The 69,621-nt window shown below is 46.4% G+C and overlaps 1 protein-coding gene across 6 annotated transcripts; it reads left to right on the top strand.

Moving 5' to 3' along the window:
- The first annotated feature begins 13,845 nt into the window (after nt 1-13,845).
- On the top strand, nt 13,846-34,725 carry IFI16 (interferon gamma inducible protein 16). Of its 6 annotated transcripts, none has more exons than XM_030303073.1 (11): nt 13,970-14,058; nt 18,523-18,801; nt 19,688-19,818; nt 20,428-20,595; nt 24,103-24,270; nt 26,744-26,911; nt 29,433-29,600; nt 31,996-32,415; nt 33,277-33,462; nt 34,088-34,203; nt 34,408-34,725. In XM_030303073.1, the coding sequence occupies exons 2-11, from the start codon at nt 18,537-18,539 to the stop codon at nt 34,460-34,462; spliced, it is 1,845 nt and encodes a 614-aa protein (XP_030158933.1). In that variant the 5' UTR covers nt 13,970-14,058; nt 18,523-18,536; the 3' UTR covers nt 34,463-34,725. The 6 variants fall into 6 exon arrangements, with proteins under 6 accessions (XP_030158935.1, XP_032447686.1, XP_030158933.1 ...); XM_030303074.1 differs by having other exon boundaries at nt 13,971-14,058; nt 18,527-18,801; XM_030303075.2 differs by lacking the exon at nt 34,088-34,203 and having other exon boundaries at nt 13,846-14,058.
- The last annotated feature ends 34,896 nt before the right edge of the window (nt 34,726-69,621 follow it).

Below are 69,621 nucleotides of genomic sequence, written 5' to 3'. Positions count from 1 at the left end.
GATAGATATGCACATATTATTAAAAGTATCTATCTATTACATATATATAATATATAGTATATAAAATTATTGAATTTTAGAGAGATATATACCGGCTATCAATTCTAAGAGATAGAGTATTAATAGGTACTTTTTATTTTTTTAAATACTTTTATGTGCCATTTTAATGCCATATTTTGCATGTATATATAAGTTTTTATAATTTGGAAAAAATAATAGACATTTTGTTCCAAAGGAGTGCTATAACAGGAGTCTAATTTATTGGTGTGATGCTTAAAAGTAAATCATGTGTAACTTGCAGATCAGGTTGGAGCACACAGGCCCCAAGCAATATTTGCATTTGTGCTTTGGGTGCGACCTTGACAAAGGAAGGCTGGGGTCAAGAACAGGCGTGTTGAACGGGCTGTGCCCTGCTCAGAGAAACCCTGCTGAGGGCGCACGTCAGCACAGAAATTCTCTGCGCTGCAGTTGCTAAGCCCTGTTTTCCTAGGAAAGGATTGCTGTAGCTCAGAAGGATGGGAGTCGATTCAGAACTGGTGCCCCTGAGCGGGCATAACGCCTAACTGTTCCGCCAAATAAGTCACCTCCGGGCAATCTGCAGGAAGACACGTACGTGTTGCATGTGGTTCTAGCCCCGTGTGAGGCGGCTTGCCTGGTTGAGCGCCTTTACTCAAGGCCCAACAGCTTGGTGGCTCTCCAGCCATGTTTCCTGGCTCTCATGCTGCCCCTGCGTGGATTCCAGCGGGAAGTTGCCTCGGGCAGAGACCCGCTCGCTTCACGCAAGCGCTGAAGAATCATTCGCGTACTGTGGCGTTCAATGGCAGGAAGGAGGTATCCAAAACCGGACGTTTACAATCGATTTCTTGATCACATACTCGCTTCCTGGTGCTTTGCAATTATTTTGTGTCACTTAATCTCCAGCCTAGCTCTAGATGGCTGAGAGGTTTCGCCTTTTCACTCTCCTAACGTGAGAAAAACAGGGAAGAGAAAGGTGAAATCACTTCCCTAATGATACGCGGGTGGTCGGTCGCTGTCCCTGAAGGAGAATCGGGCCATGGTCCCGGTTGGGGTAGGCGTGTTAGGGGGAGGGGAGCGAGGATCAGGCGGAAGTTGAGAAGAATGGAATGAGGTGTCTCCCTCCGCGAAGGTCCAAGGCTGCTCGTGTGCACTGATCTAGGAAAAGAGGCATTACAGGTCTGCCTTTACGGTTTGGGGCCCAGGTCCATGGAAAGGTAATGAGTGCTTCTCCCCTGTACGGCTTCCTTTCTGAATGCGTGTCTTTTATTCTGGGAGGCTTAGATGCCAAGAGTAATGTGTACACTTAAAAAAAATCCTGCACAATGCCAACCTAATAGCATTCATATCATTTTGGGCATTTGGGGAAAATCAGAGTTGGAAGGAAGTTAGAAGTTCTAGAATCCCATTTTTCCATCCGCGATGTGAAAACTGAAGTTTTCACTGAAGAGAGATTGAGGGAAGTCATCAAGATCATAACGCCGCTCAGCTAGTTGGGGAACGGATGTCATGCAGAGAAGATGTCGCCAACTGCTGAAACTTCCTCCAAATCAGACCGGATTAATGGACCCTGAGGATTAGAATGGCTTTCGTGTAGAAGCGTTGTCTGTATTCTGAGCTCTTCTAATACTTCGCGGTCAAATTACTTCATGTGAACTTTCTTTAATTGACTGTTCTGGAGTATATATGTAATTGTGCTAAGCACTACAGAACAAGTCTTTCTAATGACCTGCCCAAGCAGTGTCTTTCCTTTTCTCACTGCCATGAGGCAGTGAACTTGCAACTTCCAAGCACATTTGTGTCTCTCAATGCGAGAAGCAAAAATGACCCTTTATTTTTTCATTTCTTTCACTCAAAAGAATTTGCCTCCTTGCTTCTGTTTTCACCTGCCTTCATTCTCTAATGCTGCAGCCCCATTTACCTTATATTTTTACACTTTGCCACATATTGTCACCCATCCTTGGGACTAACGTACAGTAGGGGAGAAGCTGGAGCTTCCCCCAGATTGAAGGGTCATCTTTGTTCCCATCAGAGGAACATCCCTCAACTTATTAACTCATACATTTGCTGTCAAGAAAAATATCTACCTGCCTCATTAAAGTGTAATTTCTCCGAAACTTGGATTTGGTTTCAACTCCCTGTTTTGTCACCAGAACCGAAAAGAGTTCCCATTAACTATTAGCAGCTCAATGGATATTTACTGAAAGGAGAGGTGGACGGATGGGTGGGTGATGGGCTCACTGCTCACCAAGGCCACCATTATAGGCACCTTGGGTGCCCCAGGTCGATGGCCAACTTATGTTGCATCACGAAAAGCCAAAGTCCAGTCATGATTTTTTAAATACCATGTACCAAGATTGTCATGTTCAACTATTTGAGATACTCTCAGGCAGAAGGGGTGAAAGGTTATTAGGGTTTTTTTCTGATAGAAATGAGTAGTTCTGGGCTACAAATAACAAGGCAATCTTTGACTTTAAACTTTGAATTTACTTGAAGGAAGAAGGATTTAATTATTAGAACTGTTTCAGAGTAGAGCGAACTGTCTTCTGAGATGGTGGGTTCCCTGTCACTACCTTTCAAAGAGTACAAAGTGGTCAGGGCTCTGTCACAGGCCATTCAGAGAGATCTCTGCTCTAGGAAGAAGGGAAACTAACCCTCCAAAGGTAAGTCAGTTCCACGAAACAGGTGTCTCAGAGAGGTATGCAGATCAAGTCTCCCTTCCACGTGGATAGTGTGGGAGAGACAACAGACTCAAGAGAGACCGAGGGAATCCTCCTCCTCATCTCCCTCAGCACAGCAGCCCTTTTCCTCTCACACATGTGGTACCAAGGAAGTATTTGGGGTCCCAAGGATCTCATTTTCCTTAACATTCGGGTGCGTGTTTGTATTCATCATTTCATCTATCATTTTCAACCTTCTCTTTTCATCTTCCACGGCTTTCACAGACACTGATTGCATCTCCTCTGAACTTCCAGGCTTCGGTGACCTTCATCTCTCTTTCTGTACAAGCCTGTTCCATCTGCTGATTATTGACTCTCCCTCCATGCAAGGTCTGTCCAGCTCTCCTCCACCTTCCATGAGGTGAGGGCGTGAGGAGGACAGCACTCAGCAGTCCGAGTGCAGACGGGCAGTGGCTACGCAGAGAGAACATTCCACAAAGGTTGAAAGGTGAGACCCACAGGAAACGCAACAATCACTGGTTTTCTGCCAGAATAGTTCAGAACAGCATGGAGCACAGATAAGTGTTCGCATCCAAAGGAGGCCTAAGAATGACCTGGGAAGGAATTTTAGAGCCATAAAGAAAACTTAATTGACTTCCCATACACGGCTGTTAGTAACTTTAAGCACTTATGTGTAATTACTGCCACCCTGAGACCGTCTCTAAGAGATACGACTTCAGATCAAAAATACAATGCAAGACACAGCCGGTCCCTTCTCTAAAGTCCCTTAGATACTGCATAGCAGACTATGTGCCTAGCACTATGTGCTTACATCATCACTTATATGGTTTTATTTAGGCTTCATAGAAATCATCAGAGAGAAGCCATGTTATTCACGCTACACACACACGCACACACACACACGCACACATGCACCCATGCACACACACACATGCACACACACAGAGTACTATATAAAAGCGGTCACAGTTTTTGCTGTAATTTAGAATTGAACTGAGCATCGTAAATCTGTTACATTTGTCATTGGCTGGGAAAAGAGAGAGACCATGCTAGAAGTGTTTCTTCCACACACTTTCCACCATCTTGCATGTCAATAATTTTTGTTTGTTTCTTTCTTTTCCTTCTGACACTCATGAGGTGATATCGTAAACATTTTAAGAATACAGAAACATGCATGTGGGGTCATGAGAGCTGCTTCTATTAGGCAAAAGATTTTTAAGCCCTAACCTGAAGCTACAAGAGAACAAGATTCTGAAGTCAGACCTCTCTATCACTTGTAAATTATTTTCCTCTCCTCAAACTCCCAACTCATTCTGTCCTTATCGCTGAGATAATGTGAGCAAATTATAGTTTTAGTGATTTGTCATAAGAATCCCCCCAAATTGGGTATCTATGATTGGATGAAATTTCAGGATTAGTCACAGTAAAGAATGTCATCTCTAATTTTAGAATGAAATAACATCAGGAAATGTCTTGAGAGCAAGTCCAGAAATAAAAGAGAGTAAAGGAATTCTCGGTCTGGCAAGCATCATCAGAGAAGCCTTTGCAGAGGATGGTCTATCTTAGATGAAATGATCAAATAAAGAATGAGAATAGGGGGCGCCTGGGTGGCGCAGTCGGTTAAGCGTCCGACTTCAGCCAGGTCACGATCTCGCGGTCCGTGAGTTCGAGCCCCGCGTCGGGCTCTGGGCTGATGGCTCGGAGCCTGGAGCCTGTTTCCGATTCTGTGTCTCCCTCTCTCTCTGCCCCTCCCCCGTTCATGCTCTGTCTCTCTCTGTCCCAAAAATAAATAAACGTTGAAAAAAAAATTTAAAAAAAAAAAAAAAAAAAAAAAGAATGAGAATAGCAGATATAATGGCCGAGAGGTGGGAAAGTGTGGCTTGTGCACTACAGGGAGGGTCAGAGAACCGTAACTTGGGTGAACGGGAAACTGCACGTATTCACGAACTTTCCCTGTGTCGTGCTATGAAGATGAGACCTCAAAGTACAGAGATCATCCACAGGGCTGCAGATGCCCTTTCTGCCACCAGAATCGTTTGCGTTGTGTGGTGTTGTTTGGGGGACAAAAGAAAGAATAAAAGCAGTTAAAACACAGACACGGATTGTAAATGCCAGGGGAGAAGAGCTAAGTGGGAGAAGCAGTTAAGTTGGAGAGGAAAGAATGAATGCCACCTTATAATCTCCACGAACTCCTACTTGGTGCTCGTGTCTCAAATTTCCCTCATCCCAATGAGTCTATAGGATTTAATCTCCCTGTAGCCACGTTGTATAGCAACATAGTCACATTTTCGTAGATGGATAAGAACACTATGACAGAGAAGAATACAGAAAGATAAAGGGGGAAGGAAAGTGGCACAATATCAAGTATGAAAAAGTAGATAATGGTCACCACTTCTGCGTGTAACTGAGAGTAACAAGCCAGAGGTCAAAGCTTATATCTGAAATTCAGGGTTTCATACAGGTAGGAGTTGATTAGACAAACATTAGTTTTCCAAAGAGTCAAAATATTTGGTGTTGGCTTTGGGAAAATGATATTCCTGTGGTTTTACACAGAAAGTTCAATGGACACAGGAACTATAGGATCGCAATGATGTGCTAATATTTTAGATGAAGAATTTTGCTACGGGATATTATTAAGGAAATGTAGGCTTACCTTCATATAGACTTTAAAAGCATATGAAACTTGTGCAAAGTGATAGAAGATTTGTAGACATGAACAGTGTAGGGAAGGACGTTGCTTTGGTGGTTAAGAGCAAGGGACTTTGGCTCCATCAGTGTCGGGAAAGGAGCCAAAGCAGATTTCTCTGTCATAGAGAAAGTCTCTCCCTCACAGGTTGGTTTGAAAGTTAAGTGAGATAATCCGTACACCTTACTTACCACCATCTCGGTGGATCTTGAGAGATCAAAGCACAGCGGTACTGTGTTTAGCAGGACGAAGACATAAGCTATTGATGGGTACAGGAAATGTCACCCGCAAATGTTCAAAGCACAAGCTGGTGTGGAGGGTTCTGTACAGCAGAAGTTTGACATATGCGAGAGCATAGGAGCAAATCAGGCTGGAGAGGTTTAAAAAAAAGGGTGTTTGATAGCAGCCTACTTCGTGTCGGAAAGAAAGAAATTTGGATCTTCATTGTAGAAAGTGGGTAACTACTTGAGAGGTTTGTGTCAAAGAAATTGTTTTGACATTTAAAAAAAAGTGTTGTGGCAAGGAGACGACACGTTTGAAGGCAGGGACATAAATCGTCAGTGGCAGCATGGTGGCGTGTGCTCATCCCACAGGTATAAAGACCTAATTTAAATATTTAGGGATTTTGCACGCTGGCAGATAAACATTGGGCGCCACGAAATCAACCTGGGTAGTAGTATTTACACCACGGAAATTGGCAAGTGCTATTAAAATTAAACAGTTGGTCTACCAGCCCAGCTCAGTAGGCAGTTTCAGAAATCTAGATAAGAAAAAGAGAAGCGGTGGAATGGTGTATTGTTTTAAAAATATCTTAAAGGTCATCTTGGAGTGTTTATGGCTAATTAAGGGATAATATTCCGAAAGATAAGACATGCAACGATTATGACCCACGCTTACGCTTGGAGACTTCAGTGCCCCCTATCAGCACCTGGCAGATCAAGCAGGCAGAAAATAAGTAAAGACATAGTTGAACTGAAAAACACTATTGGTCCCTGGCAATTTATTCCAGATATGCAAAGTTGGTTCAACGTTCAAAAAAATCGATTAACTTAATCCAGCACATCAACCAGATAAAGAGGAAAAAATCATATAATCATATCAACGGACACAAAAACATTTGGAAAAGTACAGCAGCCATTCATGATAAAAACTCTCAGCAGGCAAAAGAGAGAGGGCAACAAACCACGAGAAGACTTTTTTTGTTGTTTTTGAGAAGACTCTTTATGATAGAGAACAAACAGAGTTGGTGGAGGGTTGTGGGTGGAGGGTGGGCTAGATGGGTGATGGGTACTAAGGAGGGCACTTGTGATGAGCACTGGGTGTTGTATGTAAACGATGAATCACTGAACTCTACTCCTGACACTGGGTGTTAACTAGGATTTAAATAAAAACTTGAGAAGTAAAGTGAGCTTCCAGCAAGCTGGGAAGAGAGGGCACCTCCCTCAAGGCGACAAACATCTACAATCAAATGTAGAGTTAACGTCATGATTAATGGTGAGAGACTCGATGCTTTTCTGCTGAGATCGGCAACAAGACGAAGAAGCCCCCCTTTACCACTCTCGTTCAACACCACACTGGCAAGAATGTGCAGCAACAGAAGCTGTCGTTTGTGGCTTCTGGGAATGCAGAACAGCGCAGCCGCTTTGGAAGACAGTCTGGCACGTTCTCGCGAAACTGAAGATACTCCTGCCCTGCAGCCCAGCAATCGCGCTCCTTGGCGTTTACCCAGAGGAGTTGCAAACTATGTCCGTACAAAAACCTGCACACAAATGTTCATGGTGGGTTGATTCATAATCGTCAAAACTTGAAAGCCACCAAGCTGTCCTTTAGTAGATGAATGGGTAAACGAACTGGTGCTTCCAGGCAATGGAATACTCTTCAGTGATACAAAAGAAATGGGCTATACAACCATGAAAAGGTGGGAAGAAACATGTATTGCTAAGTGAATCTGAAAAAAGTGCCAGTCTGAAAAAGCTACATACTGTGTCATTCCAACTCTGTGACGTTCTAGAAAGCAAAAGTATTGGAGACGGTGAAAAGATCAGTGGTTGCCAAGGGGAAAGTGAGGAGGGAGGATGGACTGAACAGACAGAGCACAGGAGATTTTTGGGGCAGCGAAAATATTCCGCATAATACTGCAATGGTGGATACATGTCTATACAGACATATATACGTATACATATATGTCAGTTTTTGCTTCATGTAGTTTGATGTTCTTTAGATGCATGCACGTTTAGAATTCTTTTGTCTTCATGAAGAATTTACCCCTTTATCATTATGTGATAACCTCCATAACCTGAAAAGTTTTCATTGTTCTAAAATCTGCTTCATCAGAATTTAATACAGCGACTCCTTTGTGTTTTTATTAGTAGGAGCCGGGTGTATCTGTCGCTATTCCTGTGCTTTTAACTTGAGTCTTTACCTTCAAAGTGGATTTCTTTGGGTGCCTGGGTGGCTCAGGCAGTTAGGTGTCTGACTCTTGATTTCAGAGTCATGATCTCATGGTTTGTGAGTTCGAGCACCATATCGGGCTCCGCACTGATGGTGTGGAGCCTGCTTGGGATTCTGTTCTTGACCCCTCTCTGCCCCTCCCCTACTGTCTCTCTCTTTCTCAAAATAAATAAACATTAAAAAAAAAAGTAGATTTCTTGCAGAAAATGTAGAATTGGGTTGTTTTGCTCTAATCCATCTCATTTATTTCATGTATTTAGACCACTGGACACTTAAAGTGATTTTTGACAAAGTTAGATTGGTAACTACCATGTTTCTAATTGTCTTCTCTTCTTTGTATTTGTTCTTTGTTTCTTTCCCCTGTCTTTTTGTCTCCTTCCCTTCTGGTTTTTTGAAGTTTATTTATTTATTTTGAGAGAGAGAGAGAGAGAGAGAGAGAGAGAGAGAGAGAGAGAGAGACTGAGGGAGCAAAGGGCAGAGAGAGAGAGGGAGAGAGACGCACACTGTCAGCAAAGAGCCCGATGCAGGACTGGATCTCACGCACCATGAGGTCAAGACCTGAGCCAAAGATCAAGAGTCAGACAATCAACAGACTGAGCCACCCAGGCGCCCCACTGCCTCCCCTGGTTTTAACTAAGCTTTTTATATCATTTGATTTTTCTTCCTCTCTTAGCATTTCAACTATACTCATAAAATTTTCAGTAGTTGAGAGTGTACAGACAGGTTTTTAAGCAATCTAAATCTGCCTGCAGATTCTCTCTCTCCTTCTCCCTCTGCCCCTCCTCCACTTGCTCTCTGTGTCTTTCTCAAAATAAACTCAAAAAAATCAGAAATGCAAAACATGCTGTCATTATTTATTCCTCTCTGATGCTCTTCCGTTCCTCGTGTAGATCTGAATTTCTGACCTGTATCATTTTCCTCCTCCCTGAAGAACTCTTAACATTTCCCATAGGGCAGGTCTGCTGACAACAAATCCCCTCAGTTTTTGTTTGGTTAAGCAAGCCTTTATTTCTCATTCACTTTTGAGGGATAGTATCCGTGGATATAGAATTCTAGACTGATAGGCTTTTCCTTCAACGTTTTAAATATTTCGCCTCACCCTCTTCCTGCACCGTCTCTGACAAGAAGGCCACAGCATTCTTATCTTTGTTCCTCTGTAGACAGGGTGTTGTATTTTCCTTTGACTTCTTTCAAGATTTTCTCTTTGTCTTTTGTTTTCCGCAATTTGAAAATGATATTCCTTGAGGTAAGTTTTTGATATTTACCGTGTTTGACGTTGTCTGAACTTCTTGTCTCTGTGGTTCTGTGTCTGTCATTAATCTTGGAGTCTTCTTTGCCATTATTCCTTCCAATACGTTTTCTGCTCAAGTGCCTTTTTCTTTACCTTTCGGATTTCTTTTTTTTTTTTTAATTTTTTTCAACGTTTTTTATTTATTTTTGGGACAGAGAGAGACAGAGCATGAACGGGGGAGGGGCAGAGAGAGAGGGAGACACAGAATCGGAAACAGGCTCCAGGCTCCGAGCCATCAGCCCAGAGCCCGACGCGGGGCTCGAACTCACGGACTGCGAGATCGTGACCTGGCTGAAGTCGGACGCCCAACCGACCGCGCCACCCAGGCGCCCCTACCTTTCGGATTTCTAAGATGCAGCGTATGCTGTGTCTTATGCTATGATGCCACCGATGGGGGCTATTCTGGTTTTTCTTTCTCTCTTTCTCTGCATTTCAGTGTAAGTAGTTTCTATTGACCTAGCCTCGCCGATCTTTTCCTTGGTTGTGTTCACTTACTGAATACCTATCTTTTGTGTCACACCATTTTTATTTCTTTTTAAAATTTTTTTAAAAATGTTGTTTAATGTTTATTTATTTTGGGGTGACCGCGAGAGAGCAGGGGAGAGGCAGGGAGAGAAGGAGACACAGAACATGAAGCAGGCTCCAGGCTCTGAGCTGTCAGTGCAGAGCCTGACGTGGGGGCTCAAACTCCCAAACGGCGCACGATCGTGACTAGAGCCGAAGTCAGGTGCTTAATGTACTGAGCCACCCAGGCGCTCTTCAACAATTTTATTTCTTAAAATTCCTTTTGATTCTTTCTTAGAGTTTCTGTCTTTCTGCTTAGAGTACCATTCGGGGCATGCTTTTTACTTTTTTGGCCAAAGCCCTGCTACAGGCTCACTTGTGTCCCCCGCACCAAATTCGTATGCTGGAGCCCTAACAGACAGTAGAGTAGAATGTGACTATATTTGTAGATAGACCCTTTTAAAGAGGTGATTCAGGCTAACGAGATCATATGGTTGGTTCCTGATCCAGTCTGATGGGTGTTCTTATGTATAGGGGAAACGTGGGCACACAGAGACATCAGGAGGAGGACGGAGGGACAGTTGTGTGAAGAAGGTGTCCGTCTGCATATTAAAGAGAGAGTCCTCTGAGAAAACCAGCCCTGCTGCTTCCTTGATCTTGGACTCCAGCCTCCAGAACCCAGAGAAAATCAAGTACGGTTATTGAAGCCACCAACGTGTGGGATTTTTCTCGTGGCATTTCTAGAAACTAACACAAGCCCTTACCATATTAACCAGAGACACTTTAGATTCCCTGTATGCTAACTTCAACATCTATGTCATATCTGAGTCTGGCTCAGATGCCAGTCTTGTCTCTTCAGACTGTTTGTCCTTGTCTTTAGACATGCCCCATAATGGTTTGTCGAAAGCATGACATGTTTTGTCAGGTGATAGGAATGGGGTAAACACACTTTTAGTGTCGGGCAGTGTTTAATGTTCATTCTCGCTGCATTTGCTAGAGGCTTCAAGCCCTCTGGTCTCCTTCCATTCCCCCTGGGCCTTGGGCTTTCCTGAGTCCCTGTCCTCAGAGACAAACCTGTCTAGCGGGACTACATAAGGGCAATAGAGAGACAGTGGAAATGCCCAGTTTCTGGAACATAAGGGGACACTGCAGAGCCTACAGAAATTTAAAAGAGAACAAAAAGCATATTATGAACCACTTTAGGCCAGTAACTTCGGTTACTTAGATCCAATGGACAAAATTCCTGGAGAACACAACTTACCAAAACTCTCATAAAGAAAAAGAACATCTGAATGTTGCTATATCTACGCAAGGAGATTCAGTTGTAACAAAAACCTTCCCACAATAAAAGCTCCCGGAATACACACTTGATGAATTCTATCCAACATCTAAGGAGGAAGCATTAGTGACGTCACGTGCACGCTTTTAGGAGTGTCAACACTAATGTCGTACCAAAATCAGATAAAGACCTAGCAAAAGGAGAAATAAAGGCCAATGTCTCTCCTGAAAGTAAATGTAAAAGTACTTTTTCACATACCTCAAAATTGGATCTCTCAAAATGTGGTAAGTGATGATGCATCCTGGAACCGTTGCTTTATCTCAGGGATACAAGACTGATTCCGCATAGAAACCTCCATCACACTTTGCATTTCCTTTGAAAGAGAAATCAACTTCCCTGAGAAAGCATGCTGTTCAGGGAAGCAGGGTGGCGGGGGTGGTTCTGTAAATTCATCCATTGAGCCAGCTGAGGTTCCCACACTAGTGAGCTTTCTACCGGCCCCTTAGGATAAGCTGTTGGAGAAGAATTTTGCCACTCTTCCCTGTATTCCTTTGCTAGAGTTCCCATAACAAACTACCACAGACTGGGGGCAGGGTTGGGGGGGGTGGCAGCTGACACAACAGAAATCTATTTTCTCACAATTCTGGAAGCTAGAAGTCCCAGATCAAAGCATCAAAAGATTTGCTTTCTCCTGAAGTCTCTGTCCCAGCTTGCAGGTGGCCACTTCCTTGCCGTGTCCTCACATACTTCTCATCTGTGTGGACGCATCCCTGGTCTCCGCGTGTGTTAAAACCTCCTCTTTTTAGAAAAGCTCCAGTCACGTTGGATTAATGCCCCTCCCTTATGACATCATTTTAACTTATTCACCTCCTTAGAGGCTCTATCTCCTTCCAAATACAGTCGCGGGGGTGGGTAAGGCTTCAACATGTGAATCTGGGAGAACACAGTTCAGTCCCCAACCCTCCCTTTCTGTTTCTTTCTCTGAGACACAGACTTCATCACCAAGCTTTTCTCCACGGTCCTACTGTGGATTTGAAAAGGTCTGACTGTGGTTTCTTGATGTGATTGTTTTCTTCCTCACTTCTGCTTTTCCCTGTAGATTCTCTCTGCTCTCTCTCAGCCTGATGGCTAAGGGCACAGGTTAACGAGATTTTTTTTTCAAGAGCCATATAGTGAAAACCTGGACCGTGTGGCTCGTCGGCTCTTCAGTGGCACCAGGAATGCAGACGTAGACAATGCATAAATAAATGAGTATTTCTGTGTCCCAATAAAACTGTATTCACAAAAACCAGTGTGTTAGCTTTGGCCCACGGAAAGTCAATCCAGTGGGGACTTTTCCTGGGGATTTTGACCATGTGAATTAATACTTGAGACAGTAAAAACTCGGCGTAAATTTATCCATTTTTCTCCGTATCGAGGTTTCTTGGATGTTGTACTAGCGAGCTTTCTGCATCACCGCACAAGCCACCAAATGTCTGGCTACTGCCTGTGAGCCAGGAAGAAATACACGTTTTTAGCATTCCTTTGTTTCAGCTATTAAAATTCCGGCTTCACTGTATGAACTATGGAGCACTGCTCGGAACTGTCCTTATTGATGACAGGAATCTGTGTGTTATGTGCAGGAGTCCCAATCGGGGACATTACATCACCTGATTGCAAAGAAAAGGAGCAGGAAAATGTCCTGATATGGTCATTCTTCCCATATGTTCTCTACCCTCTGATCTCTGGGATGGGGCCCTCTCTGACCTCCCTAGTGTTCCCCTCCACCTCTTACCTTAAGGCCAGCTCCATGCCGCATGAAACAGCAACCTAAAGCCTTGAAAAGAAGCAATGAACACTCCCAGGTGTTTATGGACACCTCCAGATCCCTCTCGCCTTCCCATGACTTACTCATGCTTTGGTGGCGTTTTCAGATGGTCTCAAATCTTGACTTCAGCTAGCCACTCCACGACTATAGTCTGGATTAAAATAATCAGCTTTCTTCTCTTTAGATGACCTCAGATCATCTACCAACCCCATCTGTCCTTTGGGATCCCAGTCCTGGTGTCATCCCACCTACAGATCACCCGGTGAGTTACAGCCATAATGTCAGTTGATTGGTACCATTTATTTGATATCTCAGGGTTTCCGATACTCTGGAGTGCATCCACTGTCCTTCATGGGAACAACAACAACAAAAAACCATTGCGGAACAAAAGGTGAATCAGGCCCATCTCAGTCCAGAGGTTCAGTGTTCATCCAGAATTTGCAAAGACTTCAACGCTGTCATGATATGAACTTGCTACCCAGCTATGTGTATGCGTGAATAATGCAGAAAGTACGAGTAACCATTAACTTAATCAGTGAGGCAAAGTAGCCTAGTCATAGTTGAGAGGGCAACTTCCTTGATATATATCTAAGGAAAGATTCACATATTAATGACCTTCTACCTCTGTGGTACCTTCTACCTCCAAGTACCTCACTTACTAATGGGGTGAATGCTTCAGGCACTATTTAAACCCAGAACGATTTCATAGCAGACTTGTCTGTACACATATGCAGGATGTCCAGTCAAGGGCGCAGTAGAGATAGATGCCTCTTTCAACATTTCATCCTAGAACTCTGAAAACAGGAAGTGAAGGATAAGTGGCCCAGTGATTCATCTTACTTCTCCTACATTTGAACATTTTTGGAGGGAATATAATTTCTAAGGACCCGCACGTAAGTCTGCGGGACAACAAAGTTCTAACGTTGGCACTCCTTCCCTCTCCTGACATTTGTAACAAAAACCCTTAATTATATTTTTGCTCTGATTTTTCATCTTGACTCAGTATTTACAGGAAGGAAGCTGTTTATTTTCTCTGACTGATGAAATCGAAAGCTAAGAACAGGGGAGGGAGGAGTCTCGGGATGGTTTCATAACCTCCCTCTGGGGGACAGCACAGTGAGAGGAAACCAAAACTAGTCAAGTTGTGACTCTACACAGTGCCATTTCTGATTGTTATCTTTCAAAACACTTCTTTTTCCTGTGCCCTTCAGGAGATTATAATAGCTTGCAGTTCAGTCTCTAAGGGCCTTCCTAATTGATCTTTCTCCTCAAACAAAGTAAGCAGCGATCCCTGCATTTCTGAAGAAGACCTCAAGATCTGGACTTGTGGGGAATTTCAGCAAGGTGAGAACCGTGGGCTTTCTGTCAAGAGATGTGGTCACCTATTGGCAGAGCAGGAAACATCCAGGGGGCTTCGGTTATAAAGAATGGGGGGGGGGGGTTGTGCTGGTTATCAACTACAGTCAGAAAAATGAAAACAGTAGCTTCGTTCTATTTTTTTTTAAGTTTGTTTATGTATTTTTGAGAGAAAGAGAGACAGTGAGAGTAGGGGAAGGGCAGAGAGAGAGGGAGAGAGCGAGAATCCCAAGCAGGCTCCATGCTGTCAGGTCAGAGCCCAAAGCAGGGCTCAAACTCATGAACCGTGAGATCATGACTTGAGCTGCAATCAAGAGTCACGTGCTTTAACCGATTGAGCCACCCAGACTCTCCAGCAGTAGCTTGATTCTCATCCTTTACAGCTCAGGCAAAAAACTGACATTCTCATTCTACCACATCTGAGGCCTGAACAAAGGGAGATACATTTTGACTATAGAAGATATTAAAATCTATTCCCTAGGTCATTACTGCCATGAGTTATATTTAGAGAAACTGTTTAGTTTCCTTCCCTGGAAAGTGCACAGGAAACGTGGTGGCTGTGGCAGGGTCCCGGGCAAAAGTCAAGAGAGAAGCACAAGGAGGAAAGTATCATAACCTAATATGAAGTAAAACACACATCTGCATTTAAAGTTGAATGTATGGTATTATCCTCATCTTAGAAAACTCACATGCGTGCGTACACACACACACACACACAGCAGAAAAAATTTCCTTTCCACAGACACAGTTATGCAAAAACATGGCTTCTTTACCTCTTTTAGACAGTTTAATTTTTATCTTATACTCCAGAGCCATTATTTCAGTTCCTTTTAGTATTACTTTCTGCCTCCCTCAAAATTACTGACTTTTTTCTAGTGGCAAGATGCAAGGGAGAGGGAGGGAGTCAGTTATACATAGATTTCTATTGCCTGCCTGCAGAATTGTTGAGCAACTTTCTGGACGGCCTGTTACAATACTATTTCATTTGCTCTCGTTACAGTGTGAGATTTTTCATGCTGATTTCAGAATTTGGGGTATGTTAGATAAACCTCGTTAATTATGTTTATTAATTGCGTTGGTCGGATTTTCTAAATCTTTACTGATTTTTTAAAATTTTATTTCGCAATTGCGAGATGCGTTAAAATCATCACGCATAAAAACCGTGCCATTGTGAGGTTTTCGTCCCGTACGTCTGTCAAATTTACATACACGATGATATATACAAGTGTGTGTGGATGTATGGAGAGAAACATACGATATAATAGTACAAATATAATTTTTATATTATTATAGGCGAATCATGTTATAAAATAAATTACATAATATTTATAGCATTATAAAGGGATATCACAACAAAAATAATATATATTTTCGATTAGCAAGTAAATACACAATCACAACTGTGTTATTTCCCTGGGACGTCAGCTTTGTCATTGTGTTGTGCTTTGATGATATTTTTTTTGTCTCCAGATCTATTGAAAGCTACACTAATATAGATAAGCTGGTTTTCTTTTGGTTGCTCGTCGCATGATGAAATATTTGTCTTTTATTTCCCCACCTTTAAGTGAGTGACCTTTTGTTAACAATACATTGGCAGATTGTGTAAATGCCATTTGACTACACTTTCCACTTACCTCGTTAGGGCCATTTCTGTGTCTGCTGATAATTAAGGGGTACAGTTTGGCTTCGGCCACGCTCGTTCCCGTTTCTGACACTTCTGAATGCTCCTTTCTCGTGCTTCTGTTTTTACGTATACCTTTATCTGATCCTTTAAGACAAATACATTAGCGAAGGGCCCCATTGGCTTTCCTCCCTTCCCCCACCGTGTCGATATGCTTCCTGTCTCTCTCGTCTTTAGTCGAAGTTGCATTTCTTTGTAAGACAGAGGCACACCTCGCCAAGGTAGTCCTCGCTCTGGCTTGCAGTAGTTCTGGGCTCTATGTGTCATTTTTATTATCGAATATCATTTCCAATAGACGTTTCCTTATAGGTCTTTGTCGTACAAACCACAAGGCCTTGAATATCAGAGAATAGTTTCTGAGGCCCCCACATTTAAATATCAGTTTGGCCAGCTTAGAATTCTGCTCTCAAAATTATTCTGCCCTCCCTCTATGTAGGCAGTACCTTTTCTGATACCCCTGGGGCTGCATCTGTTTTGAAATTCACAATCGGGGCATTTCAGAAAGGCTATTTAGTGTACCTACTTTGAATACTGTAATATTAGAGGGCACCCGGGTGGCTCAGTCGGTTGGGTGTCTGACTTCGGCTCAGGTCATGATCTCATGGTTCATGAGTTCGAGCCCCACCTGGGGTTCTCCGCTGTCAGCACAGAGCCTGCTTCAGATCCTCTGTCCCCCTCTCTCCCTGCCCCTCCCCTGCTCACGCTCTCTCTCCCTCTCTCTCAAAAATAAACAAACATTAAAAAAATAGAAACAAACAAACAAGACACAAAAACAAATACTGTAATACTAGAAACCCAAGAGGGGTCTGGATGGTTATTCTAAAATCAAACACACTAATATTTTGGAAATACAATATGCACGTTCATATTTCAGAGGAATGAACAAAGATTAGACCTAGCCTCCTGTCACCTTATATCGTATTATATCTTATTTTGCAAACGAATTATGTTGTCACACTCATATATACCACACACACAAAAATTTCATTTTAAACACTATTCAGCTTTGAAACAGATATGGAATTTGAACAAATACTGTTTGAAAATTACCCTGTTTTACTGTTGGTGGACAGCTTTGCTGTTGAGTGTCAGATTTAGGTTGCTCCTTGAATCTTTACAGGTAATCTGCTCTTCATTTCTGGAAGCTTTCAGAGTTTTTACTTTGTTGTTAATGATCTTCAGTTCTGCTATAATCCATCTTGTGGGTTTATCCTTCAATCCATGAGCCTGACCAATCCGAGGATCTCGTACCCTCGCAGGAAGGAATCATTCACGGCCCTGGGGATTTGAACATGCTAATTATACAGAAGCTACACAAACACACGGTGCCCGAATAAGAACAATTGATGAATTTAAACAGAAAAGTGGAATCCGTACCATGTACTGAGTGCCATAGAGGAAGTACGAGAGGTGCTAAAGGGGTCCAGAGGCGGGACCCTCAGTCCAACAGGGGGACTCTGGTGGCTTTTGGAAGACAAAGCCTCAGCGGAGTCCTGAAGGCTCTGAGGAGTCAGTCGGAGGAAGAAAGGCGAGAGCAGCTTGTTAGGCAGCAGGGAGGGAATTAGCAAAGTCCTGATGCATGAAGAGGCGAGATGGGTTGTATATTTCTGGAGCATAAGCCGCAAGAATTACAAAAGGCACAGATGTAAAAAAAAAAAAAAAAAAAGATGCAGATTATTCAAGGCTCTCCAAGCTAGGGTGGGGAGCAAGAAAAATTTCAAAAACAAACCGGGGAATTCTTGGCGGCTGTCAAGTGGGACAGAGCCATGGCTGGATAGAGGGACATCTGGCTTTCAAAAAGAACTGTTCAGAGGAATTCATCCTGGAAGGGTAAAATCAAGGAACTGCTAAATAATTGCGCCAAAAGAGTGCAGTGTTCCTGCTCTAGCCGGAGTGTAGAACTCCAGTGAGAGGACTACTAAATGGTCCCAGAAAAAAAATGCTGTGATTGTGCACGAGGAAGCAGGTAGAAGGCCAGCAGGGGACAAGGGCGCAGAGGACACAGAGGACATGCCCAAGCCCCAGGGAGAGGGGACGCTAGAAGGACTGGCTAGAGGAAGGCAGGTGGACATGGGCGGGTCCCTGGTGTGGAAGCGAGCGCCCCGGTGGCGGGGACAGTCACGGAGGGTGAGAGACTGCGGTCCACTCGGCCATCAGAGAGGGTAACAGGGTCAGGAGCCAGCGAGCAGACATCCAGGGAGACACCGCAGCCCCAGTAGGGGATGGCCGCCGGGAGCAGGTGCCCTGTGACACCGTACAGCCCACACTCCACGCACAGAAAACACTACCTCTTTCCAGACCTCCTGCCACCACACCTGCCCTGACCCGACACAACTGTCATTATTAAATGAAAAGACTTTCTTGGGAGTTCTGAATGCAGGCACCTGGGTGACTCCGTCGGTTAAGTGTCCAACTTCGGCTCAGGTCATGATCTCACAGTTTGTGGGTTCGAGCCCCACGTCGGGCTCTGGGCTGACGGCTCGGCGCCTGGAGTCTGCTTCCGATTCTGGGTCTCCCTCTCTCTCTGCCCCTCCCCCGCTCACGCCCTGTCTCCCTCTCTCTGTCAAAAATAAATAAACATTAAAAAAAAAAAAAAGAAGTTCTGAATGCAGCAGATCTCAACCCATTTTGCACAGTGATGCACCTGGTCTTTGCCACACACACTCAAGGACAACACCTTGACATGGGCCACTCACCCACATAGACGCAACCAGGCTTTTAAATTGTTCCGATGAGAATGTAACGCCCTATGGTATTTTTCTCCTGCTTAGACAGACCTTGAGAGATGGAGACAGAATGCAAGAGAATTCTTCTGCTGAAAGGGCTTCAGCCCCTCAACGACGACCAGTTTAGCATGGTTAAGTCCCTGCTGGACTCTGATTTGGGACTGACTCCAAAAATGAAAGAAGACTATACCAAGGTCAAGATTGCTGACATGATGCACAAGAAGTTCCGGGGGATTCTCTGTGTGAACAAACTCCTGACGCTGCTCAAAGACATAGAAGGACTAGAAGACACTGTGAAATCTATTAAAAATGAGAAGAGAAAAGGTAATGCAAAGGAGCCCTCACTGTCCATGTGCCCGCCCTCTGTGCCCAGCAGAGCCCTGGTGTCGGCACAGCGGGGAGATCCCTTTGCCAATTTACGACTCAGTTGCCCAGATGAGGTGGCCCTTCGAGCGCCAACAGGTTGACAGTTGAACAATTCCTTTCCTACAAAGGGGGGCACTGTATTTTACAGGGTGTATTTGGGGGATGTGGGTAAAGAAAAAAAGCAGAAGGAGTTGACGACAAAGGCCGAGGCTTCCCCCACATTACCATGGTTACAGGGTGACGACAAAATTAGGAAAAAATTGTGACTCTTAAAAATACTGCAAACGGTGCGTATACTGCTCCGTCACAATATTTATCCCACTGTTACTCTATTCCCTGGCAGCAAACGTGAGGCAGTGCTTAAAGAAAAACTCCTCTCTCGCAGATGTGAAACCATTGCCTCCCGTAAAATCACTGGCTCGTAAAAACATATTTTAAAAAGTCAAGCATCACCAGTTTGTCACGTCACTAATTAGATCGGATTTCCTTTCTCTGATTGCTGTGATTCAAATAGACCTTCCATAGGAGTTAACCCACCATCGGCATTTTGAAAACTTAATATTCTTAAAAGGAAAATATAGGGGAAATGGGTTGGAAGAGGGTTTGACTGAGGTTCCCGGGAGTCCGGACGATGGAGGGGTGGGCTTGTGCCCGTGGGGAAGGAAGGAGACCATCCGAGGCTGAGTCAGCACCTGTAGCCGGGCTGGCTGCTTGGTGGACACAGGGGGGACAGAAATGCCACCTCAGACCCACAGGGAGGAGCTCCGAGGAAATAGCGCCGAACGTGATGCAGTTGCCCTAGACCGACTCCTTTGGATTTACCATGTTCTCTTTGCTGCCTCAGTTATGAAGAAGTACAAAACACAGGGACTGGCTCCAGTGAAGAAAAGAAAGCAGGAGGCGTCCAGTACTGACGAATCGACATCCACCGCAAACAAGGCTTCACGGCCAGTGGATGATACACTTGTGTCGAAGGTAAGATGCAAAAGGTCCCGCTGAAGAAGCTTCCCCTATGGCTCTTCCCCTGATTAGCTTCCTGGGAGCACTTAGCTCTTCCTTCATTTCTCAACCTGCAAATAGAAGAATCAAGAAAAAAGGGATTCCAGGGGCAGAATGAAAATGAGGTTTGGAGTCAACAAATCCATAGTGAACAATCACCCACCCGTAGTTGGCCATCACCCGTTATGTTTCAGAACTGTGTTCACTATAACTCGTGGGTATAACTCCGTGGGAAGGAGATGTGGAGTCAGGACCCCTCTTTACATGTGGGATAAAGGGAAGTCTCACCAGGAGGGCAGCTCACCAAAGAGACACAATTCAATTCTAGATTTTCCAAATCCTGGTGCAGCATTCTTCGGGCCACAGGGAGGAGGGGAGATTCCCAGCTGTTGTGTGAAACTCCCATCACTGTGGGCTGCACGCCTCCCATCGTCTCTGAGGACGGACTCCATGTGGTCCCCTGTTTCCTGAAACAGAAGTTTTAGTGTCTTTATAATCTAGTAATAAAAAACTGATTGGCTCAGTAGTAATAATGTTTACCTCAAACTGCAAACCATTACCCAGAGGGTTGGGATCTACTTTCAGAAAAGGAAAACTAAAACCACAAGCAAAAATAAATCTAACAAGACACAGCCAACGTCGGAATGGGGTCAGCTTGGACAACCTTCGGTCACAGGTGCCCTGTCACCTGCGAGCTTCTCTCAGCCGCCTCAGATGCCTCCACCAACTCCGGGCAGCAGTTTCTCGACCAAGGTACCGTCTTGCTCTTCCCCGTACTTGTTCCTCTCTCTACAACACAGTACAGGAATCATCAGGACCTATAAAGAGCTTCTCCGCAACTCCCTACTATGTATAATTTCCTTAGATAACAATAATCACTCATTAGCTTATCAAATACAGGTAGTGAGATTTCAGTGTAGTAGAGATCCTTTGCTATTTGAAAGTATGCATTTTGAAATAATTCCGAATCTCAAGTGGGTTACCGACTTGGTGCAGAAGTAGGGGTAGGGGGTGGCCGGACCATTAACGATGAACATGGGAGGGTGTTTATACCCTGCATTCCTGTCTCCTTTTGTCCCTTTCCCCTTGGCTTATTGACCACACATCTGGATTCATTTCCAGCATTCGGGGCTCCCTCCCACGTCACGTGTGTAAACATAAGCTACTCGATGGTTTGGAATTCATGACGCTTGTCTTTTCACTGGCCCAGATACACCCACCTTCGGACCCCAGCCTGACTCCCTTCACCCCGGCAAGCCCTCACTGATGTGCCCCCAACAACACATCACATCTTCCCACTGCTGGCTGTCATGGGTCCTTTGATTTTTTTCCAGCATTTATCACCACTCTAATGAGTGTAAGTTCTCCTTTTGTGGGATCATAACCTCAGATTATAGGGGAAGACCAGGTGAGGTGGAGAAGTGAGTGCACACGTGTGTATCCCCTCCCTCCTAGCGGACCTCTGTCCCACCCTGACATGACCACAGTGGCTGCCTACACTCAGGAGATGTAATGTCCATTCTGTGGCAAATACCACAGGAATACCCACCTGAGGAATGAGCCAGGCAACACTTGAATCACTATTCTCTAATGTAGTTTGTCACCCAAGCCCCAAGCTGCCCTCTGACCTAGGCTGTACCCCGGCCCCAACACACACATAGCACTTGAGGACAAACTCCCTAAAGACATCTTTCTTAAGTTGTGTCTTGTGGATCCTACTACTGTCAGCACCCCAAACTCATCATCCCCACCCAGTGTCCCCAGGATTTATGCATGGGATGGAGCTAGCTACCTGTGCCTGTTGGATCCCAGGCCCAGACGGCCGCGGATGTGTCCTTCTCCAGTCACTGAAAACTCAGCCGCTGTGTCTCTGCTAGGACAATGACATATGTGCACATCTCAAGATAACTCTGCTTTGACCCTGCATCCTGGCTTGGAAGTGACAGTTTCTCAGTCCCCACCTGCTTATATATGGGACACAGCCATTTCTATTCTGGGAGAATCCTCACACTGCCCTTGAACGTCTTAGAGAACAGGGACCCCGAGAAGGCTCATCTGCCGACTCAGCCTCTTAACATAAACGCACCATGCAGTCGGTTGTTCCACGGGGTCCAGCCACCTGCACAGGAAGCTTGCAAAAAATGGGTCCACCATCCATCTGTGTCTCATTAGATGAGCAGGAAAGCCTTGCCTGATTCATCACAGGGTCTCCCACCGATTTCTTCAGGTGTGGGTTCTGTTCCTTTTGTTTCCCCAAAATCAGATGCAGACAAATATTACCTTTGATTCCTGTGTTTCCAGAAGCAAACAGCTCAAAACATCATGTTTCAAGAACTAGACAGGGTGAATAAGTGAAAAATATGGAGAGGGAAAAAAAATCAATTATTATTTTTTCATATTATTCAGTCAAAAATAATATATTCAGCATCTAGGGTTGCCTCAGTGGCTCAATCGGTAGAACATCCAACTCCTGATCTCTGCTCAGGTCATGACCTCACAGCCTTGAGATCAAGCCCTAGTTTGGGCTCTGGGCTGAGAGTGAAGAGTCGACTTGAGATTCGCTCTCTCCCCATCTCTCTGCCCCCCCTACCCCACACATTCTCTCTCCCTCTCTCTCTTTCTCTCTATTCTCTCTGTTCGCATTCTCGTTCTCTTGCACTTAAAATGAAGAAATAAACTTGAAAAAATATTTTCAGCATCTAAATCCTACTGCTATGACAGAAGCTTTCAGTGTCACTGATTTTGAGGGAATATCAAGATAAGGTTGTCTTGAGATAAATTGCTACCTATGGCAGAAGTGAATAGAGAGGCTACTTTAGGGAAATATTTCCCACACCATCAGGAGGGACCCACATACAACATGAGACCTCTGTAGATCAGAGCCGACCAAAATCTCTAAATAGAGCGTGAAATAGCAGTGACAAGGCCGACATGGCTGTGTATTGCCCACATAGTGTGTTGGACCCTGGAACCTGTGTGCTCTGTGTCCGTGATCTCATGTCATCTTTATAACAGCATTCGTTATTTATCACTCAGGGTGCTGTTGTTAGGGCCATTTCGCCTGTGAGAAAACTGAGGTTCCTAGAGGTTAAACACGTTCTGCAAAGGTCACACAGACAGTGAGTGTCAGAGCGTGAACACGTGAGCTCTTCACGGGCACAAACCGAATCCACGTAGCTGTGCAGATGTTACAATATTTTTTTAATGCCTCTAATGTGTGAATAACCAGCGTCATGGGTGGACTTGTTTCCACAGCCAGGCTCTGTCCTCCTGCAAAAGAGGAATGAGGTGTGGGGGTTGGTCCGACGGGGTTCTCATCAGGAGCCGCCTACCAGAGGCAGGTATTCCAGAAGCTCCCTCATCTACAACTTTATCCACAAGTGACACTTGATGAACTGGTCAAATGGATGCTAAAAGTGACAAGAATGGTGGCACATGCATATCGGATGCAGGATGGTCCAAATGGGCTTTCGTTAGTAAAAGGACAGGTAGTCAAGACAAACGAGTTGACAGACTCCTTCTGCATTTCCTTAAACGATCATAAAAGTCCAGGTCCTGGGAAAGCCTGGGGGAAATCCTCATTGGGTTTGTCTGTCCCTGAGATCCCTGAGGGATTTGGTGGCCTGCTGCAGAATCCAGCCTCTGGAATGATGAACGGGGGGAATCTCACTGGCATGGAAAACAAAGCATTCACACGTTTTCGTGAGCTGAAGGACAGGAGTAGGAACCAACTTGCTTACTTGCCCAAGCACAAGGCAGTGAAAAACTTGGCTAATGAAACATCCCGAAGTTCAGCCAAGTAGTTCTGAGACTAGTTTCCATTGGAGCCAGGTAGGGTTTTCTACCAGGCCACGATCTGCGTGTCGTCTTGAGGAGCTTGACATAGGGCCCTTGGAAGCAGAGGTGGAACTAGAATTGCCTAGCATTCCAACGAAAGTTCAATCATCTGTGTGGTTGAAATTTGCAGAGGGATGTTTGTATCCTGGTTGGGGTCCAAGACAGAGAGCAGAAGGGGGTATCCTATATGTGCTAGCATTCCAGAGTGAAGATCCTGGGGTGTGTTTGTGTGTGTGTGAGTGTGCGGGGAGAGAGAGACACACAGACAGAGAGGAGGAAGGGGAGAGGAGAGTGAGCAGGAAAGGGGGAAATTGAGAGAGAGAGAGAGAGAGAGAGAGAGAGACAGAGACAGAGAGAGACAGAGAGAGATTGTGGGTCATCAGATATTGAAAACTATTGACCAGGGGAAAAAACTACTTTCAGAAAAGAAAAACTAAAGCCACAAGCAGTGATAAATCGAAGACGATGCAGCCAACGCCAGAAGGGGATAAGCTTGGACAACCTTCAGTCACAGGTGCCCTGTCACCTGCGAGCTTCTCTCAGCCGCCTCGGATGCCTCCACCAACCCCGGGCAGCAGTTTCTCGACCCAGGTACCATCTTGCTCTTCCCTGTACATGTTCCTCTCTCTACAACATAGCACAGGAATCATCAGGAAGTGAAAAGAGCTTCTCAGCAATTCTCCTACTATGTAAAATTCATTACACAACAGTGACAATAACCACAGCCGCTGTCTCTCTCCTATGACAATGACATATGCGCACACCTCAGGATAACGCTACTTTTGCCAAGCATACTGGCTTGGAAGTGACGCTTTCAAAGTCCCCGTTGGCCTACTCAGATGACTTCTTAAACAAATGACTCCCATGAGAATTTCTACTCCCATGAGCAAGGTTCTCCTGCCCTGAATCCTCCTTGGAGCCCAAGGACCACGGAGGCTCATTGGTTCCCTCAGCCTCTTGCACATAAACACACATGTAGTGAATTCCTCCCTCGGGTCCAGCCACCTGTACAGGAACAAAATGGGTGTCTGATTGTTCAGTCTTTTCTTCGTTAGGTGAGCACAAATATCTTGCTCTGATTCATCATGGGGTCTCCCAATGATTTTCTCTACCGTGTGGGATCCGTTCAACTTTTACCCCGAAACCAGGCATAGACCGGTTTTGCTCTTGATTCCTACAGCTACGTCTCTTCTAAACCGAACAGCTCAGGACATCGTGTTCCTGCAACAGGGCAGGGTGTTGAAGGAAATGAAATCAATTATTATTTTTTCATATTATCCAGTCAAAAAGAATATTTTCAGCATCTAGGGGTGCCTCATTGGTTCAACCGATAGAACATCCAACTCCTGATCTCTGCTCAGGTCATGACCTCACAGCCTTGAGATCAAGCCCTAGTTTGGGCTCTGGGCTGAGAGTGAAGAGTCGACTTGAGATTCGCTCTCTCCCCATCTCTCTGCCCCTCTACCCCACACATTGCCTCTGTCTTTCACTCTCTCACTCTCTCTCTCTCCTCTCTCTCTCTCTTTCTTTGCATTCTCGCTCTCTTCCACTTAAAATGAAGAAATAAACTTGAAAAAATATTTTCAGCATCTAAATCCTACTGCTATGACAGAAGCTTTCAGTGTCACTGATTTTGAGGGAATATCAAGATAAGGTTGTCTTGAGATAAATTGCTACCTATGGCAGAAGTGAATAGAGAGGCTACTTTAGGGAAATATTTCCCACACCATCAGGAGGGACCCACATACAACATGAGACCTCTGTAGATCAGAGCCGACCAAAATCTCTAAATAGAGCGTGAAATAGCAGTGACAAGGCCGACATGGCTGTGTATTGCCCACATAGTGTGTTGGACCCTGGAACCTGTGTGCTCTGTGTCCGTGATCTCATGTCATCTTTATAACAGCATTCGTTATTTATCACTCAGGGTGCTGTTGTTAGGGCCATTTCGCCTGTGAGAAAACTGAGGTTCCTAGAGGTTAAACACGTTCTGCAAAGGTCACACAGACAGTGAGTGTCAGAGCGTGAACACGTGAGCTCTTCACGGGCACAAACCGAATCCACGTAGCTGTGCAGATGTTACAATATTTTTTTAATGCCTCTAATGTGTGAATAACCAGCGTCATGGGTGGACTTGTTTCCACAGCCAGGCTCTGTCCTCCTGCAAAAGAGGAATGAGGTGTGGGGGTTGGTCCGACGGGGTTCTCATCAGGAGCCGCCTACCAGAGGCATGTATTCCAGAAGCTCTCTCATCTACAACTTTATCCACAAGTGACACTTGATGAACTGGTCAAATGGATGCTAAAAGTGACAAGAATGGTGGCACATGCATATCGGATGCAGGATGGTCCAAATGGGCTTTCGTTAGTAAAAGTAAAGGTAGTCAAGACAAATGAGTTTACAGACTCTTTCTGCACTTCCTTAAATGGTCATAAAAGTCCAGGTCCTGGGAAAGCCTGGGGGAAATCCTCATTGGGTTTGTCTGTCCCTGAGATCCCTGAGGGATTTGGTGGCCTGGTGCAGAATCCTGCCTCTGGAATGATGAAGGGGGGAATCTCACTGGCATGGAAAACAAAGCATTCACATGTTTTCCTGAGCTGAAGGACAGGAGTAGGAACCAATTTGCTTATTTGCTGAACCATAAGGCTGTGAAAAACATGGTGGAGAAAACATACCAAAATTCAGTCAAGTAGTTCTGAGACTTGTTTCCATTGGAGCCACGAAGGGTTTTCTACCAGGCCACGATCCACGTGTCGTCTTGAGGATCTTGACATGGGACCCTTGCAAACAGAGGTGGAAGTAGAATTGCCTAGCATTCCAATGAAAGTTCAATCATCTGTGTAGTTAAAATTTGCAGAGGGATGTTTGTACCCTGGTTGGGGTCCAAGCCAGAGAGCAGCAGGACGTATCCTATATGTGCTAGTATTCCAGACTGAAGATCCTCAGGTGTGTGTGTGTGCAGCGAAAGAGAGAGAGCGAGAGAGAGAAAGAGAGAGCGAGAGAGAGAGAGATTGTGACTCATCATATATTGAAAACTATTGACCAAGGGTAAAACTACTTTCAGAAAAAGAAAATGCAAAACACAAATACTGCAAAATCTGAGACGACGCAGCCAACGCCGGAAGGGGATAAGCTTGGACAACCTGCAGTCACAGGTGCTCTGTCACCTGCGAGCTTCTCTCAGCCTCCTCGGATGCCTCCACCAACCCCGGGCAGCAGTTTCTCGACCCAGGTACCATCTTGTTCTTCCCTGTACTTGTTCCTCTCTCTACAACATAGCACAGGAATCATCAGGAAGTGAAAAGAGCTTCTCAGCAATTCTCCTATGTAAAATTCATTACACAACAGTGACAATAACCACAGCCGCTGTCTCTCTCCTATGACAATGACATATGCGCACACCTCAGGATAACGCTACTTTTGCCAAGCATACTGGCTTGGAAGTGACACTTTCAAAGTCCCATCGGCCTACTCAGATGACTCCTTAAACAAATGACTCCCATGAGAATTTCTACTCCCATGAGCAACGTTGTCGGACCCTGAATCCTCCTTGGAGCCCAAGACCACGGAGGCTCATCGGCTCCCTCAGCCTCTTGCACATAAACACACATGTAGTAAATTCCTCCCTCGGGTCCAGCCACCTGTACAGGAACAAAATGGGTGTCTGATTGTTCAGTCTTTTCTTCGTTAGGTGAGCACAAATATCTTGCTCTGATTCATCATGGGGTCTCCCAATGATTTTCTCTACCGTGTGGGATCCGTTCAACTTCTACCCCCAAACCAGGCGTAGGCCAGTTTTGCTCTTGATTCCTACAGCGACGTCTCTTCTAAAGCAAACAGCTCAGGACATCGTGTTTCTACAACAGGTCAGGGTGATGAAGGAAAAGAAACCAATTATTATTTTTTCATATTATCCAGTCAAAAAGAATATTTTCAGCATCTAGGGGTGCCTCGGTGGCTCAACCGATAGAACATCCAACTCCCGATCTCTGCTCAGGTTATGACCTCACAGCTTTTGAGATCAAGCCCTACATTGGGCTCTGGACTGACAGTGAAGCGTTGACTTGAGATTTGCTCTCTCCCTATCTCTCTGCCCCCCCTACCCTACACGTTCCCTCTCTCTTTCACTCTCTCTCTCCTCTCTCTCTCTCTCTTTGCATTCTCACTCTCCTTCACTTAAAATGAAGAAATAAACTTGAAAAAATATTTTCAGCATCTAAATCCTACTGCTATGACAGAAGCTTTCAGTGTCACTGATTTTGAGGGAATATCAAGATAAGGTTGTCTTGAGATAAATTGCTACCTATGGCAGAAGTGAATAGAGAGGCTACTTTAGGGAAATATTTCCCACACCATCAGGAGGGACCCACATACAACATGAGGCATCTGTAGATCAGAGCAGACCAAAATCTCTAAACAGAGCGTGAAATAGCAGTGACAAGGCCGACATGGCTGTGTATTGCCCACGTAGTGTGTTAGACCCCAGAACCTGTGTGCTCTGTGTCCGTGATCTCATCTCATCTTTATAACAGCATTCATTATTTATCACTCAGGGCCATTGTTGTTGGCCCTGTTGTTAGGGCCATTTCGTCTCTGAGAAAACTGAGGTTCCTAGAGGTTAAACACGTTCTGCAAAGGTCACACAGACAGTGAGTGTCAGAGCGTGAACACGTGAGCTCTTCACGGGCACAAACCGAATCCACGTAGCTGTGCGGATGTTACAATACTTTTTTAATGCCTCTAATGTGTGAATAACCAGAGTCATGGGTGGACTTGTTTCCACAGCCAGGCTCTGTCCTCCTGCAAAAGAGGAATGAGGTGTGGGGGTTGGTCCGACGGGGTTCTCATCAGGAGCCGCCTACCAGAGGCAGGTATTCCAGAAGCTCCCTCATCTACAACTTTATCCACAAGTGACACTTGATGAACTGGTCAAATGGAAGCTAAAAGTGATAAGAATAGTGGCACGTGCATATCGGATGCAGGATGGTCTAAATGGGCTTTCGTTAGTAAAAGTAAAGGTAGTCAAGACAAACGAGTTTACAGACTCTTTCTGCAATACCTTAAATGGTCATAAAAGTCCAGGTCCTGGGAAAGCCTGGGGGAAATCCTCATTGGGTTTGTCTGTCCCTGAGATCCCTGAGGGATTTGGTGGCCTGGTGCAGAATCCTGCCTCTGGAATGATGAAGGGGGGAATCTCACTGGCATGGAAAACAAAGCATTCACACGTTTTCGTGAGCTGAAGGACAGGAGTAGGAACCAATTTGCTTACTTGCCCAAGCACAAGGCAGTGAAAAACTTGGCTAATGAAACATCCCGAAGTTCAGCCAAGTAGTTCTGAGACTGGTTTCCATTGGAGCCAGGTAGGGTTATCTACCAGGCCACGATCCACGTGTTGTCTTGAGGAGCTTGACATAGGGCCCTTGGAAGCAGAGGTGGAACTGGAATTGCCTAGCATTCCAAAGAAAGTTCAATCATCTGTGTAGTTAAAATTTGCAGAGGGATGTTTGTACCCTGGTTGGGGTCCAAGCCAGAGAGCAGAAGGAGGTATCCTATATGTGCTAGTATTCCAGATTGAAGATCCTGGTGTGTGTGTGTGTGTGTGTGTGTGTGTGTGTGTGTGTGAATGTGTGACAGAGAGACAGAAAGACAAAAAGAGAGAGAGAGGAGAGAGAGAGAGAGAGAGGTGAAGGAAGAGAGGGATTGTGGTTCACCTGATACTGACAACTAACCAGGGAGAAAAAAACTATTTTCAGAAAATGGAAACCCAAACCATAAAAACTGAAAAATTTGAGGTGATGCAGCCAATGCCGGAATGGGGTCAGCTTGGACAACCTTCCATCACAGGTGCCCTGTCACCCGGGTCCTTCTCTCAGCCTCCTTGGATGCCTCCATCAACCCCGGGCAGCAGTTTCTCGACCAAGGTACCGTCTTGCTCTTCCCCGTACTTGTTCCTCTCTCTACAACATAGTACAGGAATCATCAGGACCTGGAAAGAGCTTCTCAGCAATTCCCTACTATGTATAATTTCCTTACATAACAAAAGTCACCTGTTAGCTTATTAAATGCAGGTGGTGAGTTTTCAGTGTAATAGAAAGTGTGTATTTTGCTATTTGAAAGTGTGTATTTTGAAATAATTCCTGATCTCAAGAGGGTTACTGACTTAGTGCAGGAATGAGAATAGGGGATGGTCAGACCACTAAAGATGAACACAGGAGGAAAAATGAACAACTGCATGTAACTCGTCTCCTGTCTCCTTTAGTCCCTCTCCTCTTGGCTTATTGACCACACTTCTGGATTCTTTTCCAGCATTAGGGGCTCCCTCCCACGTCCAATGTGTATACAAAAGATATTTCTCTGGTTGGGAATTCATTACTCCTGTCTTTTCACTGACCCAGAAACACCCACCTTCAGACATCAGCCTGACTGCTTCCCCTCCCCACCGGGCAGGTCCTCACTGATGTGCCTCCAACAATACATCACATCTTTCCTCTGCTCGATTTCACGAGTCCCTTTATTTTTCTTTTCCAGCATTTATCACCACTATAATGAGTGTACCTTCTCCTTTTATGGGAGAATAACCTCAGATTCTAGAGAAAGACTAGACTAGAATGGAGAGGCAAGTGCACAGGCAGGCATGCCCTCCCGCCTAGCTCACCTCCGTCCCACCGTGACATGACCATGGTGGTTGCCTACCCTTGGGGGTAGAGTATTGGCTTAGAGGTGACTTTCTATGGAAGTGACTTTGTATGTCCCCATCTGCCTATACATGGGACACAGTCACTTTTCCTCCTGTCAGAATCCTTCTGCTGCCCTGAATCCTCCATGGAGCACCAGGACCCCAGGAGGCTCTTCTGTGCCTTAGCCTCTTACACATAAACACACCATGGACTCAGTGTTTCCCTGGGGTCTGACCACCTGCACAGGAGGCCTTCAAAAAGGTGTCTGACCTTTCAGTCTGTGCTTCATTAGGTGAGAATGAAAGCCTTGTTGTTATTCATCATGGGGTCTCCCAACAATTTTCTGTAGGGTGTGCGTTCGGTTTGCTTTTTGGGTTCAAAGCCAGAAACAGATCACTATCACCTTCAATTTCTGCTATGATGAAGGGAATAGCACAGAAAAGCATGATTTATGAACAAGGTGGGAAGTGGAGAATATACTCTGAGAGAAAATGACCTGTTTATGCTTTCAAAATATTATCCAAACCAATATTTCCTCAGCCTCCAAGCCCCACTCTTGTCATGCCAGTTTATGATAACTGAGTTTTAAAAGGCAATAGCTCAGCATGATCCTGTCAATGAGATTACTGAGTATATGTGGCTTACCCAAATGGAGAAATTTCTTTTATAAGGCTATCCCTCCAACAAAGATTCCACCAACAGGGTCAACACAAAGCACGAAATATCTGTTTATTGGAGCAGACTACAGGCCTCTAGAAAACCATGGAAAGACAGTGCTGACGACATTTCTGTGCACTAGACATTTACTTGGTGCTGGATTCAAATCCAGGCTTTGCGATCTAAAGCTTTAACATGTAGGGGAATTTTTATTCTCTTTGTGGAGCTTTTTCTATGCTGCTGTTTTTTAGAATCATTGGGTTCAAATAATTCTAGGCCAAGGCAGCATGTTTTCAGAAGGCTCATTCTTCTACTGTTCAAGTCTGGAGCCAGAACATTTCTAAATCAGGGAAGTTCATGAGCTTCTCCAGTGATTGCTTAACTAATCTCTTTTTAGCACAGCCCTTCTTGGAAAAGGGCTCACGGTTTCCCTCTTTCAATTGTGACATCTACCGGGACTGGTTCCAGATGAAATCTGTGGTTTCTGACTAGAGCCGTTCACTGCCAGTGCTGTTAGGGTGATTTATTTTCTTCCTTGCTGCTATCTTACTTTGCTCACTAAAATGCTGATTGGTAAATTAAGATAATATATTTCTCTTCATGTCTAATGGGAATCCCTTCACAACAGCATGGCTATTTTCCTCTTCCTCTATGCTCTGCAGAGCTCTCCTCAGAGAAATGTTGTTTTGTTGTTGTTGTTTCTTTATCTTGGGTTAATGCCTTTAACAGAAAAAATAATATTCCTCCCAAATGTATGAAACGATGAAGAAAATAAGTACAATTACATGTAATTCTTCCACGTCTTCCACTAGCTACCTTATACTAGGTCAGCTCTCTCTCTCTAGCTCATTTTTTCCCCCCAAATCCATCCAATCTGAGCCTTTCTGGAGGCTCAACATTAAGCTTAAGGTGGCTGTCACTAGAAAGGACTGTGTATTCCCTTTCTTAACTGGGCCACTTTCTGATGTGTACTTCCAAGTAGAAACCAAGATTGAAGTCTGTACCTACAAAAGCTTCCAGAGAAGAGGGTTTACAGACATGCACCAAGGAAGTGATGGTGCTGAAAGCCACAGAGCCATTCGCATATGACATCACAGACGAGGAGAGAAAGATGTTTCACGCCACTGTGGTTACTGAGAGCCAGTTCTTTCGAGTGAAGGTTTTTCATGTCGGCCTGAAGGACAAGTTCATACCAAAGAGAGTCATCACCTTAGCAGATTATATTGGCCGCAACGGGTTCCTGGAGGTGTACAATGTCTCTTCTGTGTCTGATGTCAGTGCTGACCGAAAGATGGAGGTCTCAAGCAGACTGATCCAAAATGCAAATGCAACTCCTAAAATCAAGGAGCTTCGCTCAGAAGAGCCAGGAACATTTGTGAGTGGGGTGTATCAGGTGCATAAGGTAAGCCCACACCATTGTTTTGTACTATTTCATCTATAACCCCCGAATTTAAAGGTCTGAACTTGCCAAGTGGAGTTTGGTTCACTCCTGAAACACAGGAACTCAAGGCTCCAATGACCAGGGTAGTTGGGTAGAACCTTCCCACTTCAGGATACGGGCTAGAAAAACTCTTCACATTCCTCTTCCGAAGGCAATGCCATGTAAGTTCTACGGAAAGAGATTTCCCCAAATTTGGCAGATGCTATGATCCATTCACAGGTACTCTGGTCCAGAACAGTGCAGACTTTCTATCAGTACACATATCCTTATGATTTTGTTTGAGTTCTGTCTCATCCCTTTCAGTGACAGCTTAACTTGATTGTGAATAAAGAATTGCCCTCCCAAACTTGGATGCTGGTTGTGGCAACCAGAGTAGGAAATCGACAGATGATTCTGCCCTGAAATGCAGCTTTTTCCTTCTACCTGTGTTGTTTCCTGTGCCCTCTGTGTAAGTGGCTGTGCACACAGGTGCATTTGCAGAATTAATGAGTACAGTGAGCAAGAAGGAACCTAGAACAATGGGACTAGATGATCGAGATTCTGGATTTGGGCAGATTGGGAAGAGGGAGTAGAGAATGGACAGGAAAGAAGTACAGACTGAAATGACATAATCCACTTAATGAGAATTAGTGGTAATCCTTCTCAGACTCAGAAGGAGAATCCTCTGAACAAAACATCTTAAGCTATGTGCTATGCCTCCTTCCGGACCTCCAGTTCATATTAACCTGTCGGAGACGAAAGTTTCCACCCACACCCTGTGTTTCTCATGGACGTGGAACCTGATCCAGTGCTGAGGAGGAGCATGCTGATTTTCTTTTGCAGAAAATGGTGTTGGATCAATGCATCACTTTGTATGAAATACAAGATGATACGGGGACGATGGACGTCTTGGTGTATGGACGACTGGCCAAAGTCAACTGTGAGAAAGGCGATAAACTCACACTCATCTGCTTTGAACTAAGTGGGGATCTAAGACAGCTGAGATCTGTAACTCACAGCTTCATCAAGGTGGGGACTTCTGGGGAATAGCATTCTTCCAATGTGGAAGACTTATGACTGCCCTTTCTATCATTCTTTCTTTCTTTAAAGAAGGAGGTTTTGAATTGTGTTGGAGAGAGAAACCCCAGAGAAGCCTTCAAAGGATATAATACCTAGCTAAATATTACAAAATTGGTTGAATGCATCAAAGCAGGGAGATTATATAGTAAATTTGGGCTTCGTTAAGGCCGATTTCTTTCAAAACCTAGCTCTGTGATTTTCTAACTGCTGGTGAAGTTAAGCACCAGAAACTTCAGGTTCGTCAGTTTTAATATGGGGGAAATGCCATCTATCCCAGAGGAAGGCAAACAGAGCTCACACCAGACCTAAATGATCAAGAGTGCCCCTGAGTACCTCAACACAAAGTAACTTGCCTTTAATGAGATACACAGACTGGTCTACACAGACAGAGAGTATTGGTCCTCAAGGACTAAGTCCACGCTCTTTGTCCACGTGAGATTGTGGGAAGACCCTCAAAGGCTAGTACCAGAGTGAAATAGATCAAAGATTGACACATCCAGACCCACAGCAAGGCCCAGACTCTTAGATATCTCCAGTTCTGAGTCTTTCAAACCTTCCAGCCTTTCCATTCCAGACTCACACCCTCCTCCCACCTGTCTTCCCCGTGAGAACCATCCCTTCAACTCTTGGCATTGAGTACACCTGCTCCTTCCTCTCTCTCCTGCCCTTCCACGTGCACTCATGCTGTGGGTGAGTGACTATCTCATTTTAGGGTCTCAACCAATGTGGGAGGTGACTCAAAGGACAGGAATTCATTGAAGGGGACAGGGGAGAGTGAGAAGAACCTTACAAGAACGGGATGCAACTGGTGGTTGGAGGACAGTGTCAGTGCAGAGAGAAAGTCAGAATTAGCTACATCTCACCTGCTCTAACTTCATTTCTTTCTTCTTCAAGGTCATCAAGCCCAGGAAAAACAAGAAACAACAACTCAACCCTGATTTGTATATGAAAACCCCAGCATAACGTCCTTCTAAAAACCCGGATGCCATTAACGATGTACATGGAAATAAAATCCAAATACAGAAAAGCTATATATGTACATGATAGAAATTCAGTGATAGGTATACCAGCTGTTAATTCTAGGAAATAGAGTGTTAATGGATGCTTTTTATTTTCTTTTTATATTTTTCTGTGCCACCCTAATGCCATATTTTGCATGTATAATTTTTATAATTTGGGAAAAAATAATAAACTTTTTTTTTTGCTAAAGGAGTGCTAGAATAGAAGTCTAATTCATTTGGTGCGTTGCTTACAAGTGAATCATTTACAGAGAGGGAGGCAAACCATAAAAGACTCTTAAATACAGAAACAAACTGAGCGTTGCTGGATGGGAGTTGGGGGGGGGGGGGGGGGGGCCTAAATGGGTGATGGACATTAAAGGAGGGCACTTGCTGGGGTGAGCACTGGGTGTTGTATGTAAGTGATGAATCACTCAGTTCTACTCCTGAAACCTTTACTACACTAGATATTAAGTAATTTGGATTTAAATTAAAAAAATAAAGAGGAAAAGAAAAGAAAATAATACGAAAAAACAAGAGCAAACATGTGTGACTTGCAGGTCAGGTTGGAGCACACAGGCCCCAAGCAATATTTGCATTTGTGCTTTGGGTGCGACCTTGACAAAGGAAGGCTGGGGTCAAGAACAGGCGTGTTGAACGGGCTGTGCCCTGCTCAGAGAAACCCTGCTGAGGGCGCACGTCAGCACAGAAATTCTCTGCGCTGCAGTTGCTAAGCCCTGTTTTCCTAGGAAAGGATTGCTGTAGCTCAGAAGGATGGGAGTCGATTCAGAACTGGTGCCCCTGAGCGGGCATAACGCCTAACTGTTCCGCCAAATAAGTCACCTCCGGGCAATCTGCAGGAAGACACGTACGTGTTGCATGTGGTTCTAGCCCCGTGTGAGGCGGCTTGCCTGGTTGAGCACCTTTACTCAAGGCCCAACAGCTTGGTGGCTCTCCAGCCATGTTTCCTGGCTCTCATGCTGCCCCTGCGTGGATTCCAGCGGGAAGTTGCCTCGGGCAGAGACCCGCTCGCTTCACGCAAGCGCTGAAGAATCATTCGCGTACTGTGGCGTTCAATGGCAGGAAGGAGGTATCCAAAACCGGACGTTTACAATCGATTTCTTGATCACATACTCGCTTCCTGGTGCTTTGCAATTATTTTGTGTCACTTAATCTCCAGCCTAGCTCTAGATGGTTGAGAGGTTTCGCCTTTTCACTCTCCTAACGTGAGAAAAACAGGGAAGAGAAAGGTGAAATCACTTCCCTAATGATACGCGGGTGGTCGGTCGCTGTCCCTGAAGGAGAATCAGGCCATGGTCCCGGTTGGGGTAGGCGTGTTAGGGGGAGGGGAGCGAGGATCAGGCGGAAGTTGAGAAGAATGGAATGAGGTGTCTCCCTCCGCGAAGGTCCAAGGCTGCTCGTGTGCAACTGATCTAGGAAAAGAGGCATTACAGGTCTGCCTTTATGGTTTGGGGCCCAGGTCCATGGAAAGGTAGTGAGTGCTTCTCCCCTGTACGGCTTCCTTTCTGAATGCGTGTCTTTTATTCTGGGAGGCTTAGATGCCAAGAGTAATGTGTATACTTAAAAAAAATCCTGCACAATGCCAACCTAATAGCATTCATATCATTTGGGGCATTTGGGGAAAATCAGAGTTGGAAGGAAGTTAGAAGTTCTAGAATCCCATTTTTCCATCCGCGATGTGAAAACTGAAGTTTTCACTGAAGAGAGATTGAGGGAAGTCATCAAGATCATAACGCCGCTCAGCTAGTTGGGGAACGGATGTCATGCAGAGATGTCGCCAACTGCTGAAACTTCCTCCACCTCCGACCTGATCTATGGACCCTAAGGATCAGGATGGCTTCACACAGAAATGATGTTTGTATTCTGAGCTACATACTCATCGTCTTCACCTTCTTTCTCTTATGTAAGAGTCTTATGTCATGATCTCACGGTTTGTGAGTTCGAGCCCCACGTTGGGCTCCGTGCTCATAGCTCCGAGCCTGGAGCCTGTTTCAGATTCTGTGTCTCCCTCTCTCTGACCCTCCCCCGTTCATGCTCTGTGTCTCTCTGTCTCAAAAATAAATAAACATTAAAAAAATTAAAAAAAAAAATAAAATCCTTGATCCAGGTTTGTGGTTCTTTTTTAAAAAAAAGTTTCATCGTGGGGTGCCTGGATGGCTCAGTCAGTTAAACGTCCAACTGAGGTCATGATCTCGCAGTTCGTGGATTCAAGCCCGGCATCAGGCTCTGTCAGGCTCTGTGCTATGTCTCCCTCTCTCTCTGCCCCTCCCCCCTCTTTCTCTCTCTCTCTCTCAAAAATAAACAAACATTACAAAAAGTTTCATCTTATTTAGTATAAAAAAATGGGTGCTTATTCCAGAAGAATCAAAAATCACAATCAAAAGAGTATTTAAAAACCTCCACAATTTTATCTTCCTATGTAGTACCTATTTTCCATTTTTTTAATTAAGGTATAATATTCATACAGTAAACTTCAGTTACTAGTGCAAAGTTCTTTGGGTTTTTACCAATGCGTGCGGGTGTTTTACCAGTACAAAATCAATAGATAGGACACAGTGTCAACTCTTCCCCCAATTCCAAGCTCCTAACCACCACTGATGTCATTTCTCTTTTTTAAAAAAGCTAAATTCATTATTAAAGTATAATTGACATATAATGTTATACTCGTTTTGGATGGACAATATATTGACTCAGCAATTCTATACCTTGCTGGATACTTACCATGAGTGAGGTAACCATCTGTCACCACACTGCATGATGACTATATTATCGACTTATACTCTCTATGCTGTATTTTTCATCTCCATGACTATTTTACTTTATACTTTTGCCAAAAGTCTATTACCCTGCCTGATGTTCTCTGAGATTCTTGGATCTGTGGTTATTTGTCTATAATTAGTTTTGAAAAATTCTTTGCCACCGTCTCTTTTCAAATACTCCTCATGCCTCAATCTCTCTCTGTTCTCTTTCTGAGCTTCCAATTATGAGTATTTTAAACTACTTGCTATTGTCCCATATCTCCTGGATATTCCAATCTTTTCAGTGTTTTCTTTTTTGTGTTTCCATTTTGTTAATCTATCTCCTCCTGGGTCGTGTCAAGTCTACTGATGATACTGTCGTAGACTTCCCTCATCCCCATGACTGTATTTTTCATTTCTAGTATTTCCATTTCATTCTTTCTCCTTGTTTACATTTTTCTCCTGAAATTGCTCACCTGAAGATGCTTGTTGTCCATCTGTTTTAAATACCCTACCTGATAGTTTCAACATTTTATTTCTGTTGATTGATTAGTCTCTTGACAGATTTTTTTTTCTTCTACTTCATTGCACGCCTCACAAATTTTATTGAAAGCCATCTGTGATGGTGGAGACTGAGGCAGAGAGTCTTTATACCTCGAAATGAGCATGGATGATCTTACCATGCCTGTTGAATTGATCTGGTCTGGAGTAGAGATGGGTTTGAGATTTATTGGTGCTATTTACTCTCAGGGCACCGCATGCTTTGAAATTCTTCTAGTGTTATCTATACCATTATCTTAAGGTCTTCCCTTCACACCTGAACCTAAGAAGATGTTTTTTATGTACTGTTGATCATCCCCTAGCAACGAACTGCTGTGATTTGTTGTTTGGTACTTATTTGTCTTGGCAGTCAGCAGCAGGCTGTAGGAGGAGTGATGGGGGAGTTCCTGTTGTTCTGAATCAACATCATTCAGTCTTTGGTAGGCATTTTGTCCTACATCTTACAGGTGAGACTGTCACCTCTGATCCCGTCCTTCCCTCACGTGTAGAATTTGCATTCTGCTTTACATTCTGCTCCCAGAACCTATTTCTACCCTTTCTCCAAGAGTAGAACAACTTTTTCTTCCCTCCCTCCGTTTTAATAGGTCTTCCTCTGTGTCCTAAAGACGGCAGAATTTGCTTCTCTTCCTCTAGAGGGTTTTTTTGTTTGTTTGTTTGGTTTTGGTTTTTTTTTATTTGGTTGGTTGGTTATTGTTCTCTAAGGAAGGTTCCAGACAGAGTTTCATGTCTGCCCCACAATGGTTAGTCTCCCCATCTCCAATCTTTCTCATAACCATCCAATGAGGCCCACCGAGAAGTACCTACAAGTACGCACAAACTCTCCTTGTGGCTGAGACTCCCAGGGACTCTACACTTTTATGCTAGTCCAACATTAGCCTTGAGAAATCCATTAAAACTTTTAGCTGAATTCTTCTTTCATGTGGGGAACTTAGTGTCTGTCATCTGCTCCCACATAAGCAAGTGCTTTTCTCTCCTTGGAGGGGTCCTCTCTCTTTCCTTAGATTTTTCATTAGATGTTTGTTCTGCAGCCTTAGTTCTCTAATGGGCTTAGAAAGAGTTGTGGTTTTCGTAGATTATCCACTTAAATTTGTTATTGTAAGGGTGGGAGCAAGACTTTTTCTAACTTTTCTACATTCTAACTAGGATCAGAGTCCTCTTATTCGTTATTTAATTGGGTCACAGATTATTGGTGAGGTTGAGAATGTTTTTATGCTACGAGCCTTTCATATTTGCTCTGGGAATTTGGTTAATTATAACTCTGGGTTATCTGACGTGTGTAACCGTATATAGTAAATATTTTCTATTAACCATTTTATTCATTCAAAGGCATTTACTGAAAAACAACAATCTCCCTGAATGTCCACACGGAGCAAAGTCCTATCCTTACCCCAAACTAAAACTGATATGGGGCTGCACTGAATGAGAAATCAACTTTTATTGTGATAATATGTTGTGGTTTTGGAGTTATTTATCCAGCAGCGACCCCCTCCTGGCTAATCTGGAAGTGGTGGGGGGAGCCTGAGCCCTGCTGTTCTCAGGCAACTCAAAGTCTGGTTGAAGAGGCTGTATTAGATATTCTTCAGTTAAATGCTGTTTAGAGCAGTTGATCTGAATTGATCCTTTTCATTTCAATTTTTTTCCCTTAATAACCTGCATGAAGAAAAAATACAGTCTGTGAAGCCGCTTATCAGTCGCTCCTTCTCTGCTTACAGTGCCTCTGTCCTCATAAAGTGCACCCTTCTTCTCTTCTCATAAAATGATCTCTTCCCTTCCTTCTAGTTCATTTTTCACTCTCGGATCTCTCTCTTTGAGTTATGTCTGGCCTGAGATATACACTCCTGCTTAACAGGGGCACGTGCCACTGTCTCCTGTCTGCACTCCCACTCTTACAAAGGGAGGCAGGGGCCTGTGCAAACAATGCTGGGGCATGGGGAAGAAGGCCAACTGGTGGCAAAGGACAGACAAAGGACAGGAAGAGGAAGGGGACTTATCCTGACTCAGTTTCCCTGGACTATGGTAGATGCAGGGATGGCTGGATTGACTCTGAGAAATGCGTCCTCAAAATGTCTTGGGCTACTCCTACTTTTATATATATATCTGTCAGAATACTTTTCCCAACTTTGGGCAAACTGCATTAGACGTGCAGTGTCTCCAATGAACCCTGTGGGGCTGTATGGGCACCTTCATGTGTGTCTCTGCCTTGTGAGAAAGCCGTGTCCTCTTGACTGTGTATGTAAGATATGCATTTTGGAGAAGAGAGATCCCTAAGGTCCGTGAGATGCAGGGGTACAAGAGGACCTGTCCAGCTTTGTGAAAGTAAATACAAAATACATCCCCTTGGAGGAGTGACTTTCCATGCAACTCCCACCTTAACGAAATGGTGAACTCCAGAGTTCAGCTGTACTTTTGCTCGTTTTTGACAGCTCAGAGAACGTAAGTCAAGATATATCCCCTTCCTCACGTTTGACTGTGTTCTGTTTTCCAAGCATCGATGCTTCCATGCTTCCCGCTCTGTCATTTAGGTCAAATAATATATGACTCTTCTGTTTTCTGCAAAAATCAATCAACGCCCAACCTTTGCTCATCTGATTAAGAAACGCCACATCAATCAGATACCAGAAGTGCCAGCAACAGCCTCCAGAAGGAAAGACAGATCTCCCTTGGCTTGTGATGGGGTTACATCCTGATGAACCCACCAGAAGTTAAACATTCATTTAATACATCACAGTTTAGCCTCACTTACCTTAATCGTGCCCCGAACACTGAACGATGAGCCTAGAGTTGGGTAAAATCGTCCAACATAAAGCTCATTTGATTGTAAAGCGTTGAAGTATCTCACGTGATTTATTGAATCCCGTACTGAATGTGAAAAATGGAAAGGTTTTACGGGGCAGAACGGTTGTCAGTGTGTAGCTTGCTGACCCTGGGGATCACACGGCTCCCCGAGAGCCATGGCCACTGCCCAGCATCACGAGAGAGTATCATCTGCACGTCGCTAGCCTGGGAAGAGACCCAGATTGAAAACTCGAAGTACAGCTTCTACTAAATGCGTATCGGCCCTGCACCATTATAAAGTCTAAAAAATATAAGTTGAACCATCATAGGTCTGTATAAGAAAAAAATCCAGCTTTGAAAGTGGCAGGTGTGTATGTAATAGATGTTAGCAAATTCGGGTAAATATAACTGTCTTACTAAGAATGATGGCCTCCCGTGTCTGTCAGCTGCCCTCCTTTGGGAGGCCAGGAGGGCCCGTGGGCCGATAACTGACAGCCGGAGAAGCTGGGGTTTCTCCAGGGCCAGTCACCAGAGCAGACAGTGGAAAGGAGATCCCACGGTTGGAGGAGAGTCACCTGAAGCAGCCATTCCAGGAGAGACACGAGCAGATGGTGCAAAATCTAGTCCAAGAGTGAAGAACGAAGAGAGCAGAAAAAGTCACCCCAAAATGTGCCACTTTGACACATAGGTTATGTTGAGCTGAAGGCAATTAAGACCCACAAGACTCAAGAAAAGCTTTTTGCATCTCCTTTAACTATGAAAAATTTTTTTTCCATGGGAGCCTATGCCAAGAAAAGAGCTATTACCCAAGACAACTTTTTATAAAAGACAGGTGTGGCAGCATGGCAGGGCAAACATGTGTGAACCAAACAATGGGTCTTCTCATCTTCCCGTGAATTGCCTTGCTCCTCCTGAAGCCCTGGACCCCTTTCCCCTTCTCCTTAGCTCAAGATGGCATTATAAGCCTCACGTGCTTGACTATCTCAGAGTCTCATATTTTTTTATGGGGCCCCAGTACATACAAAATTAAGTTTTTCTCCTATTCACCTGTCTCATGGCAATGTAATTATTAGATCAGCCAAAGAACCTAGAAAGGAAGAAGGGGAAAGTTTGCCATTCCTATAGGAATCACGGACAAGAAACAGTCACAATCAAGTACAGGTCAAAAGGGAGCAGGGTGTTGATCGGTTACATAAAAGATTGATAGTTCTTTAGGTTTAATTTAATGGACTAAATGAATGCATGTTTGCAGGTGGTTGGCCAGATTGAAGGCTCCAAACTGGAATGGAGGCTATCACCTTGTTAACCAAGGTCATTTTTGGCCTGAATTTTCCAGAAGGACAGATTCGCCCTATTGGTTCCTCTGCAACTAACCCCAAGACAGCAGGGCTCATCTAAGGTTCATGGAGGTGGAGTGAGTGGGATCCCTCCTTGTGGTCCTTCAGGTCCAACCCTAGACCAGGGAAGCAGACATGGCCAGTCCCTCTGAGGCTCAGAGACAAACACTTCATTTGTCCTCACTTCTAGGGCTCTCCTCACAGACTCTCTCCTCCTCCTTCTTGTCCTCCTTCTTCTCCTCCTCCTTCTCCTCCTTCTCCTTCTTTTTCTTTTTCTTCTTCTTCTTCTTCTCCTCCTAATCCTCCTCCTTCTTTTCCTCCTCCTCCTCCTCCTCCTTCTTCTTCTTCTCCTTCTCCTTCTTCTTCTTCTAAAGTTTATTTATTTTGAGAGAGACACACATAGGGAGAGGAAGAGAGAGAGAAGAAGTGGGGGAGGGGCAGAGAGAGAGGGAGAAAGAGGATCTCAAGTGGGCTCTGCACCGACAGCACAGAGCCTGACGGGAGGCTCCAACTCACCAACCGTGAGATCATGACCTGAGTCGAAGTCAGATGCTTAACCAATTGAGCTATGCCCCTTCTTCTTCTTCTCCTTTGCCTCACAGCTCGTTAGCTTGCTCCACCAATTCGTCTTCCAGGTCAGTTAATCTGGCTTATCACTCAACTACACTGTGTATTCACAAAACTAGTAGCCTTAAATACAGATCCTTTGTATAAAGTGTAAAAATAACCCAGAGAGCAGACACGATTTGTATCTGAAGTAATCCCTCTTTCAAAAGCTGCAAGGATGGAGGAGAATTGAAATGGGATTGTGATAGGCTTTTTGAGAATAAAAACACTTTAATGTATTTTGGTTTTAGCACATTCACCATGCAGCTCTTTAGTTTTGAGGTTTTTTGTTGCTGCTGCTGTTGTTGTTGTTTTCTTCTCTCTAAAGAAAGTTGGAAATGAATAATTTCTAAGTCTTCTCCAAGCTCCTGGTGGAGAATAAGCTAGTCTTAGTAAGCAATATAAAATATATATGTGTATATATATATGTATATATTATACATATATAATATAATATATAATACATATATAATATACATATATAATATATGTGTGTGTGTATATATATATATATATATATATATATATTCGGGACTGCAAACAGCCCATTTACAATTGTTCCAAGGGGCTGAGCTTGAAACTCATGGATCTTTGGGGTTTCACCAGCTTTTCCAATAATGTGTTCTGGGACACTGGTCCACATCAAACACAAGCAAGGCACCATTCACTTCCAGGAAACCACAGTGTCAATAACATTTTGATATTATAATTATTTTTTGTTTGGAGTGAGTTTACCTTTTAGCTCTGTATGCAAACTTTTACAAAAAAGAATTGGCTGCCCAAAGCCACTGCAGCATGCGTATTTTTCACACCGGAAAACCTAGTTATTTGAATGAAACCAAAGCACCCTCCCTGACAGCGACTGTTCCTTAGCCTTTCATTTCCAACGTGTCACCGAATCCTAATCCCTCTTCCCAAGTTTCTTTCAGTTCGGTGTATTTCCCTCCATTTCCACTTCATGATAGCTCTTCCTGACTTCCAGTTGTTGTTCCCAAAGTCAAACTGGCCCATCACATTTTCCCCCACGATATCCAGAGGGATCAATCCAAAGTGCAAATCTGGTATCGTTCCCCTTTTGATCACTTCTGATTTCTCTTAAAACAAGGAGAATTCTAATCATGCTCCACACAGCCTTACCTTGTCTGTCTCTCAAAGGGTATCTCAACCACCCTCTGGTGACTCTCTGTGCTCCAGCCACACAGGTTTTCTCTCAAGCCCTCAAGTAAGCCAATGAGTTCTACCACAAGGCTTCATCACACGGTGTTCCCTCTACTGAAGACACTGTCCACTCTTATTTATTTCTCAGAGTTGAGCTGAAGGGTCACGTTTCACGAGAAACTTCATCTGACACCTTCTCCTCATCTGACACCCCCTCCCAGCCTACACCTCCTCCTGGCTTTTGTTATGTTCCCTTGACACATGCTCCCCAATGACCATCTCCTTCATTGAGAGCTCTTATCTCAGCTTATTAATTCATAATTTTCATTAGTTAGAAAAAGACTTACCTCCATCATTAGAGTGTAAGTTTCCAAAACTTGCATTTGTTTACAACTCCCTATTTTATCACCAGAACTGAAAAGAGTTCCCATTTACTATTAGCAGCTCAATGGATATTTACTGGAAGGATAGGTGGACGGATGGGTGGGTGATGGGCTCGCTGCTCACCAAGGCCGCCATAATAGGCACCTTGGGTGCCCCAGGTCGATGGCCAACTTATCTTGCATCATGAAAAGCCAAAGTCCAGTGATAATTTTTTTAAATACCATGTACCAATATGGCCCTGTTCAATTATCTGAGATACTCTCAGACAGAAGGGGCAAAAGGTTATTGGATGTTGTTTCTGATAGAAATGAGTAGTTCTGGGTTAAAAATAACAAGGCAACCTTTGGAGTTAAGCTTCGAATTGATGGGGCACCTGGATGACTCAGTTGGTTGAGTGTCTGACTCTTGATTTTGGCTCAGGTGATGATCCCAGAGTCATGGGATCGAACCCCATGTCAGGCTTTGCACGGAACGTGGAGTCTGTTCAAGATTCTCTGTCTCTCCCTCTGTCCCTCTCCCCCTCTCACACACACTCTCTCTGTCTCAAATCAAATTAAAAAAAATTTTTTTAACTTTGAATTTACTCGAAAGAAGAAGGATTTAATTATTAGAACTGTTTCAGAGTAGAGCGAACTGTCTTCTGAGGTGGTGGGTTCCCTGTCACTACCTTTCAAAGAGTACAAAGTGGTCAGGGCTCTGTCACAGGCCATCCAGAGAGATCTCTGCTCTAGGAAGAAGGGAAACTAACCCTCCAAAGGTAAGTCAGTTCCACGAAACAGGTGTCTCAGAGAGGTATGCAGATCAAGTCTCCCTTCCACGTGGATAGTGTGGGAGAGACAACAGACTCAAGAGAGACCGAGGGAATCCTCCTCCTGGTCTCCCTCAGCACAGCAGCCCTTTTCCTCTCACACATGTGGTACCAAGGAAGTATTTGGGGTCCCAAGGATCTCATTTTCCTTAACATTCAGGTGTGTGTTTGTATTCGCCATTTCATCTATCATTTTCAACCTTCTCCTTTCATCTTCCATGGCTTTCACAGACACTGATTGCATCTCTTCTGAACTTCCAGGCTTCGGTGACCTTCATCTCTCTTTCTGTACAAGCCTGTTCCATCTGCTGATTATTGACTCTCCCTCCATGCAAGGTCTGTCCAGCTCTCCTCCACCTTCCATGAGGTGAGGGCGTGAGTAGGACAGCACTCAGCAGTCCGAGTGCAGACGGGCAGTGGCTACGCAGAGAGAACATTCCACACAGGTTGAAAGGTGAGACCCACAGGAAACGCAACAATCACTGGTTTTCTACCAGAATAGTTCAGAACAGCATGGAGCACAGATAAGTGTTCGCACCCAAAGGAGGCCTAAGAATGACCCGGGAAGGAATTTTAGATTTATAAAACGGGAACTTAGCCGACTTCTTCTATGGCTACAGAGCTCCAGACATCCCTGTCTCCCACCAGTCCCAGATTGGGTCGCTTTTACCGAGTTGGGATAGAAAGATCCTAGGATCACTGTTACAGCAAAATGGAGAAAGTCTTCAACAGAGGAAATTGCGTGTTACCCCAGCAGGGAAAATGAATTCTTGAGATAAAAACCGAAAGACGTTCCTAAATGTGGTCAGCCTGTGGTCCGCCCACACTTTTAGATTCCTCGGCTCAGAATCAGAAAAGCCAGTGGGGTCGGTTCTTACGTGTCGTTACCGCCCCCTCGAGGCCAAGTCCAAGAGCTACACCTTCTGACTTCAGACAGCCGAGGCAACTAAACTCCCGGACACGGCCGCTTTGATAAAGTGTCTGTGGTTCTGCGTGGCCCCTGTGCTCACGTCATTGCTTACATTTGCCACTCGCCGATTATAGGCTCGTGTGTGAGAAGCCATGCTGTTCACGTGGTATGCACACAAATATTATGTATAAGGTGTTGTGACTTTTGCTACCAAAGTCGCATGTAGAACCCTGGGATTGCTGCATTTGGAGACTCTCCTTGGGAGGGGTCCTTGGGGGGCATGCTCCCTGGCTGGCTCTGTTTTTCATCCGGATATAAAGCCAGATGTAGCCATGGCGCTCAGGGAACAAGAGATCTTCAACCCACGGGGAAGAACGCACCCACACCTGCCCTGCTGCCCAGGAGTGAGGTGCCCAGGCCAGGAAGTAACACAGTTCCTCACTGTTACTCCCGGTCCCCACTGTGGGACCCACACGGAGGGACACCACCCAAGAGAATTCTCCTTTCAAAGTAAAGCATGGTAAGTGGTCAGTATCTTTTTAAAGGGAAGATGAAGCAGAATGTTTATGGTACAGCAGAGGAGATCCTGTTGAAATGTAAGCAACAGCTTCTTGAGAAAGAGGGTCGGGACTGCCGTGAAAGGGACTCCCCGGAGGTTATGCAAGGCCTCTGGAGTTCTTAGACAACAGCACATCATCTACGGGTACTTTAAAAACAGATTCCCCTCAACTGAAAATCAGTTGTCCATATACGAGTGGGTCCACTTCCGGATTCCTTATGTTGTGCCATTGACTTTTCTGTCCTGGAGCCCAGACCACCTTACAGTAATTTTATTATCTGTGTGTAATATCCAAAATAATACCCAAAATATTAAAAATAACAACTCAGCCATGTTTCTAGGTATGAAGACAAATATTCAAAAATGGCGTTTTTTTTAATTTCAGGAAGACGCCAATAGAAAAAGATCTGGAGGGGCACCTGGGTGGCTCTGTCGGCTATGTGTCTGACTCTTGATTTTGGCTCAGGTCATGATCTCACGGTTTGTGGGTTCAGGCCCCCCATCACGTCGGTCTCTGCCCTGAAGCCTGCTTGGGATCCTCGCACTGCCTGTCTCTCTGCCCCTCTCCCATTTGTGCTTTCTCTCTCTCTCTCTCTTTCTCTCTCTCTCCCTCTCTCTCAAAATAAATAAATAAACTCAAGAAATAAGAAAATAAAAAAATCTGGAATAGAAAAGTACAATTTCCAGTAACAACTAAACTACGGCATACTTAAGGACATCTAACAAAAGATTTGTAAAGTCCTTCAAGAGAAAAAATTTAAAGTGTCATTGAAAGATTTATATGAAGATCTAAGTAAAGAAGGATATGTATGATCTTTTTAACCAATAAAGATTCAGGAAAATGAAAATGGCAGCTTGTCAAAGTAACCCGTAAACTCCATGGAGAATTTCAAAGGGCTTCCCCTTGCGCTCATCAGGGTGAGCCCAAGGCCTACCTAAAGGAGTAAGGACAAAACTACCCCAAAACAAGTTTAAGATATTCATTGGGAAGTACTGTCCCTACTAGATATCAACACTTACTATGAATACGTGACAGTTAAAGCAATATGATGGTGGTTTACATATCATATCTCTCACACACAGAGAAAAATCAACTAATTAGTATAGAATGGGGTAACAGAATCACAAATGCATGAAAATGGTATATAATTCAGTGACATTACAAATCACAAGGAAAGAGTGGGAAATTATAAGAATGGGACAAGTGGCAATCTATATGGGGACAGATAATACCGAAGCCTTCTCTCACATCGTACAAAAATATGTGTATCGAGGTGGATCAAATCCCTAAATCAGAACAGCACCGCTCCTGAGGGATTCACAGGAGACTCTCACACCCCGAGGTGGGGGAGGATTCTTACTCCAGGTACAAAAAGAGAAGCAGAAACACTTGGTCGGATTTCCCTGCACGCAACATGGAAATCTTTGAGGGAGGAAACAGAAACACACATAGAGATGCACTAAACAGAGTGAACATACAAGCCCCAAACTGGGAAAATATCTGCAGTGTATAAACCTCATAGATGTTTTGAATTCAGAATGCATGGAGAACCACCTGTCAATAAGGAAAGACAGTCCGTCTGTCTGAAAAGTGGGCAAAAGGTATAAATAAGCAATTTAGTCAAAGGTCTGATGAACATTAGAAAAAAGATGCTTGGCATCACCAGTAATTAGTGACTTCCAGAACAACACCGTATGGGGCATAAGCCACAGAACATAGGCCACAGGACATAAGCCACGGAACAAGAAAGGATGGTCATGAATCGGCAATAATAGGTGGGGCCTCAAGGGAGCCTGAGTGACCCATCAGTGAGGCATCCAAATGGTCCCCGTCACTGTGTCCTCGCGATGCTTTCCCCGCAGGCAGCTGACGACAGGAAAACTCCTTCCACGCGTCCAGATCCTAAGTGGGAACTCAAACTCTTCTCAGAACTATTTTCAAATTAACACACCCATTTGAAATCCTTGGAGTGATAAAGCCATTGAAGCTCCCCAGTCCTGGGGACGAAGGAGGAAGAGGAGCTCACATCTGTGGAGGATCTACAACATGTAAACATCCAGTTCCTTATTTTTTTTTTTTATTTTTTAACGTTTTATTTATTTTTGAGAGAGAGAGAGACAGAGCATGAACGGGGGAGGGGCAGAGAGAGAGGGAGACACAGAATCGGAAGCAGGCTCCAGGCTCCGAGCCATCAGCCCAGAGCCCGACGCGGGGCTCGAACTCCCGGACCGCGAGATCGTGACCTGAGCTGAAGTCGGACGCCCAACCGACTGAGCCACCCAGGTGCCCCTCCAGTTCCTTGTTTTTTGTTTGTTTCCCCCTTCTCCTTAAGAATTTCATCTTCACAGAAGCCTCTTACATAATAGCAATCACATTCTGATACATTTTATATACCGTATAAGGAGACAAAGGCCCGGCTGTCTCTCCAAAGTTTTGTTTTCATCTTGTACATATACAATTTGCATTGTACTCCAGAAGATCTGCCTCCTTAAAAACTGTTTCTTGGGGCGCCTGGGTGGCGCAGTCGGTTAAGCGTCCGACTTCAGCCAGGTCACGATCTCGCGGTCCGTGAGTTCGAGCCCTGCGTCGGGCTCTGGGCTGATGGCTCGGAGCCCGGAGCCTGTTTCCGATTCTGTGTCTCCCTCTCTCTCTGCCCCTCCCCCGTTCATGCTCTGTCTCTCTCTGTCCCAAAAATAAATAAACGTTGAAAAAAAAAATTTAAAAAAAAAAACCTGTTTCTTAAATATTTGTCAAACCGTAACATTCACGCCCAACGAAAGCGCATTCGGATCTCTCTGGCAGCGTCGTGATTTCAGGAGCGCACACGCTGGTTTGGGAAGCGGGGAACCAACCTGGCCTCGCGTGTGACTGAGCACTGGCAGGTGGCTTACCATTCACAAAGCACTTTCACTGGGCCTGGCCGACACAGAGGAAAACGACCCGTCCACCTCTGACATGGGGATAGTAGTTCCATCTTTCAGGGTTGCTTGGAAAACGGGGGGTGTAAGCATTCGGCGGGGTGTGCCTGACACACAGCAGATTCATTTGTTATCATCTCCCCGTTGCTACAGGTTGAATTCGGTGTCTCAAGTGCAGTGACATACCCGAGGCCACACAGATAGTAAGGGGAAGTAGGAAGGTATAAAGTCGAAGGCTTCCGAATCCAGGCCTTGGGCTCTTTCTATTGATATCTACCTTTTTTGGGTGTGCAAAAAGTGTAAAATGATTCCCTGTATAAAAAAAGCAAAAACAAAGCACCAAACAAAACAAACAAAAACGTTGGTGCCGTTGACTATAATGTGAAAGGATCCCGTCCGCCCCAATATCTACCCCTCTTCAAATTCTAACATTAGCCATTCTTTTCTTTGCCTAAACCATTAACCTCTCTTCTCCGGGAACGTCTGCACAGCTTGCTCCCTCGCTCTATTTCGATTTCTGTGCAATTGCCCCCCTGAGCAAAAGAGAGTTTGGCTTAGGATGTATCAGTGACAGGGACGATCCGATGCGGCAGGAAGTAATGCTGATTTAAACCAAGAGTGTAGGCAGGATGTAGAACTCAGAGTCAGGAGGAAATCGGGGCCAGACTTCAAGCCGTCTGACCTCTCACAGAAGCATCTTACTTAGCAGCAGGTGCACAAGAAATCGGGCTGCGGGTAAGGGGGTGGGAGTCGAGGACTTGCCAGGCAAGTTAAGCTTTGGAGAATCTCACTCTCGGGAGGACTGAATGTCCAGCAGGGAAGCAGAGGCAGGCAGCCCATGGTACAAACCCAGGGAATTTATCAGGAGGAGGGATAGGAGGGGCCAGAAAACATCAGCAGTTACATGTGTATAACTCGATCCATGGCAGCGAGACAAATTCTAGACTCCTCTGGGAGCTGGGTCCTTCATGCCACGGCCACCAAGGGCTCAGGACTTCCGTGGGCTTCAGCCCCTGAAGGAAACGACAATAGAAAGGAGTTGGAACTTGCGAGTTAACAGAGGTCTGTGGTTTAGGTGATGCAGCTGAATAGTATCGTCTGCAACCCTTAAGTTTGGCTTTTGTCGCTCAGACGCACACACGCTCACAGACAGGCAGACACCTGCGTGTTTTCGCAAGCCTGGATGAGAGGTTTGTTGCCCCATTTCATTAAATGCAACAAATATTTAACAAATGCCAGAGATATGATATGATTCTTGGCACCGTGAAGAAGCAAGCTCACACAGAGCGTCTTTGCCGGGAGGAGAAGCTGACGAGAAACACATAGACAAGTATTAAAAAACAGCTTGGATGGTACTGAGCCCACGCGGAAGGCGTAGCGGGGACGGGCAGCCGGCACAGCGACGGGTGCGGTTGGTACCGTAGAGAGATGGAGACGGGAGAGGGGAAGAGCCGAATGTACGCAGAGGACTGGGGAGAGGAAGGCAAGCCCACGGCTTCACAGGGAATGCGGCTCCAGAAGAAAGGACGGGGATGTGCAGGCACCTGGTCAAGAGTGTTTCCAGAACATTCCAGGGGGTTAAAATCGGCGTGGATGGGGGGGGGGGGGGCAAGGGGAAGAAAGAATGGAGAGGAAGCCAGAGAGGAAGAGTTAGACCAGCTCCCGAAGGCCCCGTTAAGCAACTTGCTCTCTGGAATTAGACGGTTCCACGCGGTAGATGTGGCCCATGTCTTCAAGCACATCTCTCCGGCTGCCTGAGAATACGCCGAGGCGCAGTCAGGACGGAAGCCACACGGCCGGCTCACGGGCTGCTGTGACGCAGGTGACAGGTGCGGGTGCCCGGCTCTGGGCGCGTGCCGGTGACGAGTCTCAGGAGCGATGGGGCGTCAGACAGGTTTGATTTGTACCAGATGCGACTTACGGACAGGGTGGATGTGGAGGGTCCAAGAGGAGTTAAGGGAAGCACCTGGGTGTTTGGACTGAGCAGCGAGAAGGATGTCAGAGGAGCAGGTGTGGAGTGTGTCGGGGGTCCGGGAATTTGCGTTTTGAAGTGTGAACTTGAGACGTCTGTGGGAGCTTCAAGGGCGTCCTTTCAGGGGCGCAGGCAGAGTCCCAGGAGAATGCTAGTCTGGAGAGACCAGTTTGGGAGTCATTAGCATACGAGTAGCAGGAGTTAGAGCCAAGTGGGGGGGGGGGCCCACTCCCTCTGGGAGGGTTTGAAAACCAGGACGAGGTCTTTTTTTTTTTAATATGAAATTTATTGTCGACTTGGTTTCCATACAACACCCAGTGCTCATCCCAGCAGGTGCCCTCCTCAACGCCCACCCCCCACCCTCCTCTCCCTCCCACCCCTCATCAACCCTCAGTTTGTTATCAGTTTTTAAGAGTCTCTTAGGACGAGGTCTTAAGAGGGGACAGTTCTTGAGATAAAGGGACCAAGCCGCTCACGTTTCTGAATATGCCAGGCAAGACGAGGCCTATAGAAATGCCAGACTGGCAGTGTGGCCTCCCTGGGTGCCGTTAACGAGGGCGAACTTGAGGGAGAGGCAGAGAGATGAGGGAGGAGATTAGCAAACCCAGTGCTTGGACTGCAAAGGGGCCAGCAAATGTGCTGGAAGCAGGAGGGAGATGTGGGGTTGAGAGGCTCCTTTCTGGGTCTGCTTGCTTTCCCAGCCAGGGAGACATGGCAGGTGTTTTCACGCCACTGAGAAGGATCTGGCAGGGGTAGAAAATCAGAGGTGCAGAAGACCGGAGTGAAAACTGCTTCAGGAAGCGATACCTCAGAAGGGTTCCTGTTTGACACACACCCTGTGTAAAGGAGGCCCGCCCGCTGTTTTCCCCGTGTGGCACCTGCCGGGCGAGAGCGGTGGTCTCCATCCTCACTCCAGGATTTCCGAATCCCCCAAGGATCTCAGGCCATGCCAACCTGCCTCCTAAGGCCGACGGCAATATAGTCAGACAGACGTAGAGGCAAATCCTGCTTCGGCCATTTACATATACGCGTTTCACCTGGGAAATCATAGCCTCCCTAAAGTGTCTACATCCTCGACCGTAAAGCGGGGAAAATGCTATCAACCTGCACGGAAGGATACCATTGGAATCGGATGATTCCATGCAGGTCCAGACCGTGTAGTAGAGTCTGGGGGGGAGCAGCCGTTCAATCAAAGTGAGCCATCAGTACCAACGCGACGGAAGTAGGTATATAGTAGCGATATTCCTGTGACAAACAACAGTTTTACCTGGGGTGGGGGGGGGTGATAACCTGGATTCCAGACTTCAAAGAGACTGTGGGTGGATATCCTTTGAAAATGCTTTCCCCTGGGCCCCTGGGTGGCTCAGTCGGTTAAGCATCCGACTCTTGATCCAGTTCCAGGTCACAATCTCACAGTTCATGTGATCGAGCCCCGAGTCAGACTCTGCACTGACTTGGAGCCAGCTTGAGATTCTCTCTCTCCCCCTCTCTCTGCTCCTCCTCCGTTGCTGGTGCGTGTGTGTGTGTGTGCCTGCATGTGCTGTCTCCCAAAATAAATAAACTTTACAAAAAATGTTGGGGTGCCTGGGTGGCTCTGCGGGTTATGTGTCTGACTTGATTCTGGCTCAGGTCATGATCTCATGGTTCGTGGGATCAGCCCTGCGTTGGGCTCTGTGCTGACAGCGTGGAGACTGCTCGCGATTCTCTCTCTCTCTTTCAAAATAAATAAACAAACATGAACAAGATGCTTCCCCAAAGGACAGAGACAAGAGGACTTCGGGGAGGTGGGTGCACGGGCGGGGGGGACAGAGAGGCTGTGCTGGCTGCAAGGGCGCGGTGGTGGTGAGAGTGACAAAGAAACAGCCTTGAAGTCGCTCCAGTCGCCCAGTGGGCAAGACCGGAGCTTCACGCTCTGGTCAGGAGGACGGGGCCTCGCGCTGTGTGCGGACAGACGTTCTTTACTGAGAGACTTCCAGGTGCTATGCAGGACTTGAGTCACGTCAGCTGGATCACTGGGTCACAGCCTGGGGACCCCGCCAGGGGCACTGTGGCATAAAGGGCACTGTCACTAATCGACTGGTAGGGAAACCGCTGGGGAGGCTGAAGCTTAAGAGGGACAACACAGGCTCAGGGACACCAGGTGACACAGCCTCGAGGGACGGTAAAACAGAAGTAAACCCGCCCTTTGAAGCCGATGCCCACCACACCCCTCACCACTAGGCAGCCTGGCACTCAGCTCGACTCTCCACCAGCGAGGAAGGAGGCAAAAGTCCAACCGTTGGAGATTCCGCTGCGAACAAGGGTCTGCTCGGCAACGTTTTGTTTTATCTAAAACAAAAAAATTTTTTTTGGTACCATGTGATGTTTTTAAAGGTGTGCAACGGGATGATTTGGTGCACGTATACAAAGCAGCTTTAGTAGGGACTATGAACCTCTCTGATCGCTGGGAAGGCTGAAGGGCAGTCAAGTCAAAGGCAGAGGAAACCCACCCCTGTGCCTCCATCACCTCCCCTCCCCCACGCCTACAAGGACGCGCCACACCAGGCAGCAAAGCTCCACGCGGGCTCAGCGCTTCTGTGGCCACACCCAGGATGTGGAGACCCGCCTGCTGTGAGACCTGTGAGTCCTGACGTCACCTCCGGGGCAGGGATCCCATCTTGTCATTGCTGCTGTCCCCCAAACCCAGACCCGTCTGAAACCAGCTGCATCAGCCGGCCCGAAGCCCCGCGTGGAGCCTGGCTCGCCTGGCGACCTCCAAACCAGGCCTCCCTCGGAAGGAAGGGACTGGCAAGCCTTCGCCCCCCGGGGGTGTGCTTCCCACGTGGGACAGGGCTGGAGAGCTTGGCTTCTGAATGCGGAGGTGAACTTCCTACATGCGAAGTATGTAAAAGACGTTGGCCATGGCCACCCACGAGCACGGCAGGTGTCTGCTATAAAGCCATAACGAGGGGGGTCATTACAGAGAAAGGGAGGTGCGAGAGTCCTTGGGGGTGGGCCCCTGTGAGGTATGCAAAGGCAGGTGTTTAATGGAGCCCATGACCCGGACTCCTGGTGATGACTCCAGCGGCAGGTGATGGTGGAGAACAGGGCGAGAGCCAGGACGGGACCAGTGAGTGAGGAGACGGTGGGCCTACAGGCCCCTGTGGCTGGGACAGTAAGCCATCGGGCCCAGGAGGAAGCAGAGGCCAGGGGGACTTCCGGAGGCCCTGAAGGCCAGAGTTTCAAGAAGAACGAGGTTGAGACCTAGCAAACCCTTCCAGGGAAGAGTCGCTCCATAATTGTCCTTTTCCTCCGCATCTCCCCCCTCCTTCCGTGATTCCGTCTGGTTTGCCCTGCTCATGCCGGCTCACCGCGCACTGACCCGGAGCAGGGAAAGGTCAGCACGGGCCACGCAAAGGTCAGCCTGAGAGGAGACCCTGACGCTTTCCCGGCCTTTGCATCCTACACGTTTGCCCGAGTTCTCAGGGCCTGTTCTCCGCGAGCTCGGGACCGTGTGTTTGCGGCGTGTGGTCGCCATTCTGTTCCCCCCGGCCACCTCCTCCCAGGCCTTTCCCCGCATCCCCGGACCCCAGCGCACTAAGCTCCAGGCCGCCCTGAGCCCGCGTGGCCCCCTCCATCCATCTCACCGTCCTGCATCCCACTAGTTCCCACTCCCCTCCTTGCGTTTCGCTCAAATCCTGCCGGCCTCACTCTGGCTTGACTGCGCCTCCCGTTCATCCGCACGCACCCGGGACGTCTCCAATGGCAATAGCGTGCAAAGAAGCACCCGGGCGCTGGCCGCACGCCGCACGCATGAAACGTCCTGCCGCACCCCTGACCGTGCGACCTGGGGCCAGTCTCTTAACCTAGAGCACCGAATCCACGCAGGTGCTCTCGACCGTACAGAGTCGATGCGCTTGAAGCACTGAGCCGAGTGACTGAGGGCCCACGGCTCTCGGCAGACGCAGTCCGGTACCAATAATCAGCATCATCACCGCCATCATATCGATGCACCGACTTATGCGGCCTGATGTCTTGTCCGCGTCCGCCTCATTCACCGAAATGTAAACCCTGGGGGAGGGGGGAGGGGGCAGAAACTGAATCCATTCTGTTGAAAAACAAAAGTAAAAAAAGAAGGGGCGCCTGGGTGGCGCAGTCGGTTAAACGTCCGACTTCAGCCAGGTCACGATCTCGCGGTCCGTGAGTTCGAGCCCCGCGTCAGGCTCTGGGCTGATGGCTCAGAGCCTGGAGCCTGTTTCCGATTCTGTGTCTCCCTCTCTCTCTGCCCCTCCCTCGTTCATGCTCTGTCTCTCTCTGTCCCAAAAATAAATAAACGTTGAAAAAAAAAATTTAAAAAAAAAAAGTAAAAAAAGAAAATCGGCACAGGGGCTAGACTATCTTAAGACTTCAATGCAAGGGGCGCCTGGGTGGCGCAGTCGGTTAAGCGTCCGACTTCAGCCAGGTCACGATCTCGCGGTCCGTGAGTTCGAGCCCCGTGTCGGGCTCTGGGCTGATGGCTCAGAGCCTGGAGCCTGTTTCCGATTCTGTGTCTCCCTCTCTCTCTGCCCCTCCCCCGTTCATGCTCTGTCTCTCTCTGTCCCAAAAATAAATAAACGTTGAAAAAAAAAAAATTAAAAAAAAAAAAAAAGACTTCAATGCAAATTTGTGAAATATGTGATTCCCGTGTACTCCGTGTAAAAAATAACCCCGTTTGCAGAGGACCAAGCGTCCGCGCCACCAGAAAACACAAGGCTTGTGGTCACAAGGTCACACTGGCCTTTTCCACCCAGGGGCAGGATGACGAATCCAACCTCAGCAAATCCGGGATCAGCGACGATCTGGGCCTCTCTTACCTTCGCCTCCTGACCCCTCCTGTGCGTGAAGTCTCCACCGCCCACCCCACCCCCCCCAGCGGGCGAAACGCCAGCCCCACGGTCTTGTGCAGCTCTGCCCTTCTCCTTGGGCCCCCACATCTGGCCAATACCATTCACGCGAACAGCCATCAACATGGCCGGTGAGGGTGGGGGTGACGGCAGCCGGAAAAATATTTATTTTTCATAAATAAAAACGATCATCCTACCTGACGCTAAGTTCTCCTTTAAACACCCCCAGGGAAGCCCGTCTGAAGGAACCATCCTGTGCTGAGACAAGAACAGAGGGAGCAGCATGGTGATTCGGGTATTTAAATCCCAACATTCATATTAATCATGCATTAATGGATTTTTAATGGTGATAATCTGTCACGCCATTTGTGTGTTAGGAAAGGCAACCCCAGGCTTCTCCGTCCTTCTGGAGACTCGAGTTTTGAACTTGACAAGGGACAAGTCGCACAGACAGACGTCTGCAGGGCCAAAAGGTCCTTGATCCCTAAGGTTTTCTGCATCATCAGAAACTTCCAGCTTACTCTGGCTCCTCTATTTCTGTTACCGCTGAGGGAAAACAGAAACGATGTACTGAGTGAATCCCGCCTGCGGTAAGAGGGGAGAGTGGCCCTCACCAGGACATCCGGAGGGCGGGAAGAGGGGACGGGACAGAAAAAAGCATCGGGTCGTTGTGACACGATCAGCCTTCGCTGACCATCGAGGGGGACAGAAGTGGCTCCGGCAGATGGAGTCACGTCTGTGTAGGTGCAGCACGCAAGTTGTGTCTCTGACGCCTGGACCCTGCATACCCTGGCCCTGAGGCCAGGATGTTTTTTCATGGGCGGAGGTGTGCAGGCGCTGGGAGCCTGGTGTCCGATGGGTCATGACATCAAGGGCGCGACCTACACCTTCAGCCTGGTTTATCCCAATTCAGTCCCAAGCATACACCTCCCACGAGGCAAATGCTGTTCCTCTGCCCAGCCCCCAGGTCAATGACGCTGTGCAGCTTGTTTCCTACATATTGTTGGCTAAAAGTAGCTTTTCTAAGTCGCCTGGGTGGCTCGGTCGGTTGAGCGTCCGGCTTCAGTTCAGGCCATGATCTCCCAGTTCGTGGGTTCGAGCCCCGGGTCGGGCTCTGTGCTGACGGCTTGGAACCTGGAGCCTGCTTTGATTCTGTGTCTCCCTGTCTCTCTCAGCCCCTCCCCTGCTCTCTCTCTCTCTCTCTGTCAAATAAATAGACATTAAACATTTTTTAATAAAAGTAAATAAAAAAATAAAAGTAGCCGTTCTTCAGTTTATCTCCATTCTCAAGCTGGATTTTCGTCCATCATCCAACCCACTCCGTCTCTCTTCCCACCTCTGTCTTTCAGTCACAGAAAAGACAGCATCTTTCTTAAGAAAACCTGCTAAGGATTGTCACTCACATTCGAGATGGACCCGCTTTCCATAGCACCCTCTGGCCTGAGTGACCAGCTATTTCCGAGCCATTCATCTAGGTGCTTACAAGTATATCTCAATCAATATTCCTAACGGCCGTGCAAAGTAAGCGATATTACTATCCCCGCTTTCTAGATGAGGTGATCGCGGTTTAGGTGACGTGAACAGGGTGGAAACGGGGTCTGATCTCCGGAGCACCTGCTGCTAAAGGTTACACAACACTGCCGCCCGGTGGCAGCGTGCAGAAGTACAACTCGACCCAACAGGAACCAACCTCCAGGAGGAGGTGGGAGACCCAGAGGGGGGTCTTGCTTAAAGAGGCCCCTCTTGGGGGTCGTGAGTCCAGCCCCGCTACATGCAGGTTTCCCTGCTCAGTCTCACTATCCGGCTCTCCCTTAAGAAGACACTTCCTGATTTCATCCCTTCGCGCTCAGGACAGCTAATGCAACCCAAAACACAGGGCCGCTCAGCTTGGTTATTCAAATCCTGCAGCAGCCTGGACAAAGGCATTTCCCTGAGCCTCTGAATCACCAGATCATGACGGGGACTGGCCGGAGGCTGCAGCCAGGCGGCTGCCGGAGCCCACGACCACAGCACTGGTTCTGGCTGCCCGCGGGGGGAGCCAGAGGAAGCTGCCCTGTCCCCGCCCTGGAAGCCGCCGGCAGCCAGGGGTCTAGTGGAAACTCGAAGTCCCAGCCTCCCCGACCCCAGGGAACCCAGGGAGCTTGGCCGAGGCCCCTGTCCCAGCTGCACCGCCGTCCACCTTCGCCCTCCGCCCGGTCTGCCCCCCGTGCCTCCTTCCAGGGGTCGCGAGCACACCTGCCCAGAGCCCTCCTCCAGCAAATCTTGTCTGCTTCTTGGGGAACCGGCCTGAGACAATATTCAGCTCTGGTTCCGCGGCGTTTACAGAAACCGCCTCCTAAAATAAAGCCAGGACCGCAGCAGGAAGGCGCTTACCACAAGGGCACGTGCCAGAAGGTGGAAATAACACGAGTCGCGGACGGCGGGGGATGAGCCCTTGTCCTGCAGCGCTAGAAGCGGGCGGTGGTTTCACGTTCGATGACGTCGTAATGGCCTTCGTGCCACCTGACTTGGCTGACCTCCAGCTTTTTAATCTCTCAGTGAAAGGGTCTCGTTACATGTTTTCTGTGACCACCCCAGGCCGAGTCCAAAACTGTACCTTAAATCTGCACAGGGAAAACTCTCACTGTCTTTCCTAGAAGGTTGCGTGAAGGTTGTGTGTTCGTTTTGTTTTGGCCTTGAGCTGCGGATCTGGCGTCCCCTGCTGTGATTAGGGACTCGGGGCTTTCTGCCAGTGCCAGCATGGGACACGGGTAAGGCAAGTCTCAGCTCTAGGAAACCCCTGGGGCAGTGACTTTTGATCCTCCTTTGGGGGGAAGCTCTCTTTTCAGTGGGTACTAAACACGTTCGCCAGGAAACGGTCTATTCAGCCACATAGGCATGAAGGGTCTCGGCCTCAAAGCCTCCAGCTCTTCTGGAATAGTTTCCCACTAACCTTCCTTCCTTCTAGTTTCTTCTTCAATTCGAAACGCGGGCTGTGAAAGCAGCAAAGACGAATGGGTTAAGTGAGACATCTCGTTCTGAATCTTAAGGTTTGTAGAACTCGGCTTGCGACGTCCTGAGCCAAGGGTGAACTTAGGAGGGAAGTGGGGGGAAAAAAAAAGTAAAAGATAAAGGAATGTAAGAAATACAGTAGAAAGAAATTATGAGATAAAAGTTAAATTTGCTACATTCGGCCAGTCTTGGCCTCACAGGTGCGAAGGACAGAAAAGCTGTTCTCCAAAGGGATTATTTCCGTGTGTGGCTGCGGGACCCCTGAAAAAAGCAGGGCAGAGTCAGTTCACGGTAATACCGTGTTTCCATTTTCATGTGATAGGCTGGGTTCCTTCCCACTGTGCCCTCTGGGGAAGCGGAGGAGGAGGTCTCGTGATCCCTGAAGATTCCCAAGTTACAAGAGCGCCCTGTATGCTTGAGGGCAGATGGCAGGTCACCGAGGACAACGAATAAAACTACACACTTATCAGATACAATCATTGCATGTAACCTCATTATCTCTGTATGGGGAGCAATCTGTAGGAGGGTGTGAATCAAGGCAAACGGCCCAAGGTTTCCTCTCTGGATTGCCTTTTATTTGGAAAGTACCTTAGGAGGCCAAAATGTAAAGGAAGCGTTAACCAGTGGGGTGGGTGTGTGTGTGTGTGTGTGTGTGTGTGTGCTGTTCATCGAAATGCCTATAATTTCCAAACCAAAAGAAGTGGCTTTGTCCCTCTCCATTGAAAAGTTCGTCTTAAAGAGGTGGACCTTTAAACCCATCTCACCTGTAAAAATGTTCTGTCACAAAGGGGACTTCTATGGGACACATAGAACAGAAAGTGAACGGTGTCCCTGGAGTTTTGCGATATGATAGAGGCAGCGGGAGCAAAGAGGGTGCTTTGTCCAAAGACACACACGTCCTAAAGACACCCTTGCTTCTAACGCACAAACTAAGGAAGGAAACGACTGATGTGAAACCCCCAGATTGGTCTGGGTCTTACAATGCGTTAGAATAAAGATTCTTGAAAAGGGAGAGCAAATGATTATAGTCTAGCAATCCACTTGTCAGTATTTAACTTAAGAAACCCACATGTGAGCTCATACTTGAATAAATGGCTCTTCATCCTAACGTAATTTTTTAATGTTTATTTATTTTTTGAGAAAGAGAGAAATAGAGCGTGAGCAGGGGAGAAGCAGACAGAGAGGGAGACACAGAATCCGAAGCAGGCTCCGGGCTCCCAGCTGTCAGCACAGAGCCCGACACGGGGCTCGAACCCACGAACCATGAGATCATGACCTGAGCCGAAGTCAGATGCTTAACCGACTGAGCCACCCAGGTGCCCCCTAACACAATTCTAACAGTAAAATATGAAAACACGCCTGAACCCACAGAACTAAGAGACTAGCCACCAAAGTGGCCGTGGAAGAATGTGACACATGTGTCACACGACTGATTTACCATGTTGCGTTATTACAAGGTGACCTAAGTGCCATGAATATATGGGCAGCAAAGCCTTGTTGCAGCTCATAGCAGTTTCAGCCCTAACAAAACACTCCCCACATGACATACTTTAGAGACTGGATCCCATTCTCTGCAGCCCGTCACCATCAGACAGGAGCAGGCAGGCGTTCTCTTCCGGGGGAGCAGAAGACGTGGGGGCTGGGGACACAGCCCATGTGGGGGATCTGAGAGGGAGGGGGTGCACCCTTATGCCATTTCGGGGATTCTCCAGGCCCAACCACATCCCCCCCACGGATGGCAACAATTCTGGTGTCCATGTCTAGCTGGAGAAACTAAGATGTGAAGCGATGACGTTCCCTGCCCAAGGTCACAAAGGTCTAGTAGAGGAATAAGAACTTGATCCCAAGTAGTCCTTCTCCGGGACCTGAAATCTTAACCAAATACCAGTCTGCTTCTGCACAAATAAAATACTAGGAAGATGCTCAGACACACGCACCCGCACACGCCCCCCCCCATGTCATTCACAAATGGAAAAAATATTCGTGGAAGCATGTCTGATTCCACAGAGCGAAGCAGGTGATTTCAGCTCTCCTCCTGGCTAGAGAACCGTCAAAGGCCCCTGAATTTCCTGAGGGTCAGTGGAGTGACGGAGCCAGGCACGTCAGATTCTGGGGGGAGAACTAGACTTCATCTTTGCAACAGATGACCTAGAAGAAAGTCAGTTCGTAATACTGATTAGTGAACTTGCAGGTGCTTGAAAAGGTGCACCTCTAGAGTTTTGATTAGTGGAGAGAAATCCATTTGGAAGAACAATTTGCAGAGGCTTGCCACCGGATTCTGTTCCGATCAAGCTGTTTGTGTTTCCCTTGGAGCCGCAGAAAATACTCAACACACATGTTTGAAAACACAAAGAAGGAAGGGAAGCTTGCCTGTGTTGGTTAGCACAGTAGAAGTCTCAAATAACCTAAAAGGACTAGAAAAAAACCCAGGCACCAGAAGTTGGCAAAATCCATTTTCATCAAGTGAAGTTATGGAACCTGATCTATGTAAGTGCTTGTCTGACCGGACCAACTGGGTTAACAGTTCGGTGCCTATTTCCATATGAAATAGACAGGAAGCGACACGCATAAATCCGTTTCAAGTGGATTGAAAACTTAAGAAAGACAGAGCCATAACACTTTTAGGAGAAGACATAAACCAGTAGCTTCACGGCAGTTGGGCAGTGACGGATCCAGAATGAAAACCATGGAAAAAGAAGTTGATAAATTATATGGCATTAAAATTGGCACCGTCTGTTAGTTAAAACATGTCAGAGAAAGTGGGAAGACCCAGCCAGAAACGGGAAGAAGGCGTGTGCAGGCCCGTAACGTACACAGAGGTCCCATAAATCTCGAAGAAGGCGGCCACGCAGCTCAACAGACAAATGAGCCAGGGGTGTGGGCGGCACAGGAGAAAACACAGCTGTGAGACTCACACATGAGCAGCTGTTCGACCTCAGTACAGGTCAGCAAGGACATGAACGCGTAAACCACGGTGGGGCCGTATTTCCCCATCGGCAGAGACGCGAATACAGGTCTGACAAGTCCAAATATGCTGAAGATGTGGCCACACGGAAAAGCTTGTAACTGCAGGCTGTAACACGTCCACACAGCGTGTTTGGAGCATATTGTGGTGTTATCTATGAATTTGGGTTTTTTTTTTCCAGTTTTACTAAGATATAGCTGACAGAGTGCCTGGGTGGCTCAGTTGGTGAAGCGTCCAACTCTTGATTTCAGCTCAGGTCGTGATCTCACGGTTCGTGAGTTCGAGTCCCACATCGGGCTCTGCACTGACAGCATGGAGCCTGCCTGGGATTCTCTCTCGTCCTCTTTCTCTGTCCCTCCCCTGCTTGTTCTCTCTCTCTCTCTCTCTCCCTCAAAATAAATAAACGCACCTAAAAAAGATAAAATTGACATAGTATTTATAAGTTTAATGCATATGGCATGATGATTTGATAGTTGGATGTTTTGTGAAACCATCACCTCAATAGGTCTATAACATCCATCACCTCACATGGTTACGATTTTTTTTTCCTTGTGATGAGAACTCCTAAGCTCTCTCTTAGCAACTTTCAGATGTACAATAGAGGATTGCGACCCACTGTCACCAGGCTGGACGCTACATGCTCAGGAGGTTTTTATCTTGTCACGGCAAGTTTGACCACCTTCACCCAGTCCCCCCACCCCTGACTCCCCGCCTCTGGCAACCACACATCTGACCTCTATTACTAGGAGTTTGGCTTTTTTCAGATTCCACATGTAAGTGGGGTCAGATAATATTTCTTTCTCTGACTTATTGCAGTTAGCATAACGCCCTCCGGGTCCATCCTCAAATGGTAGAATGTCCTTCCACCGTGCATCGACACCGCATGTTTACGCATTCATCTACTGACAGACACTTGGGTTGTTTTCACGTCTTTGCTTTTGTGAAGAATGCAGCAACGAACACGGGGGGTGCACGTACCTCTTCGGGACAGTGATTTCCTCTCCTTTGGGTTTATACCCAGAAGTAGAATCACTGGCTCACGTAGTAGTTCTATTTTTAGTTTTTTGAGGACCCTCCGTACTGTTTTCCCCAGTGGCTGCACCAACTTACAAACCCACCAACAGTGCGTGAGGGTTCTCTTTTCTCCACATTCTCGCCAACACTTGTAACCTCTTGTCTTTTTGACGAGGCTAAGTACCTGTTCAGGTTCTTTGCCCATTTTGAAATTGGAGTATGTGTTCTTTTGCTATTGAGTTGTATGAGCTCCTTATTTATTTTGGATATTAACCCTTATCAGATGTGTGGTTTACAAATATTCATTACATATTAATTTTAAAGATACACCTATCCTCTGACACTGCACTCCAAGTCCTAGGGAAGCTTTTTAAAGAAAGCTTGGTTGTTAAAGAAAAAAAAAGTAACCAACTGTGGAATGGAGAAATAAACTGTGGTATATCCATACAGTCACGTAGTGGAATATTATACAACTGTGAAAAGATCTGCAGTCACAATAATAACATGAATGAATCTTAGTGAGTTGTTGAAGAATATATGTAATATTATTCCATTTATTTAAAGTCTAAAAATGTACAGATTCAATAATATTTATTGGTACAAAACTTCAAAGAAAAGCAGAGGGATAAAAACACAGAAAATTTAGGATAGTAGTTATTTCAGGGGAGCAGGAGGTAGGTGGGACTGGAGGGGCAACCGGGGAGCTTCAGAAATCAAGGTAATACTGCATTTTATAAATCGGGTGACAGGCACATAGATATTTATTGTGCCGATATACCTTTTGCATCTTAAGCAGGTGCTGTGTGTATCTATGCAGTATTTAACAATTTTGAAAAATCAAAGGTTTCGATACTTTTTTTTTAGCATTGGTGGTATGGCACACCATAACACTCTCCTGCAGCTATTTAGAAAGGTTTTTGTTTTTGTTTTTTATTTTTTTTAACGTTTTTTATTTATTTTTGAGAGACAGAGCATGAATGGGGGAGGTGCAGAGAGAGAGGGAGACACAGAATCCAAAACAGGTTCCAGGGTCCGAGCTGTCAGCACAGAGCTGGACGCGGGACTTGAACCCACGAACCCTGAGATCATGACCTGAGCCAAAGGCGGATGCTTAACCGACTGAGCCACCCAGGCACCCCAAGGTTTTCGTTTTTTAAATTTTTCTAAAATTAAAGATTTTGCTCTGCCTTTTTGTTTTGTAAGTAAATTGTATTTTCAGCCAGTTTATTCTTATTCTCGACTGTTTATGCTAGAAAACAAAAGTAAAACCACCTGAATATCAAAAAGTTATTTTATTATTTCTTTCATTAAGTGCACGCCATTTTCTTTCTGTTGTTATTACAAAAGCAATTTGAGTCTTGACTGAAAATCAAAAAATGTAGCCCAACAAAAGTAGCAAAAAACCAACACTCATGACCCACCGTCCAGAGAGAGACAAGCCCGTAACCCTTCTGTGGCAAGCCTTTCAGACCATTTTCCTCACTGGCTACGAGTTCCTGTAGTCGTGGGAAGAGTGGTGTTTTGTCACACATGTCTTCTAATCTAATGTAATGTATTTAGTCAATCTAATTCAAAGTGCAGAAAATTCTGGGCTGCCCTCTGTCTTTTGCCTCCGCGACCTGAGGGATCTGTAAAATAATCCCGTTGTTTTACCAAACTAGGGCTGAGATGGAGAAGAGTTGCCCCTGTGAGGGTCCATGCCAATCGGATGGTGGTGGTTGCCTCACTCGGTGGGGACAGAGCTGAGCCACAAGCTCTGTCTGTGCCCAGGGCTCTGGAAGTGAGAGGACAGGACAAGAGGGCTCATGCCCAGTGGTGCCGTCCCAGCCTGCAGGCCTCTGTCCACGTGACAGCTCCCTCTGCTCTCTCTATTTTCCCAGGCTCCACTCACGATAGCCTCACCCCGTTTGTCCTCCTCCTTTACAGCCCATGTTGAACCTGATTCCTCTGATACCCAAAGTGTCTGTAACTCGAGCTCTCTAAGTACCACCCTTGCGTTGAAGTAGACAGACCTACTCTTAAAATGTCATAATGGGTGCCTGGAAATCTGTAATGGCTAGAAGCATTTAAAATTTTAATAACTTAATTGGCAACGTTGTACATTGCATACTATCAAGAATACCCTAAGAAGGAGGTAAGAACATCGAAAAGGAAAACATCACAGCCTGGATTTGTCCTTCATATTGATGACTATAGACGTTCCTGTTCAAACCAGGGCTATTATGGTGATCGGAAGGGCCAACCTGAGAAGAAACTGCAGAGAATATAGAATTTGGACCAGGGTTTCACATATTAAATCTCAACAAAATCTGAGCCATCACATCACACCCATGCATTTTTAGAAACTCTCCCTCCGTTAGCATACACAAGACTGGAACTCCTCTTGGTGGAGTAGGCCTTAGCACTAAGAAGTCTCTACTACTGAAAGAGGGGGCTGGTCCCTGATATACCCTAAGCTGTCCTGTGAACCTGGTGAGTCATCTGCTGCTGTCCACCCGCAGTGTCACTGCGTGCTAGAGATATCCCCCAGAACTGGTTACCCAAGGCTTCTCACCTGAGACTCAAGGCGGACAAGCAGGTGTAGAGCAAAGAGCAGGGACTCTACAACTCTTACATATCTTCGCATCCTTCCAGGGGACGCCTGGGTGGCTCAGTCGGTTAAGCATCCCACTCTTGATCTCAGCTCAGGTCTTGATCTCAGGGCGGTGAGTTCAAGCCCCACGTTGGGCTCCGCGCTAAGCGTGAAACCTGCTTCAAACAAACAAACAAACAAACAAAAACACATCCTTCCAGTCACCAGCTCTGGGCTTTGGGGATATCTCTTAGCCTGAGTCTTCTCCGTCAAGGAAGATATAACGCCCACTTTGCAGCAATGTGGGAAGAGGAGGAAGGTAACGTGCCAACATTCCGCAGCCCAAAGGCTAGCCCACCGTTTGAGCTTAACCATTGCCCGTTGTGTCACGTATAACCAGGGAATGATCCTCCAGGATCTGATAAATTGCCCTTTATTTCTCACTGCAAACATTTTTTTATGGGTTTTGATGCAACTTATCCATAGTGTCCTTTTCCAGCTTTAAGGGACACTTTAAACTCATTGCTGGTAAGGCAGCCTCCCCACCCTCTGCGTATGTCCATGGCCTTCTAGCTCTTCCACGAGGTGTGACCACAACCACACAGCATGGCGGCACGCTCGGGGGACGCACCCAGGGCCCCTCACTCGGGTCGCAGCTGGAGCCAGGCGCGACGAAGGCGTGGCGCCTCGGAGGTGTGGCAGCCACGCACACACGCGACACCCACCCGGGACCCAGGTGCCTTCGGGCTCCGGGACGGGCTCTGAGGGGCTGTGCCGGCCTGTGGTGACATAAACAAAGGGATCCCTTTCTTCTTGAATCGCTTTGCTGCTTGCGATCGGGGTCACAAACCAGACGTTTGGTTGCCCTGATATGAAGGCAACTCGAAGACACAGGAAATCTGAAATTACAAGAAAGCCCTCAGGCCTCTCTTTCACGCTTGAGGGGGAGGAATCCTTGAGCTGCAGGATGTAAAAAATTCAGAACTGCGCCCAAATCTTAGGTAAACCACTAAGTCCTGTGACCGTGTCATCTCCGAGACGTCTGTGGCATCCCTTAATGGCCAGTGGGCCAGTGTTCCGGATTCTTCAGGATCCATCCTACCGTATGCTTTGCAAAGCCCTTCTGCATGCATGTTTTATGCAATCTCAGGAACCAAATGAAATAAGTAATATTTCCCAGCACCTCAGTAGTACGAAACCAGAGGCTCCAATTCCAAGGCCAATTCTCTCCCACTCGACGGCAGCACCGATGGCCCGTGCCTGGTTCTTCCAGCTCCTCGCCTGCCAGGCTGTGCACAAATGCACCGTCTTTGGGAGGCTCGCCCCGCATGCACACACACAGTGTCACAGCCACACACAGTGTCACAGCCACACACAGTGTCACAGCCACAGCAAACCCCCGAGAGGCGGACTCAGTAGAGCGAGAGGGAACCAGTGATTGTCCAGGCGACCGCGATGCCTGGGTTCAAGCCCCATTCCTGGGCTTGGCTGCGTCAGCTGCGACCTTGAGCAGGTCACTTAACCCATGTTTGAATTGCCTTACCTGGAAAATGGAATAATAGCGGAACTTGAGGGTCGCACAGATGAATGCATATCAATCACTCAGATCAGTGCCTGTTGTGTGGCTCAAACCCCACCGGTTCACATCGCCACCCTGGCAAATCCGTTTTCTGTCTCGGGAACCGTAGGCACAACAGCCACCCAATCACAAAAGGCCATCAGAAGACATGCCTTCTCCCTCTGAGGTAGCGTTCCACTCCAGGGAGGGACAGCCTTCGTTGTTTGTTTGTTTTTTATTTCACAGACCGTCAGACGATTCATGAAAGTCCATTTTAAAGAATGTCTCCTGGGGCGTCTGGGTGGCTCTGTCGGTTGAGCGTCCGACTTCCGCTCAGGTCACGGTCTCGCGGTCTGTGAGTTCGAGCCCCGCATGGGGCTCTGTGCTGCCAGCTCGGAGCCTGGAGCCTGCTTGGGATTCTGAGTCTCCCTCTCTCTCTGCCCCTCCCCCATTCGCGCTCTCTCTCTCTCTCTCTCTCTCTCTCTCAAAAAATAAATAAACATTAAAAACATTTTAATAAAAAAAAAAATAAAGAACGTCTCCTAATGTTCAGAGCAGAAGCAGAATGAGCGTCTTCTATCAGGAACTCACCTACCTGGGGCCCTTGCAGCTTTGCCCGCTCACGTCTGAGGCTCTTCACACACGGTAGTGACTGCATTCTCTTGAGCTCCGGGCACAGATGCCCAAGTCCCAGGAAACAGAAGTTTCTCGTATTCGACCCCCATCTCACCACAGTAGGGCTCAACCACGTCCAGTTCGTGCGGGGTCTACAGCGGAAGAGGGGCCGCTGTCCCTCGTCTGTCTGTCCCTACAGACCTCTGTGTGCTCCCCAGCGTGGCGGCCCCGACCACATGTGGCTGTTGGAACTTACAACCGAGTGAGATCAAATCAGAGTAAAAGTACTTTCCCCAGTTGCATGAACCACCCTCCCAGTGCTGGACAGATCTCCCTTCTCTTCTTGTTCTCTGCCCTCTCGGCTGCAGAAAGGCAAGGACTTCCTCCCTGAACACCAGATCGGAAAGGTGCGGCTTCGTCTTTTCCATTTCTTGCCAGTCGTCTCCCTCTCCCCAGTTCGCCCGCACCGAGGCAGAGAGGCTGTGCAGGAGTTTCGGTCATCATCAAAGGAGCTATTTTGGACCCTCGTTAAGCAGAGGCTCTGACATGCAAACTAATCTAGCTATTATTTCCACCCCGGGGGCGGGGGCAGGTGAGAGATAGTCCTACCTTGTCCTGAATTCTCGCATATGTTAAGCAGAGCTAACAGGGAAAACCAACACAGTCATTTGTTTCTTAGTTTTATGATGTTGTTCGGCCCTCTCCACCCATGATGTGGGCATCTGTGTAATTCAAGGCGTTTGATGTTAATGCTAAAAATAAAGATGGGGATTATGGGCCGAATGACGGAAGATCTGAAAAGCTCGGGAGGAGATCCTAGGAGCTGCTGAGGGATGGGGAAGTCGGGGCTGAGCCACAGTGGCGGGGGGCAGGAGGCTCTCCCAGAAATCAGAGCAGTCTGGCGTCAGGGGTGCGGGCCTGGGAGCTGGTGGTCCCTGCACAGCAGCCACCAACCACAGGGGCAATGGGACCCTCCACGTGTGCAGTAGATGAACTGAACTTTACACTGTACTTAATTTTAATTTAAAAACTCGTACTTGATCCGGTTACTGGAATACCTGGGGTACGATTGAAGTAACTTGAATATGTAAACCTACTTTTTCAACCAGACATTTAATGAAATCTAAATACAGATTAAGGATTTCTGATTAAAACTTAGAATCTAGGCTGAGACGTGCTCTAGGAGTAAAATGCACACAATACTTCGAAGACTTAGGACCAAAACGTGAACAATCATGCGAATAATTTTTATGACTGTGCGTTGAAGTATTAATTTTTTGATATATTGGGTTAAATCGCACACTTTATTAAAATTGACTTCATTTGTTTCTTTGTACATTTGCTTATTTGTTAGTGCAGTATGATTGACACACAATGTCACATTAGTCTCAGGGGTACAACACACTGAATGCACATCTCTATCCATTATGTCACGTTCCCCACGAGCATAGTTGCCATCTGTCACCCTACAGGCTATTACGGCACCATTGACTGTGTTCCCTCTGCTGTGCCTTTCATCCCCGTGACTTATTCCTTCCAGAGCTGGAAGCTGTACCTCCCGTTCCCCTCCCTCATTTTGCCCATCTCTTCCCATCCCCCCTCCTCTGGCCACCACCGGTTTGCCCTCTGTATCGATGGGCCTGCTTCTGCTTTTGTTTGCTTGCTTTTTAGATTCCGCCTAGGAGTGAAATCACACGGTATTTGTCTTTCTCTGACTTACTTCACTCAGCATAAGACTCCCTAGGTACCTACATGGATGTTTCTTTTCCCTTTTTAATGTAACTA

The sequence above is a fragment of the Lynx canadensis genome, chromosome F1, assembly GCF_007474595.2.
Source record: "Lynx canadensis isolate LIC74 chromosome F1, mLynCan4.pri.v2, whole genome shotgun sequence".
Classification (NCBI taxonomy): domain Eukaryota; kingdom Metazoa; phylum Chordata; class Mammalia; order Carnivora; family Felidae; genus Lynx; species Lynx canadensis.
This window is presented reverse-complemented; position numbering and strand designations above follow the sequence as displayed.

Excerpts from the sequence above, each read along its gene's own strand:
- IFI16 (XM_030303073.1), top strand. The coding sequence starts at position 18,537 with ATGGAGACAGAATGCAAGAGAATTCTTCTGCTGAAAGGGCTTCAGCCC. Across the intron at positions 29,601-31,995 it reads GCAGCAGTTTCTCGACCAAG|AAACCAAGATTGAAGTCTGT; the intron begins GTACCGTCTTGC and ends ACTTCCAAGTAG. Across the intron at positions 33,463-34,087 it reads TAACTCACAGCTTCATCAAG|ACTCACACCCTCCTCCCACC; the intron begins GTGGGGACTTCT and ends TTTCCATTCCAG.